Source organism: Microcaecilia unicolor, unplaced genomic scaffold (genome assembly GCF_901765095.1).
Source record: "Microcaecilia unicolor unplaced genomic scaffold, aMicUni1.1, whole genome shotgun sequence".
NCBI lineage: Eukaryota > Metazoa > Chordata > Amphibia > Gymnophiona > Siphonopidae > Microcaecilia > Microcaecilia unicolor.
The window spans coordinates 6,491-78,579 of record NW_021963004.1 but is presented as its reverse complement, the minus strand read 5'-3'; the positions used below and the strand labels follow the sequence as shown (position 1 = coordinate 78,579).

The 72,089-nt window shown below is 44.6% G+C and overlaps 1 protein-coding gene and 1 pseudogene across 2 annotated transcripts; both read right to left on the bottom strand.

Annotated features, from left to right (window-relative positions):
* Positions 1-39,672: 39,672 nt before the first annotated feature.
* LOC115458709 lies at positions 39,673-45,668 on the bottom strand (annotated as a pseudogene).
* Positions 45,669-60,286: 14,618 nt separating this feature from the next.
* Positions 60,287-66,880, bottom strand: LOC115458712 (potassium voltage-gated channel subfamily G member 3-like). 2 transcript variants are annotated; one of them, XM_030188537.1, is made up of 2 exons: positions 66,026-66,880; positions 60,287-61,275 (listed from the first exon to the last, which is right to left on the bottom strand). In XM_030188537.1, exons 1-2 carry the CDS (start codon positions 66,676-66,678, stop codon positions 60,630-60,632), a joined length of 1,299 nt encoding a protein of 432 aa, XP_030044397.1. In that variant the 5' UTR covers positions 66,679-66,880; the 3' UTR covers positions 60,287-60,629. The 2 variants fall into 2 exon arrangements, with proteins under 2 accessions (XP_030044397.1, XP_030044398.1); XM_030188538.1 differs by having other exon boundaries at positions 66,068-66,880.
* Between the last annotated feature and the right edge of the window lie 5,209 nt (positions 66,881-72,089).

Below are 72,089 nucleotides of genomic sequence, written 5' to 3'. Positions count from 1 at the left end.
ACTCATAACCACTTGTAACCACTCGCCTCCACCTACCCTCCTCTCTTCCCTCCCGTTCACATTAATTGATTTGATTTGCTTACTTTATTTATTTTTTGTCTATTAGATTGTAAGCTCTTTGAGCAGGGACTGTCTTTCTTCTATGTTTGTGCAGCGCTGCGTACGCCTTGTAGCGCTATAGAAATGCTAAATAGTAGTAGTAGTAGTAGTACAATGGAAGGATAAGCATTAAAGAGGGGCCTAATGTAGTCTATAGCTAATAAATCCTGCACCGGGCAGGTCACAGGCACATGTATGGAACAGTAAAGTAGCTTTATATTCTCACTGCTGACAACATTATTTGAGGAGTATGAAATATGCTTTGCAGAACTGTTCAATGCACCACCCACCCGTAAGCATGGACCAAGTTTCCATTCAATGCACCGCCCACCCATAAGCATGGGCTGAGTCTCCACTGGACCCTCCCCACAGTGTGGGGCGAGCTCAGTCCAGGTTCTCACAGATCGTCCAAAACCCAAAAATCAATACCACTGATCCCTGTGTAGGTCCAAACAAGTAGCATTTTAAACTCCAGATGAATATATATTTATAGCAACTACTCATTGACTCAAACCAGCCTCCTCCGGTACAGCCTAGCTTGTTGATATAACCATCCATTGGCAAGAAAAATACTATAATTCCTCAAGATGGGTAGCCCTTAGAGAGCAAAAACATGCCACAAAAACAAACCCCCATAAGAAATTTCCATACCTTAGATCCAATGTTGCAGGCTCAGACTCGACTCCAAAGTCTTTCACCATGACCTCATTTCCAGGGAGACTGAGTGCTATTCTCACTTCCCTCTTTTATAGGGCAGTAGAACAGATTCCTTCCTTATGCTCCAGTTGGAAAGCTTTCCTGATCCATGGCTTCTGTTGGTGATGTCAGCGTGTCAGCTTCTAGATGTCAGTTGACCTCCTTGTTCTAGATCTTTCCCTGGAAATGGATTTTGTGGTTCACAGGCCACTTATTTCTGTCTTCACCTAGCAAGATTGTAGCTGGTTCTCTGTTATTGGTCCCACCTCCATCTTTTCTTCACAACTTTGAGTTTTCCTATGAGATGGGACAGAGACCCTATCACAGGAATGTTAAGAAAGAGGTGAGAAAGACTAGAGAGATGGACAGACAGCAGAATTTTCTAATGAGTTGTCTTCTCCTCATGTCCACTGACCCTAGTCACATTTTCTTTTCACTGGTTAGCACATTTCTATGATTGTGAGATGCACTACAGGTTCTTGCTGAGGCTGTCAGGACCATGTTCAAGCTATGGAGCGGACCAAAAGATGTATAGTCTGCTTCTCACCCCAAACATCGACCACAGATGTGCTAGAGTATCAAGACTTCATCTGGTAATGAATGAGGAAGCCAATATCTCTATTGCATGTGTTTGAAAGTTGTGAGGTATTTTTGCTTATCGACTCCTACCCTAGCTGAAATCATTTTCATGCACCTTTTCTGACTTCATGTGCAATTTTTCCTTGTTACTCACTCTTATTTCTATCTAAGATACTCGATCTCATCAGTCTATAAGTTTCCACCTTTACTTACTCTCTATGATGTTTTAATGTGAATTGTGTTAACACTGTAAGTAGCACGTTCAGGGGCATAATTGAAAGAGAAGGGCGCCCATCTTTCGACACAAATCGGGAGATGGGCGTCCTCTCAGGGTCGCCCAAATCGGCATAATCTAAAGCCGATTTTGGGCGTCCTCAACTGCTTCCTGTTGCAGGGACGGCCAAAGTTCACGGGGGCGTGTCAGCAACGTAGCAAAGGTGGGACGGGGGCATGGTTAAGAGATGGGTGGCCTCGGCCAATATTGGAAAAAAGAAGGGCGTCCCTGATGAGCATTTGGTCGACTTTACTTGGTCCCTTTTTTTTTCACGACCAAGCCTTGAAAAGGTGCCCGAACTGACCAGATGACCACTGGAGGGAATCGGAGATGACCCTCCCCTTACTCCCCCAGTGGTCACCAACCCCCTCCCACCCCAAAAAAATAAATAAATAACATTTTTTTGCCAGCCTCAAATGTCATACCCAGCTCCATCCAGCAGTATGCAGGTCCCTGGAGCAGTTTTTAGTGGGTGCAGTACACTTCAGGCAGGCGAACCCAGGCCCATCCCCCCCCCCCCCCCCACCTGTTACACTTGTGGTGGTAAATGTGAGCCCTCTAAAACCCACCCGAAACCCAGTGTACCCACATGTAGGTGCCCCCCTTAATCCCTAAGGGCTATGGTAGTGGTGTACAGTTGTGGGGAGGGGGGGTTGGGGGGGGCTCAGCACACAAGGCAAGGGAGCTATGCATCTGGGAGCAATTTGTGAAGTCCACTGCAGTGCCCCCTAGTGTGCCCGGTTGCTGTCCTGGCATGTGAAGGGGACCAGTGCACTACGAATGCTGGCTCCTCCCACGACCAAGTGCCTTGGATTTGATCATTTTTGAGATGGGCGTCCTCGGTTTCCATTATCGGAGAAAACCAAGGTCGCTCATCTCTAAGTTTGACCATCTCAACATTTAGGTCGACCATCTCTAAGGTCGACCTAAATGTTGAGATTTGGGCGTCCTGGACCGTATTATCGAAACAAAAGATGGACACCCATCTTGTTTCGATAATACGGGATCCTGAGAGATGGTCTACTAGGGTTACGCAGCGCTGTACAATTTAACATAGAAGGACAGTCCCTGCTCAAAGAGCTTACAATCTAAAGGACAAATGTACAAACAGTCAAGTAGGGGTCGTCAGATTGGGGCAGTCTAGATTTCCTGAAAGGTATAAATGTTAGGTGCCGAAACCTGTTGGGCAGACTGGATGGACCGTGCAAATCTTTTTCTGCCGTCATCTACTATGTTACTATGTTACTATCCACCTTATAATTGAAAGAGAAAAACGCCTAGATTTCGACCCAAATCAGGAGATAGACGTTTATCTCACAAAAACGAATAAATCGGTATAATGGAAAGCCGATTTTGGACGTTTTCAACTGCACTCCATCGCGGAAGCATACAAAGTTGATGGAGGCGTGTCAGAGGCGTGGCGAAGGTGGAACTGGGGCGTGGTTATCGGCCGAGGAGAGATGGGCGCCTTTCGCCGATAATGGAAAAAAAGTATACGTTTGTAGCTAGAATTTAGGGCACTTTTCCTGGACCCTGTTTTTTCACGAATAAGGCCCCAAAAAGTGCCCTAAATGACCAGATTACCACCAGAGGGAATCGGGGATGACCTCCCCTGACTCCCCCAGTGGTCACTAACCCCCTCCCACCACAAAACATGATGTTTCACAACTTTTTATTTTCACCCTCAAATGTCATACCCACCTCCCTGGCAGCAGTATGCAGGTCCCTGGAGCAGTTGTTAGGGGGTGCAGTGGACTTCAGGCAGGTGGACCCAGGCCCATCCCCCCCCTACCTGTTACAATTGTGCTGCTTAATGCTTAGTCGTCCAACCCCCCCAAACCCACTGTACCCACATGTCGGTGCCCCCCTTCACCCCTTAGGGCTATAGTAATGGTGTAGACTTGTGGGCAGTGGGTTTTGAGGGGGATTTGGGGGGCTCAACACACAAGGGAAGGGTGCTATGCACCTGGGAACTCTTTTACCTTTTTTTTTGTTTTTGTAAAAGTGCCCCTAGGGTGCCCGGTTGGTGTCCTGGCATGTGAGGGGGACCAGTGCACTACGACTCCTGGCCCCTCCCACGAACAAATACCTTGGATTTATTCGTTTTTGAGCTGGGCGCTTTCATTTTCCATTATCGCTGAAAAACAAAAACGCCCAGCTCACAAATTGTCGAATAAAACATGGACGTCTATTTTTTTTCGAAAATACAGTTCGGTCCGCCCCTTCACGGACCCGTTCTCGGAGATAAACGCCCATGGAGATAGACATTTTCGTTCAATTATGCCCCTCCACGCCTTCCCTGTTCGATTATGCCCCTCCACGTGTCTTAATGTGTACTGTTATTTCAATATGTTTAGTGCTGTAATAGTGTTTTGCCTACATTCAGCTTATGCTTGTCATACAGAGTCTTGAGTAAATTTATTCAAACAGATGGTAAAATAAATCCTAATAATAATGCATTTCTAATGTCCTGGACTGTTCTAAAATACCCTTTGGAGCCTGACGTCTTATATTTTTCCCCTCACAGAAGCTGAATGGGATTAAGGCCTTCGTGTAGCAACTCCCAAACTTTTTCCAGCCATGACCTCATTTAAGTTGCTTCTAAAATCATGTGATCCCAGCTCTCCTCCTGTACTGCAGCACAAGCAAGCTGCTGATAATGCTGTCAAAGGGTGTATTTTGGCATTTTTATTTTTTACAACCATATTCAAGACCCTCAATTGGGGTCTGAACCAGCAGTTTGGAACAGCTGCCTTAGTAAATCATGTCCGTAATATCCTAACTTCATTGATGTAATATTCATTACATTATTATTACATCATTAATATTCATACGCTGGAAATATTCATTACAATTTTAAAAAGAAAAATGTAGTGGAGACTATTAGCTATAGTGATGTGAAAAAGTCCCGCCCCCCCCCTCCCCTCCTATTTTCCCCTATTATTGTATACATGTCTTTATCCAAATGTAGGAGTAAGATCTCTGCATGGCTAATCACCAATAGAGCTGGTAACAACCTCAGCATCAGGCGCCTCAAATCATCATTAATACAGCATGACCTGTCCCCTGATTGTTACCAAGGTCCTGCATCAGCAGAAAGGGATTGCTCAAGAACTTGTTGCTCAATGCAGTCACCTGACAAATGTTCTTTGCACAGTGACCTACACTCTGGGTCAGGCTAACCCAGCCACTTCGGCGCCTTGGCATGAAATGAAGTTCATGGCGCCCACACCACTGGATTATTTGGAGCCGAGTTCCAGGAACGGCAACTCTGCTGGCGCAAATTGGACATTCCAGTATTCTCCCGGGGCAGAATGTCCGGAACAAAGGGTGATGTTTATGTTAACCCCAGTACCATCTGACAGAGCTAGAAATGAAGCACCCCTGCGGTCCAAACATTGAGTCTGGTGACCTCACCGGCTCCAAACTACTATTCTGTCATGTTTCCTAGCTCATAAAGCTCCACCCATCTCCTACTACTACTACTACTACTTGACGAACCTTTTCCGGAGATGGGAAGGCGGTAGAATGAGAGGACATGAAATGAGATTGAAGGGGGGCAGACTCAAGAAAAATGTCAGGAAGTATTTTTTCACGGAGAGAGTAGTGGATGCTTGGAATGCCCTCCCGCGGGAGGTTGTGGAGATGAAAACGGTAACGGAGTTCAAACATGCGTGGGATAAGCATAAAGGAATCCTGTGCCGAAGGAATGGATCCTCAGGAGCTTAGTCAAGATCGGGAGGCAGGGCTGGTGGTTGGGAGGCGGGGATAGGGCTGGGCAGACTTATACGGTCTGTGCCAGAGCCGGTGGTGGGAAGCGGGACTGGTGGTTGGGAGGCAGGGATAATGCTGGACAGACTTGTAAGGTCTGTGCCAGAGCCGGGGTTGGGAGACAGGGCTGGGGAGGTGAGGATAGTGCTGGGCAGACTTATACGGTCTGTGCCTGTGCCAGAGCCGGTGGTTGGGAGGCGGGGATAGTGCTGGGCAGACTTATACGGTCTGTGCCCTGAAGAGCACAGGTACAAATCAAAGTAGGGTATACACAAAAAGCAGCAAATATGAGTTATCTTGTTGGGCAGACTGGATGGACCGTGGAGGTCTTTTTCTGCCATCATCTACTATGTTACATTTCTAAAGCGCTACTAGGGTTACGCAGCACTGTACAATTTAACATAGGACAGTCCCTGCTCAAGGAGCTTACAATCTAAAGGACAAATGTACAGTCAGTCAAATTGGGGCAGTCTAGATTTCCTGAAAGGTATAAAGGTTAGGTGCCGAAAGCAACATTGAAGAGGTGGGCTTTGAGCAAAGATTTGAAGATGGGTAAGGAGGGGGCTTGGCGTAAGGGCTCAGGAAGTTTATTCCAAGCATAGGGTGAGGTGAGGCAAAATGAGCGGAGCCTTGAGTTGGCGGTGGTGGAGAAGGGTACTGAGAGGAGAGATTTGTCCTGTGAGCGGAGGTTACGGGCGGGAACGTAAGGGGAAATGAGGGTAGAGAGGTAATGAGGGGCTGCAGACTGAGTGCATTTGTAGGTAAGAAGGAGAAGCTTGAACTGTATGCGGTATCTGATTGGAAGCCAGTGAAGTGACCTGAGGAGAGGGGTGATATGAGTATATCGGTTCAGGCGGAATATAAGATGTGCAGCAGAGTTCTGAACGGATTGAAGGGGGGATAGATGGCTAAGTGGGAGGCCAGTGAGCAGTAGGTTGCAGTAGTCAAGGCGAGAGGTAATGAGAGTGTGAACGAGAGTACGGGTGGTGTGCTCAGAGAGGAAAGGGCGAATTTTGCTGATGTTAAAGAGAAAGAAGCGACAGGTCTTGGCTATCTGCTGGATATCTCCTCCCCTCCTGCACTGCTGCAACTCTTCTGCACCGATGCACCCTTCGGAGCTCCTGCTGCATCTCTCCAGGAGACTTCATCATCAGTTTGGGTAAAAAGCAGGTGGATCCTAGATTCTGGGCCTAGGGTCTAAGTGTGTGTTTTCTTGAAACCCTTTTTAATAAGGGCAAGTCATTTTTCTATGAAGGAACTAGCATTTGTGCATAACTCTATTATTGTTGCCACCTTTGTTCTAGTAATTTAAGTGCTGCTAAAATAAATCTATTTTTAATTTTGTAATTATTGGCCTGTTTCATTGCTTGTTAGTATAACTGGGGCTGTGGACTTGGGAACATAAGATTGGGTTTTATTTATTTATTGCATTTGTATCCTACATTTTCCCACCTCTTTGCAGGCTCAATGTGGCTTACAATACATCATGAATGGTGGAAATATATAAGAGAATATACATTTAGTATTACATAAGGATGTTGGGTTACATGATAATGATGAAACATGATGGTAGCGTAGCAATCAAATATTATAAGACAATTCTGGATTTATGTGTAGGAGTTCACATTTGTTGATTTTTGTGATATGCCTTGTTGAAGAGATGGGTCTTCAGTAGTTTGCGGAAGTTAGTTAATTCATAGGTCGTTTTCAGGCTGCGCAGCAGCGCATTCCAGAATTGTGTGCTCAAGTAGGAAAAAGGTTGACGCATGCGTTAGTTTGTATTTTAGACCTTTACAGTTGGGGAAGTGAAGATTGAGGAATGTGCGGGATGATTTTTTAGCATTTTTTTTTAGCATTTATAAATTCCAGGGTGCTAATCAAAATTATAATAGAGTACAAGTTCCCAATTGCCCCACCCCCTAAATAGAGATGAGGTGATCTGTTTTGTACCCCTCCCCCAACTCACCTATGTAAAAAAATAACTGACCCTGATTGCATCACTTTTAGCAGCAATAATTACAACTAAATGGTTCCTGTAATTTGATATCACAGTGATGTGGAAGAATCTTAGCCCAATTTTCCCCTGCAGAAATTTTAATTTAGAAATATTTGTAGATTTTTGTGCACGAGCTAATCTTTTCAGGCCCTGCCACAAGCATCTCTATTGGGTTCAAGTCAGGCCAGTCTAAATCTTTAATTTTTGTTTCTGCCTTTTTACAGTCTCTTTGTCGTTCTCGAGTGAAGATGCTAGCGGTCAAAGAAACTTTCAAAAGACTAGTCAGTTTATGGGCAGTTTGTCCAATTCCAGATCTTGGGCAAGGCACAGGCAGGTACTCCATTTGCTTTGCTCCAAAGAAAGAGGGTTCCTTTCATCCCATTCTAGATCTCAAGTGGGTCAGTTGAGCACTTTGCGTATTACCTTTCCACATGGAAACCTTAGTCTGTTGTTGTGGCCGTGCACTCTGGAGAATATCTCACAGCGCTAGACTTGACGGAAGTCTATTTACATATTCCCATAAGGCAGTACACCAGAGTTTCCTTTGTTTTGCTGTTCTCGGCCTACATTTTCAGTTTTGTGCGATGCCCTTCAGTCTAGCAACAGCTCCAAAAACATTTACCAAGATTATGGTAGTGGTAGCAGCCGCCATGCTTTGCCAGCAAGGTATTCTGGTTCATCCTTATCTGGACAATTGGTTAATTTGGGCACCTTTTCACTGCTGCTTTTTAGCTCCTAGCCACTACCCAATTGCCCTCCCCTTGTCCCTTCCTTCCTTCTCACCCATTACTTCCCTCACCTGTAACTGTCTTGTCTGTCTGTATTATTTAGATTGTAAGCTCTTTTGAGCAGGGACTGTCTCTTTGTATCAGGTGTTCAGTGCTGCGTGCGTCTGGTAGCACTATACAAATGCTAATAATAATAATAATAATAATAATGTTTCTCCTCAGCCATTCAGATGCAGATTTGTTTTTCTGTTTTGGATCACTGTCTTGCTGCGTAACCCAGTTCACAGACAGATGACCAAACATTCTCCTTAAGAACTTTCTGGCACAGTGTAGAATTCGTGGTTCCTTAAATAGTGGCAAGTTTTCCAGATCTTGAAGCGGCAAACCATCCCCATACTATCATGGTACTACCGCTATGTTTGACTATTGGTATGATGTTCTTACTGTAGAATGCTGTATTTGCTTTACGCCACACATAATGGGACCTGTATTTGTCCAAAGAGTTCCACGTTTGATGTGTCTGTCTATAGAACATTATTCCACAAAGATTGGGGATCATCTAGGTGTCTTTATACAAACGTGAGTTGCGCATTAATGTTACTCTTGGATAGCAGCAGTTTGTATTTGTTTAATTGTAGTTAATAGTCACAACAAAAGTGGTTTACAAAATATTCAAACAATAGGAAAAGGAATATCATTCAATTTCCATCTTGTTACTATCCCATGAATCCCGTTTTTTTTCCTCTTCTCTTTCTTATTGCGGAGCCATGAACACCAACCTTAGCTGAGGCTACAGCTGCCTGAAGTTCTTCGGATGGTCTTCTGGGATGTTTTGTGACTTCCCAGATGAGTTGTTGCTGTGCCCTTGGAGTAATTTTGACAGGCAAGCCCCCTCCCCGCCCCCCCCCCCCGAGAAGATTCACCATTGTTCCAAGTCTTCTCCATTGGAGGTGACGGATCTGTTATTCAATGTAGTCCCCCAGTTTTAGAAAAGGCTCTGTAATCCTTTCAAGACTATCTTTCAACAACTTTGATTCCCACTGCAGCTCCTTGTGGCCTTGGGCAAGTCACTTAGGGGTCCTTTTACAAAGGCACATTAGGTTCTATACACATGCAGTATGCACCAAAATGAGACTACTGCCAGGCTACCTTGTCCCTCTGGTGGAAATTTCAGATTTGGTGCGAGCCTATAATGCCTGGATAATTTATTTCCTCCAACATTCAGCCTTTCCGGCAATAATCAGCAACTGGCACGCACCTCAGTGTTGGTGAATGGTACTAGGGCAGCTTCATTCCTGATTCAGTGTGGTACCTGTCAGGGTTGCCCTCTCGCCCCTCTTTTATTTTTAATATACCTGGAGCCCTTTCTTTGTATGTTACAGCATGATACAGATTATATCTGGGGTTAAGCTAGGTACCAGTGAAGTTCGTGTATTGACTTTTGCAGATTACCTGTTATTGACTTTAACAGCCTCAAGCATCTTTGATATGCTTTTTGGATTTGGTTGAGGAATTTCACTATTATTCTGGATGTACTTTAAACTTAACTAAATTGGTAGTGTTACTTTTCAAGAGGAGGGAGAGACACTATTGGAGGGGGCCCTTCCCTTTAACCTGGGCTGATTGGCTGATCAAATATTTAGGTGTGTATATCACACAGGATCTCACTACCTTAGATAGATGTAATGTGGATCAGTTATTGCCGAACACCAAGAGCACGTTGTGAATTTGGAGGGCTTTTCCTCTCTCTATAATGGTCGTATTGCATTGTATAATATCCTATTACTGCCCAAGCCTCTGTAGCATCCTGCCTTCTCTGACAGAACTTCCTGTTTCTCGGTGGGAAGCTACAGCGAGGCTTCATGCGGTTGAAAGAAGCATGCCTTCAGTACTGCAGCGCTGAAGACAAGTCAGAGGACCAAGTGGAGCAGGTATAAGGAAAGAGAACGCAGACCTCGGGGGAGGGTTCAGGAGCGAGAGAGTGAATGGGGACTGTGGGGGAGGGGGGTTCAGAAGCACAGGAAGAGTTGGGAGAAAAAGGAAGAATGGGGACTGCAGGGGGAGGGTTCAGAAGCACAGGAAGATTTGCTGAGAGACAGACAGAGAGAGAGAGATGTGTTTGAGAGGGACAAATGGTGGAAATAGGTGATGGAATAAAACAAGGGAGATGGTGATCATGCAGTGGAGGGAAGAGACAGCGCCCATGGAGTAGAGGGGAAGGGAAGGGGAGAGAAGAGAGACAGAAGGCGATGGTGCCCATGGAGGGGAACAGAAGGGAAGGGAAGAGAGATAGGTGGAAACGGTGCCCATGGATGGAAAGGGGAGGGGGAGAAGAGAGATAGGAGGAGATGGTGCCCAGGAATGGGAAGAGAGAATGGAGATGATGCCCATGAATGGAAGGGAAGAGATGGAAACTAGACAGAATTGAAAAGGAGGAAAAAAATGGATGATTGAATGTGAAAGATGGATATAAGGCAGGATGAGAAAGAGGAGAAAAAAAAAAGTAATAGTGAATACTAGACAGGAGGCCCTAGAAGCAGAGTTCAGAGCACAGGGAAGCAGAACCAGAGAAAGGGAACAAAATGATTGGAAAGATAAAAATCACCAGACAACAACAGTAAGATAAGTGATTTTATTTTTACTTTAGTAATTGAAATATATCAGTTTTGAGAATTTACATCTGCTATCTATATACTGCAATGTAAAGGAGGAAATGTGAGGGGGAATCACTTTATGCGATTAATCTCGTGATTAAAAATTTTAAGCACGGTTAATCATGCAATCTGAACTTTTAATCGATGGACAGCCCAAGGACCTTATTAACTACTACATTTCATGAATCCATATTGGAGGCACTCAGCTTAGAAGCTCAGTTGCAAGTGTCATTGAGATGCCACCATAAAACATTGCAAAAGCTCCTGCCGGAGTTTGACTTTGAACAACTAGCCCAAAAATGGACCTCTGATTTAGCTACTTCAGTTGCAGCTGACCAACTGTGACAGAGCTTTCATATATATTGTTCTCTTACCTCTAATTTGCTTCATGGGGAAGTCCAATATTTATTTAATTTATTTGTTACATTTGTATTCCACATTTTCCCACCTATTTGCAGGCTCAATGTGGCTTACAGAGTACCGTATAGGTGTTCACCAAGTCAGGTAGAGAAACAAATATATGGTGATGTTGTGGTCGATTAAGGTTCAGGCACAATGGGGATCAAAGAGAGGAGAGGTTATATAGTGTCCATTACGAGCTTTGGTTTTGCTGTGTTGCAGAGTGTAGGCATTTATGTTGGGTCAGTAGGGTATGCCTTTTTGAACAGGTTGGGTTTTAGTGATTTTATGAAGTTTAGATGGTTGTAGGTTGTTTTCACAGATTGGTGATGTGCCTTTACATTTCTCCACATTGAGTGTATCAGGCCAAATTTGCTGAATCAGACCATTGTCGGAAGTGTGGTCAATCTGTGACTACCTTGGGACATCAATTTTGGAGGACAGTGGGAGTCCACATGTCACAATTGTGGCATTCTCGCTGGACACCACAACCTTTAATCTTATTCTCAGTTTTAGACATGATGCATCCTTTGCCAAAAGGCTATTCAGGATTTGTGAAGCCAACAGTCTTGATGGGCCTTAAGTGCATTCTCCAACTTCCTGATCCTCTTTTACCATCTCATTGGTGGATTTTAATGATCACTCAAGCTGCTTTTGAACGGAGAGAGATACAGGATTTGGACACCCCGGCTGGACGTCGCCTTACCAGTGTTTAGGCACCATTTTAGAACTCATTAACAGCAGCTGCACATAACTGCATACTTAATTAAATTTCTGCCATCTGACAGAAACCAAATGGGATTTGTTTCTGACTTAATGAATGCTCACCCAAATGGACTGCTAGTAATTATCTATACTGGGTTCTTTTGGGGGGAGGGTTCAGGCGAGTGTATGGGACGGTTAACTTCACCTATTCTGGACTATATACCTAATGCTGTATTATATAGTAATAGCAAAACTGGTTCATTCTCATTAGAAATGGTTGAATATGGTCTACTATGTTTATCTTTGATTTGGTCAACTTAATAAAAATTATTCAAATAAAAGTATATCCTAAAAATTTTGCAAAAGCAGAATTTCACTAGCATCAGTAAACTTGACCCAAAGTGGACATATAATTGGATTTGGTGTAGTGTGAAAACTCAAATTATTAAATCTGGAGCTAAAGAGCAACAAAATGTTAGAAACTACACAACTTAAGATGCTCTCCCAATAATGTGATGAGTAGTGGTCTCTCACCAAAACTCAAATTTTTAACAAGTTAAACCTAACGCGTTCAGGGTTCCTACGGAGATGGCCTCCCCTTTAATGGACTCATCATCACTGGTTTCCTAGAAGCCTCCGAAACCAACCACAGAGTTAAAAACTCCCAAAAGGGAGAAAAAGTCTGTGGCAAAAATACAGAGGGATCTATTTGCTATAGAGATAGTCCCCTATCCAAAACATCCCTATTTCTCAAAAAACTGGAGAGATTTCCCAATAATTAAAGAACGGGTGCACCCTCTGTTAATATAGAGAAAACATCACTTAGCTTCACCACTGGATTGAACTTCTTTCTTAATCCAACCACGGAGAGCTTCGGCTTCATCCAAAGGACACCAAGGGTGGCCACCTGTTATGGCCACCCTTGCTGTCCTTTGATTGAAGCCGCACACATACTTGGAATCATTATCTCCATTGACAAATTGCAGCATCAATGACACCCTGTCTCAAGTTGACCCACACCTCAGCCAGATGCTGCTTGAGGTGAGCGGTGTCACAGATTACCTTTCATAAAACACGTTGCTGCATAAGACCCCATGTCCTGTAATCAACAGAGTTCAGGTCTAGACTGTTAGGGGTCCTCAAGTCTGGTAAAATGAAATCAGAGTCATTCTCTGCAGGAGCTGGATGGTTTCACGAACTCAATGAGCAGGTGCACTGTCTTGCTGAAACACATAAATGTTGCTAGTGATATGGCAAATGGCTAGTAGTAGTTGCTGTGATAATACTCATCATTAATCTTTGCACCTGGGTCGACAAAGAAAAGCTCCGTGTATCCCATTTTGCACACTCCAACAGAGAGCACGGCCATTTGCTGAATGTTGAGCCAGTAAGCAGATGACTGGCAACAATATCATAGTCTGTGAATAAAGTCGATCATTTAAGGCATTGATAAGTGGCTCAACCGTGAAAATTTTCTCATCTGTAAACCAAATTAAATCAACAGTACGTGGGGGGAACTTGTGGGAGCTGCTTGGACTGAGTCATTGGAGCAATGTGGCTGTTCTCGGTTAACTGTTGTGCTTGCCTCCGCTTAAGACACTGTAGGTCAAGATCACTGTGGATGATTCGAAGCACCATTGACTGAGAAATGCTGGTTGCTTGACTAATTTGACAAATGGACGTGAGTTTTAGGTGCATTCTTTTGACTTGGCACAAAGTTCTTCAACTGTTGCAATGCTTTTTTCATTGCAAACTGATCAGGCCCTAAAGTTTCCTGACTTGTGATCAGTTGAGTCCATTTCTCGCAATTTTTCAAAACATAGTCCCCTCTTCCCACCTCTTTTCTGGAAACTCTTGCACCAGCCTATGAGAACCATAACCTTTCTCCAGCTACAAATTTTTAATAAGAATCAGATTCTCCCCACGAAAAACAATGGTAACTGTTTATGTTTAAAGCAAAATGGTGTCTGCATGTTATCACGACAAGGATTGCTTGGTGGTGGCGGGCATGAGTGCAGGCTTACTGCAAATATATCCAGGATGATGTACCTTGAATTTTATTGAAATTGGTCAAGTATTGACAGAGTTAGGAAGAAAACAAGCTTTAATATAGTTTGTTTGGTTTATTTTTGAAGCACAGTATATATCACCCACCCCTCTGAAGTTTATGCTCTAAGCTGAATAGCCCTAACCTCTAGACTTTCCTTATATGAGATTTATTCCATCCCCTTAATCATTTTGGTTGAAATTTTTTGTACCTTTTCTAATTCCGGCTATCTCTTTTGAGATGTGGCAGCAAGAACTGTACACGATACTCAAGGTGAGGTCACAAAGGATACAATGGCATTATATTATTATTTGTGTTATTTTCTATTCACTTCCTAATAAGTCCACATTGATGCACACTGAGCAAAAGAACTCAACATGTTCATCGTGACACCTACATCTTTTTCCTGGGTGGTGGCTCCTAATATGGAACCTAGCATCAAGTAACTATGATTTAGATTATACTTCCCAATATGCATAGGGAACAGCATGGATTTACCAATTTAGAACTGTTTATCCGGGTGGGATGAATGATGAAAGAGTGGGTGACTTAGGTTTAACCCATTAGCTCTGTCTATTGGCTCTTTAACATAGTAACATAGTAGATGACGGCAGAAAAAGACCTGCACAGTCCATCCAGTCTGCCCAACAAGATAACTCATATGTGCTACTTTTTGTGTATACCTTACCTTGATTTGTATATCTGTCTTTTTCAGGGCACAGACTGTATAAGTCTGCCCAGCACTATCCTCGCCTCCCAACCACCAGCCCCGCCTCCCAACCACCAGCTCTGCCACCTAATCTCAGCTAAGCTTCTGAGGATCTATTTCCTCGGAACAGGATTCCTTTATGTTTATCCCATGCATGTTTGAATTCCGTTACAGTTTTCCTCTCCACCACCAAGCCCTCCAAGCACTCTCTCCATGAAAAAATACTTTCTGACATTTTTCTTGAGTCTGTTTATAAGGGTAGGGAAAGAATGCAGTGGCCATCTTGAAATAATATCAGTTAGCGCTCAGGCTGTCTTAATCGGCACGGTGTGGTAAGTCTACTGGAGATAAATTTTTTAAAATATAATCTAATCTATATCTATCTATCTTAGAATGACTGAACCAGTGACAAAGTGGGTGTATAAATCTTGGAGCATTAAAGTTGTGGCTTTAAGTTTCGCCACTGAGTTCCTTTAAAACTCTTTGGAGGGAGAGTTTTTATGGAGGCTGCTATTAATCACTTTGCATTTGGCCACATTTAATTTCATCTGCCATTTACATACCCAGACTTCCAGTCTCATAAGGGTCCTCCTGCGATTTCTCACAGTCCGCGTGCAAATTAACAACTATGAATAGTTTTGTGTCATCTGCAAATTTGATCACCTCACTCATTCCCATTTCCAGATTTCTAAATATGATTGAAAAGCACCGGTTCCAGTACAGATCCCTGTGGCACTCCTTCACTTTCCTCCATTTAGAGAACTGACCTTTTAACTTTACTGTCCATTTTCTTTCTTTTAACCAGTTCCTAGTTCACAACAGAAAATTGCCTCCCATCCCATAACTCTAAATTTTCTCAAGATGCTCTTTTAGGGACTCTGTTGAAAGTTTTGTGAAAAATCTAGATACACTACATCAAAGTGGCTTACCTTTATGCAGTGGCATAGGAAGGGGGGGCGGTCCGCCCCGGGTGCACGCCGCTGGGGGGGTGTTATCTCCGTTGGTTCCTTGCTCCCTCTGCCCCGGAACAGGTTACTTCCTGTTCCGGGGCAGAGAGAGCAAGGAACCAATGGAGCCAACGCAGCTCCCAGCGACGTGGGCTCGGGGAAGGATCAGTCCTCCCGCCCGCCCCTCGCTGCCAAAGTAAGTTACAATGCGCTCCGGGGGGGGGGGGGGGAGGGTGCATGCCAGAGGGGGGGGGCCGCTGTGCTGCACCCGGGGGGGGGGAGGCGCGGCGGCGACCCGCCCCGGGTTCCAGCCGCCCCCGCTATGGCACTGCCTTTATGGACATGTTTATTCACACCTTCAAAAACATGTTGCAGATTGGTGAGGCAAGACTTCTCTTGGCCAAATCCATGTTGATTCAGTTCTATTAAACTGGGGTTTTTTTCTAGATCGTCATTTTTTTTCTTTACAATTCTACTAATACATATAGGGGGTTGTTTGCTAAAGCTTAGCTCGAGTTATCTGCAGCAGGGCCCATAGGAATAAAATGGGGCCTGTAGACGATAACGCGAGCTAAGCTTTAGTAAACAGGTGAGATAATTCTCATCACAACATGAATCTCTATTGAAATTCTGATTTGATATCCAAATAGCTCTGCAATACTCAAAATCATATGTGCTGTTTTTTTATTTAAAAAAAAAAAAAAAGTCTCGTGAGCCACATTTTGCTCACAGGCTACACATTTGATGTCCCTGATTTAGGTAGTCTTTTACTAAAGATCTAGGCAGGTTATCTGTAGCAGGGGTCTATAGGAATAAAATGGGCCCTGTAGCAGATAACATGAACTAATCTTTAGTAAAAGATTCCCTGTGACTGTTTCAGGCAAACATGCTCCCATGAACGCAAAATGAATTGTGGTGCTCACAGGCAGTACAAGAAAGCAGACCCAATGCCCTCGGGTCATTTCTCTGATACCCAGTTATCAATAGAGATCAAACAAAATAAAACATGGAATAGAAAATAAGATGATACCTTTTTTATTGGACATAACTTAATACATTTCTTGATTAGCTTTCGGAGGTTGCCCTTCTTCGTCAGATCGGAAATAAGTAAATGTGGTAGCAGATAGTATACAGTGGGGGAAATAAGTATTTGATCCCTTGCTGATTTTGTAAGTTTGCCCACTGACAAAGACATGAGCAGCCCATAATTGAAGGGTAGGTTATTGGTAACAGTGAGAGATAGCACATCACAAATTAAATCCGGAAAATCACATTGTGGAAAGTATATGAATTTATTTGCATTCTGCAGAGGGAAATAAGTATTTAATCCCTCTGGCAAACAAGACCTAATACTTGGTGGCAAAACCCTTGTTGGCAAGCACAGCGGTCAGACGTCTTCTGTAGTTGATGATGAGGTTTGCACACATGTCAGGAGGAATTTTGGTCCACTCCTCTTTGCAGATCATCTCTAAATCATTAAGAGTTCTGGGCTGTCGCTTGGCAACTCGCAGCTTCAGCTCCCTCCATAAGTTTTCAATGGGATTAAGGTCTGGTGACTGGCTAGGCCACTCCATGACCCTAATGTGCTTCTTCCTGAGCCACTCCTTTGTTGCCTTGGCTGTATGTTTTGGGTCATTGTCGTGCTGGAAGACCCAGCCACGACCCATTTTTAAGGCCCTGGCGGAGGGAAGGAGGTTGTCACTCAGAATTGTACGGTACATGGCCCCATCCATTCTTCCATTCATGCGGTGAAGTAGTCCTGTGCCCTTAGCAGAGAAACACCCCCAAAACATAACATTTCCACCTCCATGCTTGACAGTGGGGACGGTGTTCTTTGGGTCATAGGCAGCATTTCTCTTCCTCCAAACACGGCAAGTTGAGTTCATGCCAAAGAGCTCAATTTTTGTCTCATCTGACCACAGCACCTTCTCCCAATCACTCTCGGCATCATCCAGGTGTTCACTGGCAAACTTCAGACGGGCCGTCACATGTGCCTTCCGGAGCAGGGGGACCTTGCGGGCACTGCAGGATTGCAATCCGTTATGTCGTAATGTGTTACCAATGGTTTTCGTGGTGACAGTGGTCCCAGCTGCCTTGAGATCATTGACAAGTTCCCCCCTTGTAGTTGTAGGCTGATTTCTAACCTTCCTCATGATCAAGGATACCCCACAAGGTGAGATTTTGCGTGGAGCCCCAGATCTTTGTCGATTGACAGTCATTTTGTACTTCTTCCATTTTCTTACTATGGCACCAACAGTTGTCTCCTTCTCGCCCAGCGTCTTACTGATGGTTTTGTAGCCCATTCCAGCCTTGTGCAGGTGTATGATCTTGTCCCTGACATCCTTAGACAGCTCCTTGCTCTTGGCCATTTTGTAGAGGTTAGAGTCTGACTGATTCACTGAGTCTGTGGACAGGTGTCTTTCATACAGGTGACCATTGCCGACAGCTGTCTGTCATGCAGGTAACGAGTTGATTTGGAGCATCTACCTGGTCTGTAGGGGCCAGATCTCTTACTGGTTGGTGGGGGATCAAATACTTATTTCCCTCTGCAGAATGCAAATAAATTCATATACTTTCCACAATGTGATTTTCCGGATTTAATTTGTGATGTGCTATCTCTCACTGTTACCAATAACCTACCCTTCAATTATGGGCTGCTCATGTCTTTGTCAGTGGGCAAACTTACAAAATCAGCAAGGGATCAAATACTTATTTCCCCCACTGTATATAAGTGAAACATCCAAGCATTACTTTGACAGTCTAACAGGGTGGGATGGTGGGGGTGGGTAGGAGGTATGCATGGGGACATCAAAGCATTTCATTGATATTCTAACAGGATGGGTGTGGGTAGGTGAGAGGAGGGTAATAAACAGAGAAATACAATTTTATGGTTTATAGTGGGCTAGAAAACCCAGATCCTTGTTAAGTCCTGTCGGATGTCAAAATATTCAATCATTCTGACTTCAAAGGTCTTACGTTCCTGTATTGTTTTAAAGTTACCTTTCAGGATTCTTACTATGAAATCACTGGTGCAGTATTCTGGTCTTGTAAAGTGCTGGCCCACAGGGGTGGGAACCTGACTGGCACCAGCTATCTTCATGTGATGTCTGTACAGATTAAATCCTGTCTTAAACATCTGGCCTGTTTCTCCAATATAGCATCCGTCATTACATTCCCCACAACCAACAGGTTTTTCCTCGAAAATGGAAGTGTTCTAGAATAAAATTCAACTTTTCTACTTTCTTTATTAACAACTCTGGTTCTTCACCTGATAAAGTTCATTTTTACTATGTGTAAGGGGGGAATGCTATTTAATGTGTGAAATCAGCAAATCCCCATCATGCAGCAGATCCTGGCTTTTTCACTCAGAAAGGACTTGCAGCACTGGTCATGATGCTTTAAGTAGGAATTTTGTACGTGGTAATTCGTACTGTGGGCAATTCAGAAACCCTGCAAACACATTTGTCCTGCTGTTTCCCTTTGGCAATTTGGGACTGGCTGCACCGTGAATATGCCAGTAACCAGGAATTTTGCACCTGCTCCGTTGCAGAAACAAAGTCTGTGGCTGAATCCACTCCGTGGGGATTTCAACATAAAATTCTCGCACATGGTCAGCTGGCCCTCTGTCCCAGACCCACCTCTATATGAGTCACCACCTGTACCTTATCCCACAGAGAGGGAAGGGCAATCTTCTGCTTCTCTTTTGCCTGGCTACCTGCTTTGTTATCCTTACATAAGTACATAAGTAGTGCCATACTGGGAAAGACCAAAGGTCCATCTAGCCCAGCATCCTGTCACCGACAGTGGCCAATCCAGGTCAAGGGCACCTGGCACGCTCCCCAAACGTAAAAACATTCCAGACAAGTTATACCTAAAAATGCGGAATTTTTCCAAGTCCATTTAATAGCGGTCTATGGACTTGTCCTTTAGGAATCTATCTAACCCCTTTTTAAACTCCGTCAAGCTAACCGCCCGTACCACGTTCTCCGGCAACGAATTCCAGAGTCTAATTACACGTTGGGTGAAGAAAAATTTTCTCTGATTCGTTTTAAATTTACCACACTGTAGCTTCAACTCATGCCCTCTAGTCCTAGTATTTTTGGATAGCGTGAACAGTCGCTTCACATCCACCCGATCCATTCCACTCATTATTTTATACACTTCTATCATATCTCCCCTCAGCCGTCTCTTCTCCAAGCTGAAAAGCCCTAGCCTTCTCAGCCTCTCTTCGTAGGAAAGTCGTCCCATCCCCACTATCATTTTCGTCGCCCTTCGCTGTACCTTTTCCAATTCTACTATATCTTTTTTGAGATACGGAGACCAGTACTGAACACAATACTCCAGGTGCGGTCGCACCATGGAGCGATACAACGGCATTATAACATCCGCACACCTGGACTCCATACCCTTCCTAATAACACCCAACATGGAATGGATCGGGTGGATGTGAAGCGACTGTTCACGCTATCCAAAAATACTAGGACTAGAGGGCATGAGTTGAAGCTACAGTGTGGTAAATTTAAAACGAATCGGAGAAAAGTTTTCTTCACCCAACGTGTAATTAGACTCTGGAATTCGTTGCCGGAGAACGTGGTACGGGCGGTTAGCTTGACGGAGTTTAAAAAGGGGTTAGATAGATTCCTAAAGGACAAGTCCATAGACCGCTATTAAATGGACTTGGAAAAATTCCGCATTTTTAGGTATAACTTGTCTGGAATGTTTTTACGTTTGGGGAGCGTGCCAGGTGCCCTTGACCTGGATTGGCCACTGTCGGTGACAGGATGCTGGGCTAGATGGACCTTTGGTCTTTCCCAGTATGGCACTACTTATGTACTTATGTATAGGAGGTTGCAGTCAGTTATTACTTTAATAGATTTTGGGCATGCTTCGGCCAGATGTGGAATGCAGTGGTAGGAAAAGGGTTGAAAGGAGACAGACGCTCATGTTCAGTAGTATATATGAAATTATATGTACATCTCCTAAAGTGGATAAACCTCACCTGAGCAGATTGAAAGGGCTATTTTAGTCTGCACCATTTATTATGTTACTAAATAAAAACAAACTGCAGAAGGTAATGGAACATAATAAAGCAAAACAGAAATTTTAAAATACGGAGGAGTAGCCTGCTGGTTAGTGCAGCAGGCTTTGAAGCTGGTGAACTGGATTCAAGTCCCATTGCAGCTCCTTGTGAGTCTGGGCAAAGTCACTTAACCCTCCACTGCCCCAGGTACAAAATAAACAAACCGCTTTGAATGTAACCACAGAAAGGCGGTATGTCAAGTCCCATTCTCTCTCTCTTTCGTAACATGGGAAAAACATTACAACAACCATTTAGCTTATTTAGCTGACGATTGGACAATCAGTAGCAATACAAGAGAATGTAGTCTACAGGGGGTATTGTATGAAGCCTACACCTGAGGCTAAGGGGAACTGAGAAGATGAAGGCTCACGTTATTAAATACAACAATTTTTTTTTTTTTGGGGGGGGGGGGGGGGAGAGAAATAAGATGGCAGCCTGAGAGAAGCCTGCTGAGTATTCTCCACTAGTGACTCATGGCCTCTTTGCACCTTTGGATTATGGTTTTTTTTTTTTTCTGATCAGTGCAACAATTAAGAGGAAATGAAAGGTGAAGATTCATCTCTCAGGGGCCCTTTAACTAGAGGATTGGCGCGCGGCAACCCAGAACTACTGCAGGAGCCCGGCGGTAGTTCCCACCCCCAGCATGTGCCCTTTCCGGTGCTACAAAATTATTTTCCATTTTTGTAGTGCCAGTGCTTACCTAACGGTAACTGGAGAGTGTGCATTACCACTGGGTTAGCATGGGAGTCCTTACCGCCACCCCCCCCCCCCCCCCCGAAAAAAGATAGCCGTTTACCTGTAGCGGTAAAAGGACCCCTCAGTGCCTTCTCTCAAGTAGCAGATACTGGATTACTTTTTTGGCACACAGGCTGGTGACTGGGCAGATGTGCTCATTGCCAATTCTAGAACTGGTGTATTGCTTTGCCCTCCTAATCAGCTGCCTCGGAGGCAAAATGACAGATGGGACAAGAGATCAATGCATGGACTGGCACTATTGGATGGGGATCAAAGTCATGTCAGTCATTTTGGGTTAACACTGACATGACTTTGATCCTCATTCATCTTTATCATTATATTTTATATCTTATTATTTTTATGTTTTTGCAATTCAATTGTTTTATTATATTATGATATGGATGTTAATTATAAATACACATTTCACAAAAGTTATCTCTGTGTTTTTATGTTGGACCCCTGAGGCAGGTGCTTGTGCGCCAAAACACGGCCCGTGTCGGGTCTTTTGCACAATAAAGGATAGCCATTTTCTCTTTCTTGAAGGCCCAGTGTTGCTTTTCCTGGTTTATGTTGTATGCTGGATTACCCTCTCTTTTGTGATTGCCTTTAATTCAAAATACAACATCGTAATAAGACCAATCTACATAATCATGGTAGGCAGGTGGTCTCAGACACAGGAGGTTAATGCACCAGACACAGCTAAGTATCACACTCTCCCAAATAGGAGGTACGTGCCAACATTGAATGCTTGCTGCAAGCCCTAAAATTTTGATAAGGAAATGTTTACCAAGTGCTTCATTAGCCTGGTCCATTGTCGGGTTTACACTGCACCCATCCCCCAAAACCTACAACCATGGAACATATATGCAGAGTGCTGATAAACGGGGCTGGTTTTAGGCAGAGGCGACCAAGGCGGCCGCATAGGGCCCCACGCTTAAGGGGGCCCCACACGGCGTGCCTCAACTCTGCCTCTCTGAGCCCCGCTCGCTCGGACCGCATCATCATGAGCCCGCGCGGCGCTCCGGACCGCATCATCATGATCCCTCCGCTCCCGCTACCGGTGCCCCCCCCCCCCCCCCCGCTGAGCCCGCTGTCTGCTCCCGCCTCCCAGTCCCAGGACAACGACTGTTGCAGCGACAACACGGCCCCGACAGATAGTTGCAGGCACAACAGCTCACCCCAGCTTTTCCCTTCCGCCTTCCTGCTGAACGTCCCGCCTCCTTCTGATGAGGTATTTCCTGTTTCTGCGAGGGCGGGCGGGAGTCATTGAGCAGGAAGGGAAAAGGAGCTGCAGCGTGCTCGGAGGTGAGCCATCTCCTGGTGCCAGTGCGAGTGCGACTTAAAAAATAAACGTATGATTTATGCTTGTGACGGCAACTTCATCACTCAGGTAGAACAAACGATTAACCTTTCTGTAACAGAACAATGCTGCCGTGCTTTTCCCAGTAAGCCATTTTAATTTTCAGGTTAATATAATCAGTTGTAAGGAATCTATTACAAAAGATCAAAGCTTGTGCATGATGGTTTTTTAGCTTAATGTGACAAGTGCTCCATTTCTTGGAGTCTAGAAAGGGTTATATGCAATTTTATCTGTGTTTTGATCAGGGGCGTATCTGCGTGGGGCCACAGGGGCCTGGGCCCCCGCAGATTTCGCCCTGGCCCCCCTCCCGCCGCCAACCCTCCCCCACTAATGTTGTTTACCTTTGCTGGCGGGGGATCCCAACCCCCGCCAGCCGCCGAGGTCTTCAAAGTTCTTGTTCGTCGTCCTCCGTGGCCATGCTGTACCCTGTTGATTCGGAGTCTGTCTGACGTCGCACCATGTTGTACGTGCATACAACGTGGTGTGACATCAGACAGATTCCGAATCAGCAGCGTACAGCATGGCCACGGAGGAGGACGACGAACAAGAACTTTGAAGACCTCGGCGGCTGGCGGAGGTTGGGGTTCCCCCGCCAGCTGAAGAATTATTTTTAAAAGCAGGCGGAGGCGGACCTCGTCTGGCGGGGGTTGGGGTCCCTGCCAGCAAAGGTGAACAACGTCAGCGGGGGAGGGTTGGCGGCGGGAGAGGAGGTGGAGAGAGTCGTTGGTGGCAGGGGGGGCTCTGGCAATGGTGGGGGGGAGTCGTTGGTGGCAGGGGGGGCTCTGGCAATGGCGGGGGGGTCGGTGGTGCCGGGGGCGGGGCTAAATGTGCCCCCTCCCTCTGGCCCTGGCCCCCCCTACTGCCAGAGTCCAGATACGCCCCTGGTTTTGATGCTTCACAGTCTTCTGTTTGATGGCATACAGTTTGCTTTTGTATGTTACTGTAAATTACTTCTTGAAGCACTTAGTAGAGGTAGAGCATTAGAGAGCAAATGGAAGGTTGCAAAGAAATTGACTATTACACAGCAGGTGGTCTCACAAACAACCTAGTTACCCAATATAAATAATTTACTAGGGATTCCCCTGTCACTTCATCAGTCACACTTAAAATTTTCTAAAAATGGAGTAATCTTTTCAATGGGGTGGAGCTAGGGTGGGGGCGGGGCTAGGGCCCCACCAAATTGGTCTGTACAGGGCCCCGCACTTGCTAAGACCGGCCCTGCTGATAAAGACATTTAAATGGTATGGACCTTTCCTCCAGAGTAGAACATGGAGAATAGTTTATTTCACTACAGAGTCAAGTTACACCTTCTATATGGCTGCCACCTGGCAACACTAAGCTGTTTGGCTCGGTCTCTTTTATGCTGGCTAATCACATCAACAGCCAGAGCGTGATTAGCGCCTACATCAGCTCCATGCTTTTCAGTCCTAGCAATAAACAAGAACATGAGACAGGAACGCAGAACTTGCCATCATGCAAACCGATCACAGTTCTTACTAGACATCACATTATTTGAACTTTTTTTTTTGTATTTTTCAAGCCTAACTAGAACAAAATGGTAAAGAGTTGTTAATTGATAATGATGCTCTATAACCACAGGTACAATGTGCAGGTGAGAAAACTGTCCTCTACTACTGCCACGTCTTTCCTGTCGTTTACCGTAGTTCCATTTGTGCTTTCCCCGTACTGTTCGCTTGTCCTTATCTCTCTTTCCCTCTCTTCCCTCTACTATCCCTAGAATTGTAAGCCGCTCAGATATATTGTTTGATGTGCAGGATAACAAGTGTTTAATAAACTTGGGAAACTTGGCAAAGCTCACAATGAAATGAGGATCACCGAGCCACCCTATACCACTGCTTTTTCTCTTATCTGCAGGTATAGCACATATATTTCACAGCAGTGGCGTAGCCACAGGTGGGCCTGGGTGGGCCAGGGCCCACCCACTTAGGGGTTCAGGCCCACCCAACAGTAGCACACATTTAGTGGTAGCTGGTGGGGATCCCTAGCTCCACCAGCTGAAGACCCCCCCCCCTGATGGTAATGAAAACGTTACTGTCCTTGATACTGTCACCTGCACATGCTCAGTCTTCAGCGCGTGCCTGCTGCAGACTGTCAAGGTGGAAAGAAGCTTTTTTTTTTTTTTTTAATCAATTTTAAACTTTACATTTATGCAAAATACATAAATCATAGAATATACAGAAAAATATAATGAGATGAAAAGTAATATTTTTATCCAGGCACTATAAAGTAGATATAAAAAATTAAAGCAAAAACAAAGAAATTTGGATTTCTCAATGCAAACAGAAGATGCATTAGAATTTAGGATTAATGGACTTGTCTGCAGAAGGCAGTCAACTAGAGACAATATATAATAATTGTAAAGATTAATTTAAAGGAACAGTTAGAACTAAACCTTCTTGGCGCAACTGGTCGAAGAACCGAGAAGATGAGGAGCTATTTTAGATCTAGTCCTAAGTAGAATACAATAGTGTACATACGTGATCTATTAAATATATTTAATGGGCTTGATGAAGCAACGCAAAGGCCTCAAATACAAAACCTGCTATGCATCCAACTTCTCTGTTATAGGCAGCCAACTCTGGAACGCCTTACCTAGACATAGCCGAAAAACCAATGAACGCCTACCCTTCCGTAAGCTGCTGAAGACTTACCTCTCCAAACAAGCCTACCCAAACGCCCCAATTTAATCCTCGAACCTAGACCACACCACCAGTACTACCCACACTACAATCCTTTCCCCACATCTTTTACTATTGCCCCACTCTATATAACTATGTTTCTCTGTGATACATTGTACCATACTTTGTATTACCTCTGTGATACATTGTAACATACTTTGCACTGTCTCTGTGATACTTTGTAACATACTTTGTATTGTATCTGTGATACTTTGTACCATACTCTGTAAGCCGCACTGAACCTGCTATCGAGTGGGAAAGAGCGGGGTATAAATGCTACAAATAAATAAATAAATAAATATCAGTTAGTCCACATTAAGAAGATCCAAGAACTAGGAACTTAGAACATTTATAACACAGTTACATTTGTGTAGGAAAACATTTTCTAAGGGATGGAAGAGATTAGAGTTAGCGCAGCCGATTTAGCGTATAAGCCAGGGGTAACGCCAAGTTACTCTTTACTGACAATAAATTCTAACAGCTTTCCCGGATCAAAGAATATATAATTGTTAGATTCCAAAGAAATATAGCATTTACAGGGGAACTAAAGTATAAGGGTCCCTCCCAAATGAAGGACCCTTCCCTTCATCGCTAAGAAGTCTTTTCTTCGTTTTTGAGTATCTCTAGAGAGATCAGGGAAAACTTGTATCTTAGACCCAAGGAAAGGAGTATTGATGTGGCGAAAAAAAAAAGTCTAAATACGTTATTTCGGTCCAGCTCTAGAGCAAATGACACCAGCAATGTTATCCTTTCAGTAATAACTTCCAAAGAGCTCTCGAGTAGGTGGAAAGAAGCTTTTTCTCACCAGCTGAAATATTTTTTTTTGTGGTGGTACGCGGGGCGGGGGGGGGGGGGACACTTGGTGCCGACCCACTTCTTGCCTAGGCCCACCCAAAATCTGTTGTCTGGCTACGCCCCTGTTTCACAGTTTTGAGGTCTTACAAAAAAAAAAAAAGCCCCACTTAAAAATCATAAGCCTATTGGACTCCTGCTCGAGTGGCCAGAATCACTAACATAGTAGATGACGGCAGAAAAAGACCTGCACGGTCCATCCAGTCTGCCCAAGATAAACTCATGTGTATACCTTACCTTGATTTGTACCTGTCTTTCTCATGGCACAGACCGTATAAGTCTGCCCAGCAGTTTTTCCTGCCTCCCAACCACCTGTCCCGCCTTCCATCACCGGCTGTGGCACAGACCGTATAAAAAAGTCTGCCCTCCCCTATCCTCGCCTCCCAACCACCACCCCTCTTCCCCCCACCTGCTCTGCCACCCAATTGTAGCTAAGCTTCTGAGGATCCATTCCTTCTGCACAGGATTCCTTTATGCACATCCCATGCATGTTTGAATTCCGTTACTGTTTTCATCGCCACCACCTCCCGCGGGAGGGCATTCCAAGCATCCACCACCCTCTCCGTGAAAAAATACTAAGTGTCAACTTCAACTGCTGGTCTTGTCAGGAAAGAGATGGTTCACTGGCACATATGGTTTTCTACTGTAAAAACGTCAGAGCTTACTGGCAACTAATTTGGTCAAAAATGTGTCTTATCTTTCACTTGCCTGAGTCCACTGCGCTCTCTTATGAGGTTGTGATCTTACGAGCTTCTTGTCCTGCTATCTCTCTTTTGGAGTCTGATAAGAAATTGTATAACATACTGCTAGCTGTTGCCTTGCATTTAATTGTCTCCAATTGGAAAAATAATGTGTACCTGAATTATAATGAATGGTGGAGTTATGTATGCGTGATCAGAAAATATGAAACAATTTTGGCCCATAGGCGTCGAAACATTAGGTCTGGGCTCGTTTAGACCTTTTTTGTCAGGAGCCACATAGCACTCCTTGACCTTGTGTAACCCTGCAATTTGTCTCTGGGTATTGCCATGGAACTTTGACTTTGATTATGCTATGTTGATTTTTTTTTTTTTGGGGGGGGGGGGTTAATTTTCGGGGGGGGGGGTTTGTTTGATTTTGTGTTTACTTTTGTATTCTCTGTATGACAAAACCTTTAATAAAAATATAATAAAAAAAATAAAAATCATAAGCCCTGCTACTACTGCATGTTAATCAGAATAATTACAGAGACTTCTTATCTATAATGCATACCAAAACTGGCACTCAAAGTTTAAAAAAAAAAAAAAAAAGGAAATTACTGGAAACTCCCACAGCTCTTTTGTGAATGAGAGGTCCTCTTCTTCCGGCGCGGGGCTTCGTTCTGTTTCTGTGGGTCTGGCGTCCTGCATGTTGTACTTGCGGGACGTCAGACTCGCGGGGGCGGGGCAGGGTTGGCGGTGGGGGGGGGGGTCACAAGGGTCATCGGCAGGGGGGGTCCAAGGCCAAATCTAGGGGGGCCCAGGCCCCCGTGGCCCCACATAGCTACGCCACTGGCTCCCGATTTTCAAAAATTGTTCTAAAACAAAGACTTTTAATAGAAATAAATGCGATGATGTAACCGGGGGGTCTGTTGGATATGCCGGATGGTCAGATTAGCAAAGATCGGATAATCAAGACTGTACTGTATATGCTCAAACATTATAAAATTCATGTATACATAGATACTGCACCCCCTGGCAAATGCCTTCACACCATTGTGTATTTGTACATGAGTTATTACACACACACAATTTAGATTGGGTGGCAGAGCGGGGCAAGACTTCTACAGTCTGTGCCCTGAAAATGGCAGATACAAATGAAGGTCAGGTATACACAAAAAGTAGCACATATGAGTTTATCTTCTTGGGCAGACTGGATGGACCATGCAGGTCTTTTTCTGTCATCTTCTACTATGTTACTATGAGAGAACCCCCTTGTATGGGATATGCATAGAGGAATCCTGTGCAGAAGGAATGGATCCTCAGAAGCTTAGCTGAAATTGGGTGGCGGAGCAGGTGGGGGGAAGAGGGGGTGGTGGTTGGGAAGCAAGGATAGGGGAGGGCAGACTTATATGGTCTGTACCAGAGCCGATGATGGGAGGCGGGACTGGTGGTTGGGAGGGGGGAAATACTGCTGGGCAGACTTATATGGTCTGTGCCCTGAAAAGGACAGGTACAAATTCAAGGTAAGGTATACACATATGAGTTTGTCTTGGGCAGACTGGATGGACCATGCAGGTCTTTTTCTGCCGTCATCTACTATGTTACTATGTTACTATGACACATAAAACCCCAAGTTATTAAAATTACGATACAATATTCCAGAAAAACATGAAGCACTGAGCAGAGAAATTCCAGTATGTTTACCAGTTTTAATCACTGCAAGACCTGCCAAAACAATTGGTAACAAGCTGAAAAAAAGTACTCAAGTGCCTCACTGTATCTCTCCTAGCTCCGGTTTCACTTGAAAAGGAACAGCTTATGAAAAAAAAGGCATATTGCAATGCATTCTCCAACATATACCAGAAGAATTAAGGAAAAAAAGAAAAATTCAGCAGCAAGTGCTAGGCAGAAGGGATGCAGCAGTGAATTTACCAACTTATGACATTTAGATTATTTCTAGAAAAGACTTACTTAATCCAGGTCACAGATGCCACTCTCGATGGCTCTTCTGTTCATTGGCAGAGATTTTCTTCCAGATGCTACACCCTTCTTATTGAAAGCTTTAAATACAAATGCAGCTTGGAGAAAAGGCAGCTGAGGGGAGATATGATAGAGGTCTATAAAATAGTGAGTGGAGTTGAACGGGTAGATGTGAAGCGTCTGTTCACGCTTTCCAAAAATACTAGGACTAGGGGGCATGCGATGAAGCTACAATGTAGTAAATTTAAAACGAATCAGATAAAAGTTTTCTTCACTCAATGTGTAATTAAACTCTGGAATTCGTCGCCAGAGAATGTGGTAAAGGCGGTTAGCTTAGCGGAGTTTTAAAAAGGTTTGGACGGCTTCCTAAAGGAAAAGTCCATAGACCGTTATTAAATGGTCTTGGGGAAAATCCACTATTTCTGGGATAAGCAGTATAAAATGTTTTGTACATTTTTGGGATCTTGCCAGGTATTTGTGACCTGGATTGGCCACTGTTGGAAACAGGATGCTGGGCTTGATGGACCTTTGCTTTTTCCCAGTATGGCAATACTTATGTACTTATGCACAGCCAGAGCTAATTGTTTATACACATAAAACATTTACTATCATAATTTTGCTGTGGAACCCACTACACTCAAAAAGTTAGGGAAGCACAGATCGGGGTTTGAGAATTCATAGGATATAAAACATGTTGTACAGGTACGTAAAGCTGGCCAATAAGCATCTCTTCCAAATAATTTCAGGTTTTGCAGCAAAATTTTAATATTGTGGTTGCTTGGCTACAGTATATTATAAGCAGTGCTGAAGGCACATGTATGCTTGTGAATCTCATAGTGGATATATTTTTATTACATTTGTACCCTGCGCTTTCCCACTCATGGCAGGCTCAATGCGGCTTACATGGGGCAATGGAGGGTTAAGTGACTTGCCCAGAGTCACAAGGAGCTGCCTGTGCCTGAAGTGGGAATCACACTCAGTTCCTCAGTTCCCCAGGACCAAAGTCCACCACCCTAACCACTAGGCCACTCCTCCACTGTTACTACTATTTGAGATTCTACATGGAACCAACATTCCATGTAGAAGTCGGCCCTTGCAGATCACCAGTGTGGCCGTGCAGGCTTCTGCTTCTGTGAGTCTGACGTCCTGCGTCAGACTCACAGAAACAGAAGCCTGCGCAGCCTTCTACATGGAATGTTGCTAGTGGAATAGCAACATTCCATGTAGAATCTCCAATAGTAGCAACATTCCATCTAGAATCTCCAATAGTATCTATTTTATTTTTGTTACATTTGTACCCTGCGCTTTCCCACTCATGGCAGGCTCAATGCGGCTTACATGGGGCAATGGAGGGTTAAGTGACTTGCCCAGAGTCACAAGGAGCTGCCTGTGCCTGAAGTGGGAATCACACTCAGTTCCTCAGTTCCCCAGGACCAAAGTCCACCACCCTAACCACTAGGCCACTCCTCCACTGTTGCTACTATTTGAGATTCTACATGGAACCAACATTCCATGTAGAAGTCGGCCCTTGCAGATCACCAGTGTGGCCGCGCAGGCTTCTGCTTCTGTGAGTCTGACGTCCTGCGTCAGACTCACAGAAACAGAAGCCTGCGCAGCCTTCTACATGGAATGTTGCTAGTGGAATAGCAACATTCCATGTAGAATCTCCAATAGTAGCAACATTCCATCTAGAATCTCCAATAGTATCTATTTTATTTTTGTTACATTTGTACCCTGCGCTTTCCCACTCATGGCAGGCTCAATGCGGCTTACATGGGGCAATGGAGGGTTAAGTGACTTGCCCAGAGTCACAAGGAGCTGCCTGTGCCTGAAGTGGGAATCAAACTCAGTTCCTCACTTCCCCAGGACCAAAGTCCACCACCCTAACCACTAGGCCACTCCTCCACTCATAAGTACATAAGTAATGCCATACTGGGAAAAGACCAAGGGTCCATCGAGCCCAGCATCCTATCCACGACAGCGGCCAATCCAGGCCAAGGGCACCTGGCAAGCTTCCCAAATGTACAAACACTCTATACATGTTATTCCTGGAATTTTGGAGTTTTCCAAGTCCGTTTAGTAGCGGTTTATGGACTTGTCCTTTAGGAAACCGTCCAACCCCTTTTTAAACTCTGCTAAGCTAACCGCCTTCACCACTTTCTCCGGCAACGAATTCCAGAGTTTAATTACACGTTGGGTGAAGAAAACTTTTCTCCGGTTTGTTTTAAATTTACTACACTGTAGTTTCATCGCATGCCCCCTAGTCCTAATATTTCTGGAAAGCGTGAACAGACGCTTCACATCCACCTGTTCCACTTCACATCCACCTGTTCCACTCCTACTTAAAAATCTTTAAAAAAAGACCTCAAATGTACCGGCATGGCAGCAAGCAAAGATATTTTAGTGGCAACATTCATCAGACTCCATTCTTCTCATTGGTCTAAAAAACCTCCTTTCAAAATGTATTTCAATTTTATTTATATAGTCTACACTCAAGCTTCTTCAAATAATTCAAATTCTTACTGTGGGTTTTCCAAATATTAAACAGATATATATATATATATATATATATATATATATATATATATATATATATATATATATATATATATATATATATATATATATAAAACTTAGCTCCCAATTCTTGTACCCAACGGGGCTTTCCGTTTCACTTTTATATAAGCTTCTTCAGGGGACTAAGTGCTGAACTCGTTAAAGTAGCCTAAAATGTAAATGCCTCAACCCTGCAACACTTCACTATCAAAGATCGTACTGGACATTAACAAACCCTTTTACCTCAAACCCAACTTGATTGAATCTTATCTTCCCTATCCCACTATAACTTTTTTTGTACTTATCCCCTACCGGACTTGGAGAATACCTTTACGGTATTATGTAAGCCACATTGAGCCTGCAAATATGTGGGAAAATGTGGGATACAAATGTAACTAATAATAATAATACGAAAATGTCAGTGCACACAATATATTGCGACTCTTAATTCAAAAAATTAAGAAACTTACTTCTTTAATGAAGCCACCAAACTTCAAACATGGCACTTAATGATTGTATAATGCCAACATTATCCCTAACTGGAAGCGGAAATCCACTGTTAACTTTATTCATCAATGTCATGAATGAGACCCAATCGAGCCCTGTCACAAAACTTTGTCCATTGTCTATCATTATAATTCCCTGTGGGGAACCTCTTCTCCGCACAACCTCATCCTCTCAAAACAACTCGCTGTCTATTCAATATGTGAGTTTATACCTTTCGGTTCCAGAGATTGTAGAGTCTGTATCTACCATTATTCCCATCTTACTAAAACCTTATCTCAATCTCTTCCCCCCCCCCCTCCCCCCCACACCTGAACATTGGGAGCTGCATAATCTATTGCAAAACATTTACAAGAATCAGAACTATGTTTCTTTTACTATACAATGTGCTACTAAAAAATGCTCCAGATTTCTGCCTTTTGATGCAAGAACGGTGTTCTGTGATTCTTTGATGCAGACTCCTGGTGGTCTTCCCCACAGAAAACTTCTGGCAACTGCACTCTAAAATATACACTAGTGCCGATGAACGTTGGCACTAAGATTTCTTTGCTTGCTGTCACACCAGGAGATTTTGAGGTCCTTTTCCTCCTTTTTATGAATTTTAAGTAGGATATTGAATTTGATGTCTACGTGATTCACAAACATACAAGTGTCTTCAGCTTTAATAATTGCTTATGCATACAGTATTTTGCTGATGTTTTGCCAGGTTATTGTATTGAGCGAGACTGGGAGAATGGGCGTGCAAGTGGCAGATGAAGTTCAATGTTGACAAGTGCAAAGTGATGCATGTGGGTAAGAGGAACCCGAATTATAGCTACGTCTTGCAAGGTTCCGCGTTAGGAGTTACGGATCAAGAAAGGGATCTGGGTATCGTCGTCGATGATACGCTGAAACCTTCTGCTCAGTGTGCTGCTGCGGCTAGGAAAGCGAATAGAATGTTGGGTGTTATTAGGAAGGGTATGGAGTCCAGGTGTGCGGATGTTATAATGCCGTTGTATCGCTCCATGGTGCGACCGCACCTGGAGTATTGTGTTCAGTACTGGTCTCCGTATCTCAAAAAAGATATAGTAGAATTGGAAAAGGTACAGCGAAGGGCGACGAAAATGATAGTGGGGATGGGACGACTTTCCTATGAAGAGAGGCTGAGAAGGCTAGGGCTTTTCAGCTTGGAGAAGAGACGGCTGAGGGGAGATATGATAGAAGTGTATAAAATAATGAGTGGAATGGATCGGGTGGATGTGAAGCGACTGTTCACGCTATCCAAAAATACTAGGACTAGAGGGCATGAGTTGAAGCTACAGTGTGGTAAATTTAAAACGAATCGGAGAAAATTTTTCTTCACCCAACGTGTAATTAGACTCTGGAATTCGTTGCCGGAGAACGTGGTACGGGCGGTTAGCTTGACGGAGTTTAAAAAGGGGTTAGATAGATTCCTAAAGGACAAGTCCATAGACCGCTATTAAATGGACTTGGAAAAATTCCGCATTTTTAGGTATAACTTGTCTGGAATGTTTTTACGTTTGGGGAGCGTGCCAGGTGCCCTTGACCTGGATTGGCCACTGTCGGTGACAGGATGCTGGGCTAGATGGACCTTTGGTCTTTCCCAGTATGGCACTACTTATGTACTTATGTACTTATGAGCACAGTATATTATAGAAATAATCAAAAGTAGTATACTGTAGGGTTCATTTTTGAAAGAGAAAAACATTTAAAAAGTTCATAAACCAGCAGATAGATCTTTTTCTCGCCAAAACGTCCCAATCAGTATTTTCAAAAATCCTTTTTTTCAGATGTTTATCTTTGCATTTCATCTCCAGGGCATCCAAATTTCAAGGGGGGGGGGGGGGAGGTGTCAGAGGTGTGTTAAGGGTGGGATTTGGGTGATCCTAAGACACTGGACATTTTTCAGCCAGAATGGAACAAAATAAAAACGTCCAGGACTAAAATTAAGACTTTTGAACTAGACCTGTTTTTATAATGAATAAGCCACAAAAAAGGTGCCCTAAATGACCACTGAATAAAGAAATGATCCCCCTCATACTCCCCAATAGTCACTGACCCCTCCTACCCCAAAGAATGTGACAGAAACAGTACATACCTGGCTCTATGACAGCCTCAGATGTTATTGCCAGTCGAATTAGAGTAGAAAGCAGGTCCCTGGAGTAGCCTAGTGATCAGGTGCAGTACACTGTGGAGAAGAGGACCCAGGCCAATAGCCCACTCTAGCTGTTACACTTCTGGTGGAAAGTGTGAGCCCTCCAAAACCCACCAAACATCTATTGTATCCACATATAGATGTTACCTGCAGACATAAGGGCTATTTATCTTGCTGCACCATATGCCCAGAATAGACTTCCTGAGCCGGTACGTCAAGCTCCATCTCTGGCCGTCTTCAAATTTAAGCTAAAAGCCCACCTTTTTGATGCTGCTTTTAACTCCTAATCCTTATTCACTTGTTCAGAACCCTTATTTTATCATCCTCGCTTTAATATTCCCTTATCTCTTGTTTGTCCTGTTTGTCTGTCCTAATTAGATTGTAAGCTCTGTCGAGCAGGGACTGTCTCTTCATGTTCAAGTGTACAGCGCTGCGTACGTCTAGTAGTGCTATAGAAATGATAAGTAGTAATAGTAGTAAGTAGTATTGTAATGGTGTACAGTTGGGTGCAGTACATTTTTGGTGGGTTTTGGAGGGTTCACCATATAGGGAGCAACGGTGAGATGTGTACCTGGGAGCTTTTATGTAATCCACTGCAGGGCCCCCTAGGGTGCCCCAGTGCACTGCTAGGATGTTTGTGTGGCCAGTATACTATGAATGCTGTCTCCTACTACATCCCAATGGCTTGATTTCATGCATTGTTCAGTTGGACTTTTTTTTTTTTCAAAAATGGTCAAAAAAAGATAAACATACCGAGTACACCAACATCTAGAAAAGGTCATTTTCAAAACAAAAGATAAATGTTTTGTCAGTTTAAAAATGTTCATATTTGCTATTCAATTTTTGGACTTTTTGAGCCACCATCCAAGTCAGATTTAGACATCATATCGAAAATGTTCCTCTTCGTTTATTACGACTTAATACTTACAAAAAAAAAACCTCTCCAAACCATTAATGACAATTTTAGTTTCATAAGCAATATATTTATGCAAGTAAAAGTAGCTGTTTCCTTTTTTCCATTCAGATCATTTTCTGAAGGATTTTCATTTAGCTCTAATAGCTTTCTTCACCTTAATTTTTAACCATGCCAGCTGCCGTTTGACCTTCTTTCCTCCTTCTTATATACATGGAAGATATCTAGTCTGGGCTTCCAGGATCATATTTTTGAATAACATCCACACCTGATGAAAAGTTTTCATATTTGAAGCTGTTCCCCTAAATGTTTTTGGGTTTTCCCCTATTCTCCTCATTTTATTATAGTCTCCTTTTTGCACGTTAAATGCTAATGTATTGGATTTCCTTTATGTACTTACTCCAGATATTATATCAAATCTGATCATGATATCACTGTTATCAAGTGGCCTAAACACCATTATCACCAAATTATGCGCTCCACTAAGAACTAGGTCTAGAATTGTTCCTCCTCTTGTTGGTTCCTGACCCAGCTGCTCCATGTATCAGCCCTTGATTTCATGCCCTGATGTTATATTTACCCAGTCAATATTGGAGTAATTTAAATCACCCATTATTATTATCCAGCTTATTTTCAAAGGAGAAGGGCGCCCATCTTCCGACACAAATCGGGAGATGGGCGTCCTTCTCCTAAGGTCGCCCAAATCGGCATAATGGAAAGCCGATTTAGGGCGTCCTCAACTGCTTTCCGTCGCAAGAACGACCAAAGTTCAAGGGGGCATGTCAGCAGTGTACCGAAGGCAGGATGGGGGCGTGGTTAAGAGATGGGCGTCCTCGGCTGATAATGGAAAAAAGAAGGGCGTCCCTGATGAGCATTTGGCCGACTTTACTTGGTCCCTTTTTGTTCACAACCCAGCCTTGAAAAGGTGTCCAAACTTACCAGATGACCACCAGCGGGAATCGGGGATCACCTCCCCTTACTCCCCCAGTGGTCACCAACCCCCCTCCCACCCAAAAAAAAACAAATTAAAAAACATGTTTTGCCATCCTCAAATGTCATACCCAGCTCCATCACAGCAGTATGCAGGTCCCTGGAGCAGTTTTTAGTGGGTACTGTAGCGCACTTCAGGCAGGTGGACCCAGGCCCATCCCCCCCCTACCTGTTATACTAGTGGTGGTAAATGTGAGACTTCCGAAACCCACTGTACCCACATCTAGGTGCCCCCCATTACCCTTTAAGGGCTATGGTAGTGTTGTACAGTTGTGGGTTTGGGGAGGGGGGGTTGGGGGGTTGGGGGGCTCAGCACCCAAGGTAAGGGAGCTATGCCCCTGGGAGCAATTTGTGAAGTCCACTGCAGTGCCCCCTAGGGTGCCCAGTTGGTGTCCTGGCATATGAGAGGGGAGCAGTGCAGTACGAATGCTGGCTCCTCCCATGATCAAATGGCTTGTATTTGGTACTTTTTGAGATGGGCGTCCTCGGTTTTCTATTACTGGCGAAAACCGAGGTCGCCCATCTCTAAGACCAGCCTAAATGTCAAGATGGTCAACCTAAATGTTGAGATTTGGGCGGTCCCGAACGTATTATCGAAACAAAAGATGGACACCCATCTTGTTTCGATAATATGGGATGCCCCGCCCATTCGCCGGGGCATCCTTAGAGATGGGCGCCCAGTTCGATTATGCCCCTCTGTGTTACCCAGTTTGTTAACCTCCCTAATTCCTGATATTTCTGCATCTGTATGTTCATCCTGGCCAGGTGGACAGTAGTGCACTCGTATCAGTATCCTTTCCCCCTTTACACATAGAATTTCTATCCATAGGGATTCCAAGATGTGTTTTATGTCCTGTAGAATTTTTAGTCTATTCAGTTCAAGGCCCTCTCTCCCGCTACACACTCGTACCAAAACCTCTCTGAAAACCTTCAAAACTAAAGGCTTTTTGCTAAAGCCTTTTCTGCTAAGTTGTTACAGCATTTTTGCTATTACCCTCTGTCCTCTTCTTCCTTATTTTATTGCATTTGTATCCCACATTTTCCCACCTATTTGCAGGCTCAATGTGGCTTACATAGTTTTAATAGCATTGTCATTTCAGGATATCAGATACAGTTAGGATTGTGTAAAGATTAAGTAGGGAAGAGAGAGGAAAGAAGGGATTGATTAGGGTAGTTATAGAAGGTGGACTTTCATAACTGAGTAGGTTGGTGGGGTGGTTTAGTGAGGTTATCAATTATCGGTTCTCATTGTAGTATTTTATTCCTTCCCTGTCCTACCCCTCTGCATCTCTACCTCTCTGTTCTATCCGCTTTACCATTAAACATTGTAACTCCTTTCCTTTTCTCAAATTTTGTATTGTTTTTATTATAAACCACCGAGAGCCGCCAGTTAGTCACGGCGGTATAGCAAATTCAGATAAATTATAAATCATAATGCTGCCCCCCCTCCACCAATTCAACCCACCCTATCACTGCAATATCATTTGTACCCTGGTATGACCACATCCCGCTAGTTACCTTACTTCCATCAGAGATGCCTATTATATCCATATTTTCATTTAGTGCAATATATTCTAACTCTCCTATCTTATTGCTTAGGCTTTTAGCATCTACATACAGACATTTCAAACAATATTTGTTATTCCTATTTACAACTTGCTCAGCAGTTGACAGTGATAATTTGCAATCTTTAAATCTGTCTGCTCATCTGGATGCGTATTTTCAAAGAACTTATACTTACAAAGTTCCATAGGTTACTATGAAACTTTGTAAGTCTAAATGCTTTGAAAATGGGCCCCCTGGTCTCCTATGGGCTTTATTGCAATCTTTCTAATCGAGAGGTGCCTTATCTTCCCTGTTTTGGTGATATCTTTTAAAGATACCTTGTTCTGAACCATGTACTTCCCCCAGTTTCTAGTTCAAAAGCTGCTCTGTCTCCTTTTTAAATGTTGATGCCAGCAGCCTGCTTCCACCCTGGATAAGGTGGAGCCCATTTTTCCCCAGAACAGGCTCTCCTTTCCCCCAGAATGTTCCCCAGTTCCTAACAAATCTAAAGACGTCCTCCCTGTGCTATCATCTCATTCTGAAGGTATTATTACCTTAGCTAAGAAATGTTGATGAATTCATATAACAAATTGGTATGATTAAGTTCTATGTACGACTCGTAAGTTACAAGTGCTTGTAAATTCAGTCACTCAACTATCAGAGGTAACTGACGTTAGGAAGAATATTTTCCATTTAAGGTGCTTCAATGAAACAAGACTCCAGTGGTTCAAATGTCGACTTCCTAAGGAAAATTAAAGCCCCATGGAATAGGGGCCCTTCTGCAGTGGTGGTTTCCCATGAGGAACCTAACTCTTACCGTTCAGTAAATCCAGACTGCCCCAATTTGACTGCCCCGATCGGACCGACTGTTCACTTGTCCTTTAGATTGTAAGCTCTTTGAGCAGGGACTGTCTCTTTTTGTTAAATTGTACAGCGCTGCGTAACCCTAGTAGCGCTCTAGAAATGTTAAGTAGTAGTAGTAGTAGTAGTCATAAAAAAAAAATGAAATGACAGTACAAAGGGCTTGTGCCAGTTTATTTATTTGGTTCACTTGTATCCAACATTTTCCCAGCAAGTGTGGGTTCAATGTGGCTAACAAAGTTACAATAAAATTACATAATACAACAGGATATAATAGTAAAATAAAAAGTAACAAATACAGAACGTAAGCAGCTAAATAAGAGAATACGGATGGGAAATCGGGAGCAACAAAAGGGAAGCAGACAAAGGCAAAAAAGAGAGCGGGGAAATCTGACAAATGGAAATAGGGGATTAAAGAGCACTGGGGGCTTTGGGATAGGCTTTACTAAACAAATAAGTTTTTAGTAATTTCTTAAATGTTAGGTGATCCGAAGTCTGTCTCAGTTGTCTCGGCAAGGCGTTCCAGGATTGCGGGTTGATGTACGAAAAGGATGAAGCATAGATTGACTTGTACTTTAGATTCCTGCAGGAAGGATAGTGCAGAATAAGATAAGTACGAGGATGACAGACACCGATGAATTTCTGGGAGGTAAATCTATCAGTCTGGTATGGAATGTAGGCATCTGATTTTAGGATAAACATGGTATGCACCGCATAAAGTGGGCTTACTGTAATGAGTTGCCAAGCTCAAATGTTGGAAAAGAAAGGGCTCAATCTCTTATTAAAATTATAAAACAAGAGTCTGCTTCTATAAAAAAAAGCTTTAGAAAAACCAGAAACAGAAGCATCCTTCTTTTAATATATTTAATTTATGAAGATAAATAAGGGGATATTACATCACAGCATAGGCCCTTCCTTTCAAAGCAGCCCTTTCCATAATGCCCTCTCATGCCTTGTAAGAGGAACCATGCAGGATCAGAATCAATATGTGCTGCCTCTTGGAGGAGATCCTCACGCTTAGGGGGCTAGCAGGTTCTGTGAAACCTTTATCTGTTCAAGAGTCCATGCTAGGAATGACTGCACGTCGAAGCAGAAATAGTCAGATCAAAGATCTCAGCTCTATACCAGAGCGCCTAGTGGTACGGTTTAGGCCAGAAATCAAGACACTGCACTGTAGATGTTGCTTACGCAGAAGGGAGACTGGTCAGGGACCACTGTGGTGGACATAAATGTTGCTCGCACAGGCCAACCTTGGTCAGTATCATGAATGCAGGATGGGTTCCCTATGTACCAACAGATCTGTTCCAGTGTCTGTACCAGAAGAGCTTGACTGCACTGAAGGCACAGTTATCACCGAGATGTATAGTTGCAGAAATTGCTGTGTCAAAGCACTTAGTCCCCACTATATCCTTTGAACTACTGAGAACACACAGTGAGGTTCTTCATCCTTCGGCTCAAGTCTCTGTCATGCAACCAAAAGTATTTAAGGCCTGGGAACATGCAAAGAGCTAAACCAGTACAAACGCAGCTCCAACCTTTACCCCTGTGCATTGACTTCCCATAGGCCACTGCACAAAGAGAAATAGGGCCATCCCAAAATTGCAATCTCCGAACCTGTTTCCCCTTCTGGTTGCAGCAATCTCCAGGTGACCTCCTTGAGTCGGTAGAAGACACTCCAGTGGTTCTCTTTCACCTGTATGGACCCCTTCTAGCACTGCTGCCGATAGGCCTCTGGGGTGCAGCCCGCCCTCTCCAAAATGGCAACTTTCACTTCCACATAGGTGGCCATCCCAGCGGGATTAACATCTTGGAATGCCGTCTGGCTACTACCAGTGGAGGAGTGGCCTAGTGGTTAGGGTGGTGGAATAAGGTCCTGGGGAACTGAGGAACTGAGTTCGATTCCCACTTCAGGCACAGGCAGCTCCTTGTGACTCTGGGCAAGTCACTTAACCCCTCCATTGCCCCAGGTACAAATAAGTACCTGTATACAATATGTAAGCCGCATTGAGCCTGCCATGAGTGGGAAAGCGCGGTGTACAAAGGTAACAAAAATAAAACAGATACTATTAGAGATTCTACATGGAATGTTGCTATTCCAATAGCAACATTCCATGTAGAAGGCTGCACAGGCTTCTGTTTCTGTGAGTCTGACGTCCTGCACGTCAGACTCAAAGAAGCAGAAGCCTGCGCGGCCACATTGGTGATCTGCAAGGGCCGACTTCTACATGGAATGTTGCTAGTGGAATCTCAAATAGTAGCAACAGTGGAGGAGTGGCCTAGTGGTTAGCAGGGCCGTGCCTAGGGTCTCTGGCGCCCCCCTGCAGACTATCAGTTGGCGCCCCCCCCCCCCCTGCAGAATATCAGTTGGCGGCGCCCCTCCCCCCCCCCCCCCCCCCCCCCCGTGAAAATGATCGCTCACCACTTGCCACACTGACAGGAATTGTCAGCAATATTCTTAGAAACAGATTGCTATACATTGCAAAATAAGATAGCAGATGTAAATTCTCAAAGTGGACATATTCCAAACACTAAAATGAAAATAAAATGATTTTTTTCTACCTTTGTTGTCTGGTGACTTTCTTTTTCTGATCATGCTGGCCCAGTATCTGATTCTGCTGCTATCTGTCCTCTTAACTCCGTTTCCAGGGCTTCCGTTCCATTTATTTCTTTCCTTTCCTCCTTTCTTCTTCATTTCTGGTCCTCAGCTTCTGCCTACTTTCTTCATCCATGTGCAGTTTTTCTCCTCTCTTCCTTTTCCCTCATTTCATCTCCTTCATCTTTCTTCCCTCCCCTCTATGTCCAGCAATTTCTCCTCTCTCCCTGAGCCCTGCCCTCCCAATCCCATTGTTCAACTGCCCGCCCTCTTCTCTCCCCCCAACATCCCTTTTCTTTTTTTTTCCTTTTTAAATGTACCTCCATAGCGGTTCCGGCAGCGTCAGTGAAGGAGGCGGTGCTCCCGACGTCGCTAGCCTTCCCTTCGCTGTGTTCCGCCTCCTTCACCGATGCTGCGCTGCCAGAACCGCTACGGACATAGGCGGTCGGTGGCCCAACTGTTTGGGGAGGCTAAAGGGGGCGGGGTTAGGGTGGGGCCAGGGGTGGAGCTTAAATCCATAATTGTCTGATAACACAGAAAAAAAATAAAAATAAGTCACAATTAATACCTTTTGTTAAATTTAGATATTAGCTATGTATCATATGTCACAGAATAAAGTGGTTGCTCAAAGCATATACAAACCACAATCCCTCAACTGCAAAACACTATGCACAATTCAAACCTTCATTATACTCACTTCAGAAACAATCTAAGTAATAATTTGTCACGGAAATCAGGACATCTAGAACCCCGAGTTCACAAATTGAAGGCACGTAAAATAAAATATGTGAATCAACCTAAGCATTTTTTCAACAGAGAAAACTTAAACTAAATGGCTAATGTAGTATCCCTTGAGCTACTACTGAAAAAGATGTGAGCAAAAATCCAAATAAATAAACACAGATTCATGCCAGTGCAATATCCCAAGCAGGCTAGATTTCTGCTTAGTGACTATGCTGGGAGCTCCTCACAAGTTAAAAAACCTCCGATTGAGTAATGAACTTTGAATTCAACTAAGCTGTATTTTTGCACAGACTTTTTGATTTAAATAGGGCACTTATCTGGGCTGTAGCTGAGTTGATAGGGTATGCACGACAGAGAGCTCCATGATCGATCCATCCATCCATCCCAGTTGTGTGCTGCCACTTCCACAATCAACACCTGCCACCGCGGACTTGGCACTAAGCACCCATCATAAGCGCCCCTTAAAGAAACTACTAGTTATTTCTATAGCGTTACTAGACGTACGCAGCGCTGTACACTTGAATATGAAGAGACAGTCCCTGCTCAACAGAGCTTACAATCTAATTAGGACAGAGAAACAGGACAGAGAAGAGATAAGGGAATATTAAAGTGAGGTTGATAAAATAAAATAAGAAAAGGATTGATGTAAAGCCCTCTGAATTACCTGAGCCATTAGAAACCTCTTCAGTGCATTCCCTGGTTTTAAATTCATCCCTCTCACCACAGTACACACAATATAGGGCCGCACTTTTATGTCTGGAGTCACTTTAACAGTCAAGGTTGCAGGATTTTCAGAAACCTGCAAAATTCTTAGCAACATTTTACTGACCTCTTCTACTCCGTCCTCTTCTCCATCTCCACTGTCCTTCTTCTGTTTTCTCTCTCTCTTTTTCCTTAATGTGCTCTTTTTCTGAATTTTCCAGTTTACCCTTTCCTTTGCGCTTTGCCACCTCCTCGGCCACCAACCCTCAGGTATTCCAGTACTGATTTGGTCTGGCAGCCATTCACCATTTTTTCTAGACGTTTGTCTTTTAGTTTGTTGCCTTTAAAGTTGATTTCTTTTAATTTGGGGCAGTCAGCCAGTTCTGTAGGAATCTCACTCTGTTATTAGACATATCCAAGCTCTTGAGAGGTGGTAGGAGGCCGACGTCGGGGTGAAGCTCGAACTCCTCGATGGAGCTCGGGCCCGAAAAAGCCGCGGGGGAAAGCTCGTTACTGGAGACAGCAGCAAAGCCTGTAGCCTGTTTCTGCTGAGGTTCAGCATGGCCAGCTCCTTCAGCTCCCCCAGTTCGGCCGGCAACTCCCGCAGCTGGTTGCCGGAGAGATCGAGAAGGCGCAGGGAACATAGGCTGCCGAGCCCCGGGTGAAGCTGCTGCAGGCCATTCCGGCGCAACACTAGATTGTGCAGCTGTTGCAGAAGCAACAACTCGGCCGACAACACACGCAGGCGCGGGCAGCGCGACACCCCGTCAGCCTGTTTCAACCGCTGCTCCACAGGTCCTTCCAGCACCAGTTCCCACCATTTCTCGCGGCTTGCTTGTTCAATCTCGGAGTGGACCACTCGGCCTCCATCTTGCTTATGCCTTTTCCGCCGCCGCCCTCTCAGCTCCCCGACTTTCCTGCAGTGGCCGCCCGGCGTTTAAACCTTTTTAAGTTGCAGCAACGGCGGAAAAGGCGAGGAAAGGTCACAACTTGGTAAGCCTCCCCAAGCCTCTTATACGGGGCGCCTATGGCTACGGAGGTACATTTAAAAAGGAAAAAAAAAGAAAAGGGATGTTGGGGGGAGGGCGAGCGAGGTGAGCATGGTGCGGCGGTGCCCCCCAGACGAAAGTGCCCCCCTGCCATGCTTACCTCGCTTACCGTGTTGGCACGGCCCTGGTGGTTAGGGTGGTGGACTTTGGTCCTGGGGAACTGAGTTCGATTCCCACTTCAGGCACAGGCAGCTCCTTGTGACTCTGGGCAAGTCACTTAACCCTCCATTGCCCCAGGTACAAATAAGTACCTGTATACAATATGTAAGCCACATTGAGCCTGCCATGAGTGGGAAAGCGTGGGGTACAAATGTAACAAAAAAAAATTCTGATCAGTTGTCCACACCACCTCTGGCCAACCAGCAAAGTGGGTAGTTCTCTCAAAATTGGTTAACTAGTAGTCCAGGTTGTCTTCTGGCACCATTTTCTTTAATACTGAAACTGGAGGGGTTGTCTGCAGGCCGGGTGCATGGACACCCCCTCTTGCTTGTTCCCGAGCGCTCTGTTGCAGTTCTACCAGCTTCTGCAACACTTTCCGCTGCATCTGTTGTTTGAGGCTTTGAAAGACATTCAAATCCTTGTGAATGAAGTTAAAAACCTATGCTAAGGAAGTAAAAAATCTTGAAGCGGTTCGGAGAAAAAAAGTGACAAAAATGATATATGGGATTTGTGCTCAAAAATGTATGAGAAGAGGCTTAAGGACCTGAATATGTATACCCTAGAGGAAAGGAGGGATAAGGGTGATGTGACGACAGACATTTAAATTTTTGGAAATTATTAATATGCAAACATCTTTTCTAGATAAGGGAATGTGGTAGAACTAGTGGATATGAATTGAGGTTGAGAGAGACAACTTAAGAATTATGCCAGAAAGTACTTTTTCCACAGAGAGGGTGGCCGATGGCTGGAATGCACGCCCACGGGTGGTGGACATACAAATGGTAATGGAATTCAAGCTGGCACAAGAGAAACAAAGGATTCCTATATGTAGAAAAAGAATAGAATCAAAACAAAGGTGACAAATCCAGTGGTTGGGAATTAAGGCCAGTGCCGGGCAGATGTCCAGTCTGTCCCAATTATGGCTAAACAGATGTAGTTGGGCTGCAGCAGGCTTCAACAGCAACTCCAGTAGTTGTGGCAGACTTCTACAGTCTGTGCCCTGAAAATGGAAAGGACAGATCAAGTATGTATGTCCTTTTATTAGATTGATTGAAAACCAACGGTCTAGGACTGGTTTTCCTCATTTCTATCTCACCAAATGTTGTGTGTGCAAGTGAAGGAGCATTCAGTATAGAAAGAGCTTAATTCAGGGCTTCCACAAGGTTCAGACCTTTTGTCTGTTCTCTGTTTTATTTATATATAATCAGTTTGTAAGGTTCTGTCTAGGAGTACAATAAAGACTGTATGCTGATGATATACAATTCTTGTTTCCTGTTAATGGAAACCCAGCTGATACCCAGCTCGATTTTTCTGCAGGTTTGTTTGCACGTAATTGAATCTTGGCTGATAAGCTTAAGATTGAATATAGAATTTTTTCTTTTACATCGGGATGTGCTAATCCCTCTTTTCCCTCTCATATAATTTTGGAAAACATGTTGCCTATTGTTAAGCAAGTACAATATCTAGGGGTCCTGTTGGATTTGCCACTGTCTTTCCAATATCATTTATAAAATGTTATTCAGCAGATTTTCTATCAATTAGAATTAGCAAGGGAGTTTTTGAGTTTTGCAACTTCAATTATTACACCTTACTTCAACTACAGCAATGCTCTGTATTTCGGTGTCCCCTTTCATGCACCAGGGGGGGGGGGGGGGGGCATTGCAGATAGCTCAAAATGCAGTAGTGCAGGTTTTTGTCAGGTCTATCCCAATCTGTTCAGTTTACAGCAATTGCCTGTTAAATGTAGAATTCAGGTCAAGACCTTGGCCCTTATCTTCAAAGCATTGCATGCTTATCAACCTACATGCAGCGCTGTATCACCACTCCATTTTCAATCTTTCCTGTTGCTAATTCTCTTTTGTGGAATACTTTAATCACAGGACTTACACAGTATGACTTTTGTGCATTTTTAGAAATGCTGGGCAGACTTATACGGTCTGTGCCCTGAAAAAGACAGATACAAATCAAGGTAAGGTATACACAAAAAGAAGCACATATGAGTTTATCTTGTTGGGCAGACTGGATGGACCGTGCAGGTCTTTTTTCTGTCGTCATCTACTATGTTACTATGTTTAAAATTATCTATTCAGTCAACTGTTTGTTACGGTTTTTTTTAAGTGTTTTGAAGTTTATTGTGGCTTATTTCTTACGCTCGTATGACGACTACTACTACTACTATTTAGCATTTCTATAGCGCTACAAGGCATACGCAGCGCTGCACAAACATAGAAGAAAGACAGTCCCTGCTCAAAGAGCTTACAATCTAATAGACAAAAAATAAATAAAGTAAGCAAATCAAATCAATTAATGTGAACGGGAAGGAAGAGAGGAGGGTAGGTGGAGGCGAGTGGTTACAAGTGGTTACGAGTCAAAAGCAATGTTAAAGAGGTGGGCTTTCAGTCTAGATTTAAAGGTGGCCAAGGATGGGGCAAGACGTAGGGGCTCAGGAAGTTTATTCCAGGCGTAGGGTGCAGCGAGACAGAAGGCGCGAAGTCTGGAGTTGGCAGTAGTGGAGAAGGGAACAGATAAGAAGGATTTATCCATGGAGCGGAGTGCACGGGAAGGGGTGTAGGGAAGGACGAGTGTGGAGAGATACTGGGGAGCAGCAGAGTGAATACATTTATAGGTTAGTAGAAGAAGTTTGAACAGGATGCGAAAACGGATAGGGAGCCAGTGAAGGGTCTTGAGGAGAGGGGTAGTATGAGTAAAGCGACCCTGGCAGAAGATGAGACGGGCAGCAGAGTTTTGAACCGACTGGAGAGGGGAGAGGTGACTAAGTGGGAGGCCAGCAAGAAGCAGATTGCAGTAGTCTAAACGAGAGGTGACAAGGGTGTGGATGAGGGTTTTGGTAGAGTGCTCGGAAAGAAAGGGGCGGATTTTACGGATGTTGTAAAGAAAGAAACGACAGGTCTTGGCGGTCTGCTGGATATGAGCAGAGAAGGAGAGAGAAGAGTCAAAGATGACCCCAAGGTTTCGAGCTGAGGAGACAGGGAGAATGAGAGAGCCATCAACAGAAATAGAAAACGGGGGGAGCGGGGAGGTGGGTTTGGGGGGGAAAATGAGAAGCTCGGTTTTGGTCATATTTAATTTCAGGTGGCGTTGAGACATCCAGGCAGCAATGTCAGACAAGCACGCTGAAACTTTGGTTTGGATGCAAGGTGAGATATCAGGGGTAGAAAGGTAGATTTGGGAGTCATCAGCATAGAGATGGTAGGAAAAGCCATGGGATGAGATTAATGAACCAAGGGAAGAAGTGTAGATAGAAAAGAGGAGGGGACCAAGAACAGAACCCTGAGGTACGCCGACAGGCAGAGGGATAGAAATAGAAAAGGATCCACCAGAGTGAACACTAAAGGTGCGGAGGGAGAGGTAGGAAGAGAACCAGGAAAGGACAGAGCCCTGGAATCCAAGTGAGGACAGGGTATCGAGAAGTATGCTGTGATCGACAGTGTCAATAGCAGCGGAAAGATCAAGAAGAATGAGGATGGAATATTGACCTCTGGATTTAGCCAGTAATAGGTCATTGGAGACTTTAGTAAGCGCAGTTTCGGTTGAGTGGAGAGGGCGAAAACCAGATTGTAATGGGTCAAGAATAGCATGTGAGGAGAGAAAATCAAGGCAGCGGCGGTGAACAGCACGCTCAAGTAATTTCATTTTTTGTTTGTTGTCCTCCACCTGACTGTGCATGTTATTTTTTAAGCTGCTTCAATAGAGTAGGTTATAAATGGTTAAAATTAAAAAAAAACAAGGCTGCAGCCATCATAGCGTAAGACTCATCTTTTGGATCTAGGTGCATGCACATTCAAGTTTAGTAACATAACATAGTAGATGACGGCAGAAAAAGACCTACATGGTCCATCCAGTCTGCCCAACAAGACAAACTCGTATGTATAAACCTTACCTTGATTTGTACCTGCCTTATTCAGGGCACAGACCGTACAAGTCTGCCCAGCAGTATTTCCCGCCTCCCAACCACCAGTCCCACCTCCCATCACCGGCTTTGGCACAGACCGTATAAGTCTGCCCTCCGCTATCCTCGCCTCCCAACCACCAACCCCTCTTCCCCCCATCTGCTCCGCCACCCAATTTCGGCTAAGCTCCTGAGGATCCATTCCTTCTGCACAGGATTCCTTTATGCATATCCCACGCATGTTTGAATTCCGTTAACGTTTTCATCTCCACCACCTCCCTCGGGAGGGCATTCCAAGCATCCACCACCCTCTCCGTGAAAAAATACTGTGAACTGAACAATACTTCTTGTTTCTTTGCAGTTTCTTGCTGTTTACTTCTCTGTTCTAAAGAAGTGTGCACTCTGGGAAGAAGAGCAAGAGTGGCAGCAAAAAGAAAAAAAAAAAATCAGCAGGGACCCATCTGGGCAACTATTGTAGACTGAGAAGAGGAAGCAGAGAGGAGGAGGAAGAAGGGTTGTGGGTTATGGAAGAGGATTACAAGAAAAAAAAAACCAGGAGGTGTATTCGTTGCCGGAGAACGTGGTACGGGCGGTTAGCTTGACGGAGTTTAAAAAGGGGTTAGATAGATTCCTAAAGGACAAGTCCATAGACCGCTATTAAATGGACTTGGAAAAATTCCGCATTTTTAGGTATAACTTGTCTGGAATGTTTTTACGTTTGGGGAGCGTGCCAGGTGCCCTTGACCTGGATTGGCCACTGTCGGTGACAGGATGCTGGGCTAGATGGACCTTTGGTCTTTCCCAGTATGGCACTACTTATGTACTTATGTACAAGCCACAAAAACAGAATGATATTTCAATGTGGGGGGGGGGGGGGGGGAGTCTCGGTTTTACCACTTTGAGATGAGAAAGAAGAGTTCATGATAGAGGAGGAGGAGGTTTGGGGGAGAAAAGTATTAAGAATGAAGCAGTAAGGAACAGATATGAAGGGAGTGTAACGAAACGTCAGAAAGTGAAGATAGAAAGCAAGGAATGTTAGGGCAAAAAGAGAGCAAAATTATATAAAGCTAATGTTTAGCTACAAAGCAGAACAAGCTCATTAGAAGCAATCTAGTAGCCAAAAACTGAATTGCCAACTGACTGTCTAACCTTCCTACATCTGAACTTGAAACCCTGAAACAATTCAAACGTTTTTCTGTTTTGACTTGTAAGATGTATTGTAAAATACATTATGCTTAATTGCAGTCCACTGCACTATACAGTATTTAAATATTTGGATCTGTAAGCCACATTGAACCTAAACATTGTTTGGGAAAATACAGGATATAAATGTCAAATAAATAAATAAAAGCTCCATACTCCACTCTCTCTGACACCTGAAAGCCAATGTTTCATAATCTACTGCAAGAAACATCTTCTTCCTCCAGCTAGAAGCTGGTTTCTCAAACCTGTCCTGGATTTTCAGGACATCCACGATAAATACAGGAGAAATCTGCATACTTTGGAACTCAGGATACACAATTCACGCATAATCATTATGGCTATCCTACAAACCTGATTAGCTGGTGTGGGAAGCCCTGATCTAGAAACTGTACCCTCAACTCTATGCTGTGTCTGTAGTGCAGGGCTTCTCAACCTTTTCGTGCAAGTACAACTAATCAGTTAGCTTTTCAGGATAACTGCAATGAATAGACATAAAATACATCTACATATAAAGGAGTCCATTGTGTTTTTTCACGGAGGGAGAGAGAGGTAGATACTTGGAATGACCTCCCACGGGAGGTGGTGGAGATGAAAACGGAATTCAAACATGCGTGGGATAAACATAAAGGAATCCTGTTCAGAAGGAATGGATCCTCATAAGCTTAGCCGAGATTGGGTGGCGGAACCTGTGGTGGGAGGCGGGGCTAGTGCTGGGCAGACTTCTACGGTCTGTGCCCTGAAAATGACAGACACAAATCAAGGTCAGGTATACACAAAAAGTAGCAGATATGAGTTATCTTGTTGGGCAGACTGGATGGACCGTGCAGGTCTTTCTCTGCCGTCATCTACTATGTGCGCACATCAGGCATACTCATCACAGTAAGCCTCAAAACTTAAACCAGCTAGGTATGCCTCCAAGATAAGGTTAAGAAACACTGCTCCAGTAGACAGAAAATAGGAGAGGCTAATTACCCATAATTACTTCAGCTCTGGGTCTCAGTTGGTTGCTTTAACCATTAGGGCTATTCCCCCTCACACAGTATTAAGAGCGAGTAAGGCACATAAAGAGGAAATTCTGTATATGGTGCCTAAAAAAATAAAAATAAAATTGGCACTGAAATCAGTGACCAGATTTAGGCACCGATTATAGAATACGCTTAGTTGAAGTAACAGCACCTAAAAATTACACGCATCCGTTCACACCAACAAAAAAAATGTGGTGTAAATCCTGGCATGCAGATTTACGCACATTGGGCCCATACTCTATAACTATCTGCTTAAGTTTCAGAGTGCCCATGAAACACCCAATTCCACACCTATAACCACACCCCTTTTTGCCTGCACACGTTACAAGTCCAGCGCACTTCGTTACAGTATAGGCTACGAGAGCTGTGTGTGTACATTCTAATCAGTGCCAATTAGTGCTCATTATTTCTTGTTAAGTGCATTCTTATAGAATCAGATTGGATTTTGGCGCAGATCTCTAGGCGCGCTATATAGAATCTTGGGAATACTGCCAATAGATGTATGCAGAGAATACACATAGCTGTTTGTTAACTCGTCCGCATCTTGACCTTGCAGTAAAATTATTAGATTTGCAATCCAAAAGCGTTGCTATACGTTAGAACACTACAATAATTCAGTTCCATCTGCTCAAATTTTTTTTATAATAGCCAGACCCAGCCTGCTTTACATTGACGTAGCACAAAACACTGCAAAATTTTGTGCTGTTTAAAAATAAAGGCCCCCTTTTACTAAACTGCAGCTAAAGGGGCTCTTTGGTGGGGTTGGTGTGTGGACTTGCTGCGTGCCGAGGCCTCCTTTTACTGCAGCGGGTAACAGGCTTTAAAAAAAAATAGAAAATGGCTGTGTGGCAAGTTAACCACAAGCCCATTTCCTGGGGGCGCCCTTATTGGCGGTCCAATAAAAAATAAGGACCCTGTTTACTAAGCCACACTGTAAGCACACAAAAGTTTTATTTATTTATTACATTTGTGTCCCACATTTTCCCACCTATTTGTAGGCTCAATGTGGCTTACATAGTACCGAGAGGCCTTTGCAGACTCCAGTGTGAACAAATACAAAGTGATGTTGTGATAAGATAAAGTTCATGTGGCACAGCCACATTAGGGCATCGTATAACGGAAGAGTTGTGTTATGTCCATTACGTACTTTAGTTTTGTTGTGTTGCAGATATCAGGCATTTATGTTGGATCAGCAGGGTATGCTATTTTAAACAGGTTAGTTTTTAGTGTTTTCCGGAAGTTTAGGTGATCGTTCATAGTTTTCAAGGCTTTTGGTAATGCATTCCACAGTTGTGTGCTAATGTAGGAAAAACTGGATGCGTAGGTTGATTTGTATTCGAGTCCTTTGCAGCTTTAGTGTAGATTTAGGTACGTTCATGTTGATTCGAATGTGTTTCTAATTGGTAGGTCGATCAAGTCTGTCATGTATCCCGGGGCTTCACCGTATATATTTTTAGCTTTAGCATGCACTAATGTTAGAGACACCCATTGTCCTCAAAGACTTGTTACTGTAAAGTCTTGATATCTTGGAGTATAACCTTGGCACACCAGAACACACCTGAAGTCTCTATTATTTTTCTGAAATTTCTTTATTGAATAAAATCACAGATAATTTACTCACAGTCAGATGTTCAGAAGTATTGCTCCAGGGCACAGAGACTCCGTAATCCTGAGAGCTGTTGCAGTGGTTGGAGGTGGAGATCTGAAGAGATGTAGCTTTATTGCAGAAGTGAGAACTAGTTAAGCAGATAGAAAGTGGTTCAAAGCTGGGTGACTGGAGAGTGCGATATCTCATTAGATGGTGAATGCCTCATGGCGAAAGGGGCAAGGAGGTCAAGAAGCCTCACACAGGCCCAGGGAGGAGGAGGTAAGGAACAATAGGGACAGAGCCTGCCACCAGGTGGCAAGGGAGGTGCTAGAGGACGGCGCTCGATTGCAGGGGAAGGTCATACCTGGCTGACCTCTCAGGACAGAGATAGTAAGAATGTCCGGGAAATGATAGCAGGTAGACAAAGGGGCCAAGCTTGGCTGAGACAGAAAGAAGGTCTAGGCAGCCTCACAACCAGTGGTAACCATTCTTATACAGACAGACAAGTGTGGCTGCATTGCCTGTGAACAGAACTACATTACACACAAAGCCTTGCTCACGTATCTTTGCAGTGAGAACTGCAGCAATGAGAGTCCTTAGAAATGAGAACAACAGTAAAGGCATTAAACACATTTTAGGATCACATTATAAACTGGTGCGAGCCTGTCAGAGGACAGAACACCCATAGGAATATAATGGGGGTGTATCGTTAGCGCGCACTAAAAAAAAAAAGTGTGCTTACAGCGCAGCTGGTTAAAAGGGGCCCTAAGTTTGAGGCACCAGAAATGGTGCACTGTGAGGGCAGGTACTACTGCCGAGCTCCTGCGGTACCATCGAATTGGCACACAGCAAGCACACGGCAGGCATGCTGTGCCTTTGTAAAAGGGAGAGCAGGTACTTTTGCCAGGGTCCTGCGGTAGCACCAAACTGGCACACAGCAAGCACACGGCAGGCATGCTGTGCCTTTGTAAAAAGGGCCCCGAAATGCATCTGAAAATAATCTTCCCCTTTTTGCTCACACTCAAAATGAATTCCATCCCTAAACAGCAAGAATTACTAACCATGCCATTCCAGAAGTATGTCAAAGAATTAAACTGTAGATAAGAGTTAAACATATGTTCTCATCTACCTACAAAAATTACAACTTACATAAAAGGTTAAATACCTATGGGGGCCTTTTTACTAAGGCACGCTGAAAAAATGTCTTGCGGCAGAACCGATATACTCATATCACCCCTCTCCTCAGGTCACTTCACTGGCTTCCAATCAGATACCGCATTCAATTCAAGCTTCTCCTTCTTACCTACAAATGCATTCAGTCTGCTGCCCCTCACTACCCTCATCTCCCCTTATGTTCCCGCCCGTAACCTCCGTTCACAGGACAAATCCCTCCTCTCTGTACCCTTCTCCAACACCGCCAACTCCAGGCTCCGCTCATTCTGCCTCGCCTCACCCTATGCTTGGAACAACCTTCCTGAGCCCTTACGCCAAGCCCCCCTCCCTGCCCATCTTCAAGTCTTTGCTTAAAACCCACCTCTTCAATGCTGCATTCGGCACTTAACTCTTACCGTTCACTAAATCCAGACTGCCCCAATTTGACCGCCCCTATCGGACTGTCCGTTCACTTGTCTCTTAGATTGTAAGCTCCTTGAGCAGGGACCGTCCCTCTATGTTAAATTGTACAGCGCTGCGTAACCCTAGTAGCACTTTAGAAATGTTTAGTAGTAGTAGTGTTTTGGACACGCGCAGGTCCATTTCCCAGTGCGCCTGCAAAAAGTGTCCGAAAATGGATGCGAGGCAAAATTAAAACCAAATGCATGTCCGTTTTCGGCATGAGACCTTACCGTCACCCATTGACTTAGCGGTAAGGTCTCATGCGTTAACTGGGCAGTAATCGTCAACATGAGCGTTTCTACCACGCTTTGGATGTGCATCAAAAAAATGGAATTACTGCCTAGGGCACACAGTAGCCGGGGCAGTAGTTCCAATCAGACGCACGTTGTACGTGCCTTTGTAAAAGGTCCCCCTATGTGTTTAAGATAGGAAAGAAATTTGTGGCAAACAAATGCTCCACTTTAAAATCATTTTCTAGGGAACAGTGCTTCAACTGAAGAAGCTTGGCTCTCTCTTCAATAAAATCTATATAAAAAAAATAAAATAAATCCTAAGAAACCAATATTCCAATTTCTGCATTGATTATGCACTTGTACTTGCAGATCCCTCTGCCCAGGAAGAAGTCACTGTTTTGTTTTTAAACCAACACACATCTCTGGTATAGACTTCCTGAACCAATACGTCAGGCCCCATCCCTACCCATCTTCAAATCCTTGCTCAAAGCCCATCTTTTCAACTCTGCTGCTGGCACTTAACCTAACCATTACTCCTCTATTCAATACCACTACCAATCCGTCTGTATTTTGTTGTTGTTACATTTGTACCCCGCACTTTTTCCCACTCATGGCAGGCTCAATGCAGCAGGCAATGGAGGGTTAAGTGACTTGCCCAGAGTCACAAGGAGCTGCCTGTGCCGGGAATCGAACTCAGTTCCTCAGTTCCCCAGGACCAAAGTCCACCACCCTAACCACTATTCCACTCCTCCACTGTTGCTACTATTTGAGATTCTACATGGAATGTTGCTATTCCACTAGCAACATTCCATGTAGAAGTCGGCCCTTGCAGATCACCAATGTGGCCGCGCAGGCTTCTGCTTCTGTGAGTACGTGCAGGACGTCAGACTCGCAGAAACAGAAGCCTGCGCAGCCTTCTACATGGAATGTTGCTAGTGGAATAGCAACATTCCATGTAGAATGTCCAATAGTAGCAACATTCCATGTACAATCTCCAATAGTATCTATTTTATTTTTGTTACATTTGCACCCTGCGCTTTCCCACTCATGGCAGGCTCAATTCGGCTTACATGGGGCAATGGAGGGTTAAGTGACTTGCCCAGAGTCACAAGGAGCTGCCTGTGCCGGGAATCGAACTCAGTTCCTCAGGACCAAAGTCCACCACCCTAACCACTAGGCCACTCCTCCACTCCATTTGCATACCTTAATTGCCTTTAGCTATTTACATCTATTATTCTGTCCCTATGAACTATTGTGTAATCAGATGTACTATGCTGTCCTAATTTGATTGTCTCTGTTGTTATGTCCTTTAGATTGTAAGCTCTCTTGAGCAGGGACTGTCTCTTGACTGTACAGCGCTGCGTAAGTCTGCTAGCGCTTTAGAAATGTTGAATAGTAGTAGTAGTAGGTATAGCCAGCCACACCTCAGATGGGAAGCGGGTAAGCATGCAACTCTCAGTGTACTGCAGCAGAAGTGCTGCTGATTAATAATTGCCCTATCTTGCTGCAGACTAGACGCTTCAAATGGTACAATTACCCTTTTGCGAGTAATGAGCAATAATGGGTACTACCTGTCTCCTGAATCTAGCATGAAGTCAGAGCATATAGCATGTGCCTCTTCCGAATAAAAGTGTTTTCTTAAAAGTATTTTTTTTTTAGAAAAATATTTGCTCATGTAGTAGATAAAAATATGTAAACCGCTCATCCTTTTGGTCATTCTGGTAGAGCTTGGGGAGGTGGCACATAACGTGTTTTTCAAATAAAATATCTGCCCTAATGAATGTTCCAATCTCTAAGGGGAGGTAGTCACAAGAAACACTGTACATTTCTCTGTATCACAGTCGTCATTCCTCACAGCAGCCTCCTCTGGGATTAAAAGGATGCCTACAACTATCACAGTATTATCCAAGTTCCAATTTTATTAGGCACTTATTATCCCACATATCATTAAAAAAATATCTGACCGGCTAACAAACCTAAAACAGGTAGAGGAAGGATGGACAAAGAAAGAGAGAGAGAGAAGAAAAGGATGGCGAGAGGGCTTGCAGTGAAGGCGAAGGGAGGAAAAGGAGCTACAATATAAAACAGGGAGGGGTAGCAAAGGGCAAAGATGATAATTATAGGGGTGGTAGAACAGGCACAACCCAACATGCTACAAACCATAACTTATATGCGATGAAACTACAGTGTAGTAAATTTAAAACAAATCGGAAAAAATTTTTCTTCACCCAACGTATAATTAAACTCTGGAATTTGTTGCCGGAGAAAGTGGTGAAGGCGGTTAGCTTAGCAGAGTTTAAAAAGGGGTTGGACGGTTTCCTAAAGGACAAGTCCATAAACCGCTACTAAATGGACTTGGGAAAAAGCCACAATTCCAGGAATAACATGTATAGAATGCTTGTACGTTTGAGAAGCTCGCCAGGTGCCCTTGGCCTGGATTGGCCGCTGTCGTGGACAGGATGCTGGGCTCGATGGACCCTTGGTCTTTTCCCAGTATGGCATTACTTATATACTTATGTATAAACCTGACGACATTTTTTCAGTATGTACTTTTACACACATAAATTCAGACCTTAACCATGTGTTCATTTTGTGGGAGAAGGGATTTTCCAGTACAAATTTTATCATCCTTTCTCTCCAGCGACACTGGTTATTTGTATCTATATGCTGAAGAAGTGCATATGAATAAGCGTTAGATGTCGTTTAAATGCATGCATTATAGATTACATGCTGTAGGGTCTAATACGTAGCGTGTATGTATCAAAACTGAATAATCTTTCCAAAAGCAGAGATGCCTTGCATTTCATTCCTGGTTTTTTTTTTTTTTTTTTGCTTAATCAGATTACCAAGGGATAAGGATAGCATCAGAGCCAATGTTAATATCAGCTACTACTGTATAATAATTAGCTTACAATGGGAGGCGGGGATAGTGCTGGGCAGACTTATACGGTCTGTGCCCTGAAGAGCACAGGTACAAATCAAAATAGGGTATACACAAAAAGTACCACATATGAGTTATCTTGTTGGGCAGACTGGATGGACCGTGCAGGTCTTTTTCTGCCGTCATCTACTATGTTACTATGTAATATCAGCCTAGATTAAAACACAAATGAGTTGTGCTAATTTCCGAGTACTTATAAACTAGCATACCGCGTAAACGTAACTACATCTCCCTATGATGGGAGTTAACATGGGGCATTTTTCAATGCAATAATAGTTAATAAGAGAGATTTTGCATAGTTTTGTTTATCTCATGATGTCAGAGTTTTTGCACTGAAAACTCCTGAAAGCTAAATTACAGTACAGTCTCGATTAAACAACCTAAACAGGACCGACCCGTCGACAGATAAGTAAAATGTTGGATAATACAGAAAAGAATGGTAACACCTCAAACAATGAAAAAAAAAAAACAGAGGTATAGAGCTCCTGATTTACGAAAAATTTTGTTAAGCAAAGATCTTTAACAGAAATAAATGCAATGACATCACTGGGAGTCTGTCAGATATACCGGATGGTTGTATTACCGAAGGTCAGATTAATCGAGACTGTACATGAAAGCATTTTCCACCATTATATACCTCCCCCAAATGTGTTTCCCTGTCCTGTACTAACAGAAAGATGCATCTTCATTTTCAATGGACTTTGATATAAGGTCTCAGAGAAGACCAACTCTTACACAGAAAAGCATAAAAGCGTTACAAATCAAAAGTAGAAAAGCTCAAAACTGAGGAGAAACAGACCCAGTGATTTTTCTGGGTTTGGGTTCAAAAATGTATTACTCACCTTTTCCAAATCTGAGCTCAAGGCGAGTTACATGAATTATTTCCCTACCCAAATGGGCTTACAATCTAAGTTGCACCTCAGGCAAGAGGGTGAAGAAACGTGCTCAAGGTCATGAAGAGTCAGTGGGATAAGTGTAATTTAAACCCAATTTCTCCGGTTCAACACCTGCTTCTCCGAATCACTAAGCTGCTCCTCCTCTATGAGGAAGCTACAGCAACTAGCACTGAAGACAAGGAAACAAAACATTGACTAAGCCTCTGAAAACATACTGCAAAAAGGTCAGACCTGCCAAGCTTTTCTCAACAGTACAAATCTGCTGCTGCAGTTAGCAGGGAAAAAAATGTCACTTCTTACCAAAAAGTAGAAACAATATTAATTAGCATTTTGATTACTGCATATTCAGATGTTACATACTGGAATTGGCCTTTTAACAACAAAACTTGTTTAGAGGAGAGCCTCCCAGTCAGGACCCCAAATAAGAGTCATAAAAAACCTGCATTTGGGGTCAAGACTCGAGTGGGCTCTCCATAGGTACATCATTATTCTACATTTTGGGGGGTGGGGGGAAGAGGGTTTCACATGATTATATATGGCCGTAATCATGCGTTCACAAACACAAAAAGGTTAGTAAGCAAGGATTCTCAACCCCAGTCCTCAGGGCACACCCAGCCAGGCAGGTATTCAGGAATTCCCCAATCAATATGCATGAGCTAGATTTGCATACAATAAAGACAGTACATGCAAATCTAGCTCATGCATATTCATTGGGGATATCCTGAAAACTTGCGTGGCTAGGTGTGTCCCGAGGACTGTTTTGAAAACCCCTGGTCTAGTGGGCGTGACCTAGTTTAATTTATCTTCCAAAATGAAGCTTAACTTTGTAAGGGAATCATATTATGGAGATGTTTGGGAGCAAAACAAACAGTTTTGTCTTTTTTTTTTTTGGGGGGGGGGGGGGGAAGGGGGTCACACACACCACAGAACAATAATCTGCAAATGTTATAGCTCATGCATATTCATTGGGGATATCCTGAAAACCTGCCTGGCTAGGTGTGTCCCGAGGACTGTTTTGAAAACCCCTGGTCTAGTGGGCGTGACCTAGTTTAATTTATCTTCCAAAATGAAGCTTAACTTTGTAAGGGAATCATATTATGGAGATGTTTGGGAGCAAAACAAACAGTTTTGTCTAGTTGGGGGGGGGGGAGGGGGGGGGTCACCCACACCACAGAACAATAAGACATTCTGCAAATGTTACTGGGCCATGCAAATGGCCAAAGTTAGCTTGAAATATTCAGGCTACAGTAATTTTTCTCATGCTAGGAAGAAAAAGGGTATTTGGATCAGTTAGTGGATGACACAGGAAAAAAAACAAAACATTTTTCTGTCCTGCAAAGATTCCCTGTTCTGCATAAATATTTCCAAACGTCTGAATTCTGCAGAATTGAGGCACTCAAACGTTTTGCTGTGCAATTTTAATTTTGTTCACTATTGCAGATTTATGGCATTCTTGCTTTTGCATCATTATACATAGGGGCAATGGTAGATCTACAACATAAATACTAACACCCCATGAAAGTTACAAACAGGAGAAATATTAATAATGCCATTTTTAAATATGATCTCATCCAACCCCCCCCCCCCCCCCCACTCACTATCTATGAGGCAGTAGTAAATGTAATATATACACATCAGCATCATCTATAAACCAAACTAGATTGGTGGCATGAAAATCTGCTCTCAAGATCAATTTAAATTGCTCTAAAAGGAACTAGAACATGAAGGCTGAGGGCACAAAAACGAACTATTGGAGAAGAGAGAGGATTAATCAATACATATTCAATGATATTTGCAAATACGTGATGTGGAAGATTTGTAGACTGTACTTACTAAAAAAAAAAACCAGACGTTTTATAAATAAGTGCTGTATTGACAACCCGGGTGAAGCATCAAACATATAAACGGCGAGTGACCGTACTCACTCGCAAATGCGCAGTAGAGACCTTCTCTGCCCCGCCCCCACGTCAATACGTGATGACGGGGGGCGGAACACAGAGGGTCTGTACTGCGCATTGCTGAGGGAGGGACACCGCCATCTAACGCTCCCCCCACCCGAGTCGCCGCCACCCACCTTCTACCCGGTCGGGCCCTCGCTCCACTATTGAAACAGCGAGGGTCCGGGAATGCAGCACTGAGCTCTGCTGAGCTGCCGACATCGCCCTTCCTTCTTCTTCTCTGCCTCTGTCCCGCCCTCGACAACGTTACGTCACACGAGGGCGGGACAGGCAGAGAAGAAGAACGAAGGCCGACGTCGGCAGCTCAGCAGAGCTCAGTGCTGCGTTCCCGGACCCTCGCTGTTTCAATAGCGGAGCGAGGGCCCGGCCGGGTGGAAGGTGGGTGGTGACGGCTCGGGGGGGGGGGGGGCAGCAGCGAACTCGGCGGTGGGGGCGGGCCTTTCAACCCCCCCTTCCTATAATAGCCCGTTTTTACGGGCTCAAAGTCTAGTTAGTTCAGAAAGCACGTTTGTACTCACCACATTTTGTCAATGAAAATCAAGAAAATAGGAGACAACACTGCAAACAATGATAAAGCTACAAGGCTATCAATGGTTTATTTTTAGCTTGGTCTTTTTTTCATACCACTCTTTTTTTTTTTTTTTTCAAATACTTTTTAATAGCTTCCACCTTTTAAATCCATATGTATTATTTATCAGCAACACGTCTTTGTTTTAACTTTATAGTTTACTGATGTATAAGACTAAAAATAACGAACTACATGTTCTGTTGACATTATATAATCAATAATAGGAATTCCAATGCATCATTACTTACTTGATAGTCTGACTGTTTCTGATTTACTGAATTGTTTATATCCATTATGCTACACTTGTTTTTTGTATGCAACCAATTGTTTATCTACTCTTGAATGGCGCTGCAAATAGGTGGGAAAATGTGGGATACAAATGCAACAAATAAATATTGATTTTGTCGATTTATTGTTTTATAGTTTGTTGACACTATTTCTTCGCAATATTGATGCTTATAAATCTCAATGTTACTAACTTACCATAATTTTAAGCATTTTTTCCACACATGTAATTGATTTATGTAATATTTTTTTTTATTATACCCCTGATGCAGACAGGTTGCCAAAACATAGACAGTGTCGGGTCTTTTAATAAAGCCACATCTCGAAGCTAACCTGTTCTTGGAGGCCCCTTGTGCTTTTTTTTAACCTGTTGGTTTATTTTTAGATTGGACATGGTTTGTGGGGTATTTGTTCATTCTTTGGACAGCCCAAAAACATGGGATGAGTACAATGCAGTTTTATACACCAAAATCTACGCTCAGAACACTTCACTCTTTTTTCCCAGCTTTGAATTCATCCCAGAAAATAAGTCAAAGGTTTTATTCTGGCCACTTCTGGTGAGGTTTGTGGTTTACCCCAACTTCCGAACACCACTCTTCAAAGTAAATAAATTTTCTTTAAATACTTTTGAAGAACTGAAGCATTTATTAATTTAAGAATTCAGTGGAAAGACTCCTACCATACCGAGCAGATCTAAACTTGAGCTCATTGTAACACTGCACAAAGCTATGGTAAATGAAAGTAATAGGCAATGCGAGTAGAACAATGCCACTAACCACGCAGACCCCGCCAAGAATTCGTCCAGGTACAGTGATGGGGTACATATCGCCATAACCAACTGTGGTCATAGAAATTATCACCCACCAACAGGCTGCGGGGATGCTGGTGTAGTCCTCGTTCTTCATCTCAAGGTCCAACCCGTGTTCAAGAAGCTGGGAGAGTGCACTGAAGATTGCCATGGCAACGCAAATAAAAACAAGCAACATAACCATCTCTCTATAGCAGCGTTTCAGGGTCAGACCAAGTGTCTGCAGACCAATGAAGTGGCGAGCCAGCTTAATCACCCAAAAAATCCTCATCATTCTAAGAACTCTCAGGGTAACTCCAGCCCTCTGCAGCTGAGGGTTTTCTCCCGTAAAAACTGTCATGAACACTGAAATATAGTACGGAGAAATTGCCAGCAGATCAATGATGTTTAGGGGTCTCTTAACAAACTCACACTTATCCTTGGAGACAATGAACCTCACAATACACTCTGCAGTGAACCAGCCTATGCAGACGGCTTCAATTATCCTGTCAAGACAAAACATGAGAAACATTTCATTTTCATAACACTGAACAATTCTTCAGTTTCTGCATGGTAAACAGCTATCACGTACTCAGTAAATATGGATAAACACAGTTATTATAATGGAAGAAAAGGAGATTTTTTTTAAAATGGGATTTTATCACCACCCTAGTTTGGCCAGATTTCCCTATAGTGGGATTGGGTGTCAGGCTGTGAATTCCCTCCCCCTATTTTATAAGCAGACTTGTCCAAGTTCAGTCCTTGAGGGATTGCAAGCAGACCAGATTTTCAGGATATCCCTAATGAATATGCATGAGAAAGATCTGCATATAATGGATCTCGCGTTTGTATTTGTCAAGGATATCCTGAAAACCTGGTCTGCTCACAACCCTCAAGGACTGAACTTGGACAAGCCTGTTGTAAGCTTTTCATTTCAAGCAAATGGTCAAGAAGGCATCATCCTCAGTTTAAACCTTCCATTTTATCTTAGCGAAAAAAAAAAAAAAAAAAGAGAGAGACAGACAGTGATTTTAATACCTTAGCCTTATAACATGCTTTGAAATTTTACCAGAAGTATAATACTGAATCATGTTAGGCTCTCTCCAAAAATAATTTGTGTGGGATATGTTTCAATCAATTTATGGGCACTTACACAATCATTTAACCCAGCAGATGTGTATTACAAATAGCTGAGGAAACAAGAGAGATCTTGTCAACATTATAATCAGATTTTATGCAAACACCAACAAAAAAAGTGGCATAACATTCTGTGGGTAGAAACAACAAAAGCCTCAACTTTAAATCAGAAAGTTGGTAATAAGGTATCTAACCTGGCAGAATCAAAGGTATGTTAAATTCAAACTTCGACCATCATCTTCAGTTTAAAAAAAAAAAAAAAGGCCGGAAACAAAACCATAGGTTACCTTCACCTAGTACTTGCTATTAAAATGTCACACTAAGTAGTAATACAGTTCCAGCTCAAAGTTGTGCTATTTGAAGTGTGTCATTTGTGTATGTGTGTGTGTTGGGGGGGGGGGGGGGGGGGGGTAAAGCAGTTAGGCCCTCAGGTTCTGAAAATAGAACCACCAGTGCTTTTTTTGAGGGGGTACTTGGGGGGTACTGAGTACCGGCACCTTTTCCATAGTCTGCTAAAATTGACTCATGGTCTCCAAGTTTTAATGAAACAGCTCAGGCTCTATACACCAATTCAGTCCTGTCATAGATTCTGTGGCTGGTTGCAGGGGACCTGGCTACTTTGAGGTGGGTCCCTCAGTGATCACCCCACCCCTGAAAGGTGGCCTGGTATTTGAGTACCGTCACCTTTTTTACTAGAAAAAAATGCACTGAGAACAACAGGCCATTTTTCTTTCCAAACCACACTGACCATTTCCTCCAGCACCCTGCTGGGAAAAGAGAAACCCTTCCCCATCTTCTCCTTTTCCTAGCCCAGCCAAAGTGGCGCCTTTGCTCATCTTATGTTTTCTAAAACTTGCCCCATATTAAGTTCTCATCACAATCATCACCCATCAAAAGGAGACAAAAAAAGCAACCTATTCCCAAGGTATTTTTATTAAAAATAAATGAATTGATAAAACCTAGCCTTCAACCCTGGACATAGCTATTTAAAGTTTTGTATTAAAAAAATACATCCGAGGATTATATAGCTCAGAGTTTACTTTTTCAAAGTGTAGCTTAATTCTGTAGCTCAACATATATTTCAGTTTTAGAAATCCTTTGTAAAGTTCCTCAAAAATTATATGCATCTATGAAGACTGTAGAGTCCATCACGATTTACATTATTAAGAATTTCTATTACGGTTTCCCTATGTTAGTAACGTACTCTTTGCTTGACAAGAAAACAAAAACACCCTTTTATCTTGCTGCACCATATGCCTGGAATAGACTTCCTGAGCTCTAAGTCTAGCTCTACCTCTGGCCGTCTTCAAATCTGGGCTAAAAGCCCACCTTTCTGATGCTGCTTTTAACTCCTAACCCTTACTCGCTTGTTCTGCACTCATGTATTATCATTCCCACCTTAGTAATTCCCTTATCTCTTTTTTGTCCTGTTTGCCTGTCCTAATTAGATTGTAAGCGAGCAGGGGCTCTTCGCTTCATGTTCAAGTGTACAGTGCCGCGTACATCTAGTAGCGCTAAAGACATAAGTAGTAGCCCTAATCATGACTCTCTTACTCAGTACCCTCACTTATCACCCCCACCACTAGCTGTCTATTCGTCTGTCCAATTTAGATTGTAAGCTCTGCAGAGCAGGGACTCTCTCTTCATGTTCAAGTGTACGGCGCTGCGTACATCTAGCAGCGCTAAAGACATAAGTAGTAGCCCTAATCATGACTCTCTTACTCAGTACCCTCACTTATCACCCCCACCACTAGCTGTCTATTCGTCTGTCCAATTTAGATTGTAAGCTCTGCAGAGCAGGGACTCTCTCTTCATGTTCAAGTGTACGGCGCTGCGTACATCTAGTAGCGCTAAAGACATAAGTAGTAGCCCTAATCATGACTCTCTTACTCAGTACCCTCACTTATCACCCCCACCACTAGCTGTGTATTCGTCTGTCCAATTTAGATTGTAAGCTCTGCAGAGCAGGGACTCTCTCTTCATGTTCAAGTGTACGGCGCTGCGTACATCTAGTAGCGCTAAAGACATAAGTAGTAGCCCTAATCATGACTCTCTTACTCAGTACCCTCACTTATCACCCCCCACCACTGCGATTTCCCCACCCCTAGCTGTCTATTCGTCTGTCCAATTTAGATTGTAAGCTCTGCAGAGCAGGGACTCTCTCTTCATGTTCAAGTGTACGGCGCTGCGTACATCTAGTAGCGCTATAGACATAAGTAGTAGCCCTAATCATGACTCTCTTACTCAGTACCCTCACATCACCCCCACCACTAGCTGTGTATTCGTCTGTCCAATTTAGATTGTAAGCTCTGCAGAGCAGGGACTCTCTCTTCATGTTCAAGTGTACGGCGCTGCGTACATCTAGTAGCGCTAAAGACATAAGTAGTAGCCCTAATCATGACTCTCTTACTCAGTACCCTCACTTATCACCCCCACCACTAGCTGTCTATTCGTCTGTCCAATTTAGATTGTAAGCTCTGCAGAGCAGGGACTCTCTCTTCATGTTCAAGTGTACGGCGCTGCGTACATCTAGTAGCGCTAAAGACATAAGTAGTAGCCCTAATCATGACTCTCTTACTCAGTACCCTCACTTATCACCCCCACCACTAGCTGTCTATTCGTCTGTCCAATTTAGATTGTAAGCTCTGCAGAGCAGGGACTCTCTCTTCATGTTCAAGTGTACGGCGCTGCGTACATCTAGTAGCGCTAAAGACATAAGTAGTAGCCCTAATCATGACTCTCTTACTCAGTACCCTCACTTATCACCCCCCACCACTGCGATTTCCCCACCCCTAGCTGTCTATTCGTCTGTCCAATTTAGATTGTAAGCTCTGCAGAGCAGGGACTCTCTCTTCATGTTCAAGTGTACGGCGCTGCGTACATCTAGTAGCGCTATAGACATAAGTAGTAGCCCTAATCATGACTCTCTTACTCAGTACCCTCACATCACCCCCACCACTAGCTGTGTATTCGTCTGTCCAATTTAGATTGTAAGCTCTGCAGAGCAGGGACTCTCTCTTCATGTTCAAGTGTACGGCGCTGCGTACATCTAGTAGCGCTAAAGACATAAGTAGTAGCCCTAATCATGACTCTCTTACTCAGTACCCTCACTTATCACCCCCACCACTAGCTGTCTATTCGTCTGTCCAATTTAGATTGTAAGCTCTGCAGAGCAGGGACTCTCTCTTCATGTTCAAGTGTACGGCGCTGCGTACATCTAGTAGCGCTAAAGACATAAGTAGTAGCCCTAATCATGACTCTCTTACTCAGTACCCTCACTTATCACCCCCACCACTAGCTGTCTATTCGTCTGTCCAATTTAGATTGTAAGCTCTGCAGAGCAGGGACTCTCTCTTCATGTTCAAGTGTACGGCGCTGCGTACATCTAGTAGCGCTAAAGACATAAGTAGTAGCCCTAATCATGACTCTCTTACTCAGTACCCTCACTTATCACCCCCACCACTAGCTGTCTATTCGTCTGTCCAATTTAGATTGTAAGCTCTGCAGAGCAGGGACTCTCTCTTCATGTTCAAGTGTACGGCGCTGCGTACATCTAGTAGCGCTAAAGACATAAGTAGTAGCCCTAATCATGACTCTCTTACTCAGTACCCTCACTTATCACCCCCACCACTAGCTGTCTATTCGTCTGTCCAATTTAGATTGTAAGCTCTGCAGAGCAGGGACTCTCTCTTCATGTTCAAGTGTACGGCGCTGCGTACATCTAGTAGCGCTAAAGACATAAGTAGTAGCCCTAATCATGACTCTCTTACTCAGTACCCTCACTTATCACCCCCACCACTGCGATTTCCCCACCGGTAGCTGTCTATTCGTCTGTCCAATTTAGATTGTATGCAGAGCAGGAACTCTCTCGTCATGTTCAAGTGTACAGCGCTGCATACATCTAGTAGCGCTATAGAAATGTTTAGTAGTAGTTTAACAGCGCATTTTGGAAAGAACGCACAAAACCTGATTCTATAAAGTTGCCCGAACGCCTGAGAGGCAGGAAGACTCGGGTTCGGCCCCCTCCCCTCCCCGGGTGGGGCGTGGTTTCCTCAGGCCCTTTAAGGCGACACTCAGGACTAGACAGGACAGACAAGAGAGAAGAATGGCGGCTCTCACCCCGAGGGCTCCCTCAGCCCGGCTGAGGCGCTGCTGCTATACCTGTGCTCCTCCAGGCTGCGGTTCTCCGCCGTCTTCCAGTCGGGCAAGGTGCTGGCGCACAGCACCACCATGGACACGATGACGAACAGGATGGAGACGACGGCCAGGATCTGCGCGGCCAGCGACGAGGTGGGCTCCTCGAAGGTGCGCCTCATGCGCTCCAGCCACTTCCTGCCGCCGCGCGCCGCCTCCTCCTCCCCGTCGCCCCCCGCCGCCGCCTCGTCGGGCTTGCTCTCGTCCGACAGGTAGGTGTAGGTGTCGGACATGCGGTCGTCCAGCCGCCGCTGGCAGCAGTACTCCAGGTGCGAGCACTCCAGCCCCCAGTAGATCATCTCGTTGTAGAAGGAGAGCTCGCACATCTGGGGCACGAAGCGCAGCTTGCCGTGCTGCACGTAGAGCATGAGGAAGCCGAACGCCTCGGAGTGGCGGTCGAAGAAGTACTCGTTGCGCTCGCGGTCGTAGTCGTCGCACACCTGCAGCACGTCCTGCTCCGAGGCGCAGCTGTGCAGGCGGCTCACGCGCCGCAGCGGGAAGTCCTTCAGCAGGTCCCGCGAGAAGGAGTAGCGCGCGCCCCCCACGTTCAGGACGCAGGGGCCCCGCGCAAAGTTCATAATGGCAGCGGACCCTTCTTCAGTCAGCGCTGTCCCGCGCTGCCGCCTGGCTGCCGTAGCCTCTCGGAGTCCGGCCGGCGCCTCGCATGCTTCCTGCGCGCCTGGAAGTTGAGAGAGAGAAAGAGAGTGGGGAAATAACTCTCGCAGCCTGGACGGCTCCTACCGCTGACACTAGTACTTCCTTCGTCTCCAAACGTGAGTTTCTTTCTCCCACTCTCCCTAGGAGAAGGGGCGGGGCCAGGTCACACCTCCCTGGGAGAAGGGGCGGGGCCAGGACACACCTCCCTCGGAGCCGCCCAGCTGCCAGACCTGCCCTATAGCCGCTCGCTTGCCTGCAACCCACTTTTCTCTCTCTCTGTCCTTAGCGTAGTTGCTTCCTTGATTGATCGCATTTTTCTCCCGGCCGGTGTCTCTCTCCTACTTGCTCGTACGTGGATCCCGCAGATCTGGCTTTTACACCGTCCCCTTTTCTCGTTTCTCATCCTGCTCCACCCGGTTTCTTTCTGCTATTCGCACATCTGCCAAACGTCCTGCCTGCCACTTTTAATCTATGTCTTATCCCAGTTTCTCTTTCCTGTCACATCGTTTTCTGGGTGTTTTTTTTTCCCTCTCTTTTCACAGATCTCAGACCATAATTTCACAAATGATTGTCTCATCCCTCTCTCCTGTTTCCCATGTTCTCAGCTCTATCTCTGCCTTTCTCTAACCCACAATTTCCTAACCGTTCGCCCAGACCCCTACTTCCCAGTTGACCATTTTTACTCTGATACTACTACTACTACTACTACTTAACATTTCTAGAGCGCTACTAGGGTTACGCAGCGCTGTACAATTTAACAAAGAGAGACAGTCCCTGCTCAAAGAGCTTACAATCTAATAGATATTAGCCTATGTCTAAATCCAGCTTCCCCTAAAACTCTCTTGTTGGGCTTGTTGGCTGCTTCTTCCAGGTTCTCATTCTGATCTCTTCTTCGGCTCTTTTTCTTTGCAGATCTCTCTCGAACTTCCTCTCCAGCTTTGCCTAAGACTTTTCTTCTCTTCAGAACCCTCTAATTTATGCTCTCTCTCCCCCCCCCCCCCCCCCCCCCGCCCCTCCTTGTAATAATCCTCCCCCGGTCCCTCAGGTAGCTTCTTACCCGACGGAATAGAGGCGCCCCAGGCCAGTCCAGGAAGCGAGGAACACTTAGGGCATAATACAATGTACAATTCTGTTCCCCGGCTGCCTTTTTATCCTTTACCCGTGGAAAAAAAAAAAAGCATTTTAACAGCAAAGCTGTAACCGGGGAGCACCACAGCTTTTTCAATCTTTACTAAATAAATAAATAAAAACAACCTTTTGCAAGCGTGAATGTTGATTTAATATCGGAAACAGAAAGCAGCTTCTGGATAACAGGTCTCCTGTGTGTTCTGTTATTTCTGCGGGTAGCTAACCTTTGCTGCTGGGTAAGAGATTTCATTTGTATTTGTCTTTACGAATTTGCTGCGCTTTGCCTGTGACTGCTGGAAATTCTTGTTTCTTCCCCAACCTTTTGAAAGCTGCTTAATAACATTAAAAGAAAAGGCATCTGGAACTTTTGGTTGGGAACAGTGGAATGCCTTTTTGTTGGGGGGGGGGGGGGGGGAGAAGCTCCACCATGCATCCCTTTGGACCTCTATCTTAGCCTTTCTTTGCATATCCCCTTGGTTTCCCACTCCCTACCCAGGGGCAGGGCTGGTGTTAGATAGGCAAGGGTCCAGGGCAAAAACTCCTTCAGGCAATGCTTCCTTCTGCTTGAAATAGGCATGGAGTCCTTTTGTGGCCAGGGGATCCAGGGCAATTGCCCTAGTTGCTGACCCTGCACCCCACCCTCAGCATTTGTCCTCCCACCACAGTTCCTGCATTAGATCCCTTCTCCAATCCTATCGGCAGTCTCTGTGTTAGCTCTGAGCCCCCTTCCCTCTACCCAACATAAGTCCCTTCTCCTAGCCCCCTTCTGCAACCCGCTACCAGCATCAGAATTCTGCCAGCATAAGCCTGCTTTTGCTATCCTCAGCCCCCACCCCTCTTTTCCCATTCCCAGCATCAGCAGCTTTTAATAGCGCTGGTGCAAGGCTTTCTTGCGCCCTCCCCCCCCCCCCTGCAAAACCTACAAATTGGCACTCAGAAGATCATAGAGAATGACACGGACAAAGTTGGTCCCCGTCTCCAGCCTGCCCCTGCAAGCTCTGTCCCGACCCATCTTCACAAGAACTCTAGAGATATAGAAAGAAATGCATTTATTCCTGTATTGTGAAAAAATATAAAGATGGCACATGCCAGGGACATTGGAGCCGACTCTCTGGGTGCTGGAGCACCCCCAATGTTGAGAAAATTCCTTGTATGTGACCAGGGAGGGGTCATTTCCATTGGGCTTAGCACCCCCAATAATTTTGAAAAGTTGGCTCCTATGGCCAGGGATGGTGTTAGGGGAGTGCAACTAGGGCAACTACCCTTGGCTCCTGACCAGGGAAAGCCCCAAGCCTGCTGGAAGATGAAGAAAGTGCAGCCTGGTAGTGGGCTTTGGGTTCCTCTCCCAAATTTTTGCCCTGGGTCCCAGCCATGTCTAACACTAACTCTGGCAAGATGTACATTTCAAATCTGACATACGCTAATCATAAAATAGAAAGAAAATATATTTTTTCTACCTTTCGTTGTCTGGCCATTTTATTTTTTAAATCATGTTGGTCTCAAGCTCTGGTTTCTTCTTCCTTCTGTCTTCTCTTAACTCACTCACCAGGTTCTCCTGTCCATTTGACATCTCTTCTCTCTTCCTGTCCACCATCCATCTTCCATTTCTGTGTCCCTATTATCCCCCAGGTTCAGCATCTCCCTTCTGTGTCCCTATACGCTCCTGTCCAGTATCTCCCCTGTGTTCATATCCCTGAATCCATCATCACCTATCTCCCTACCCTCTGACCCTGTGTCGAATAAAATCTGCAGTCTGCATTGCCCCTCTGTGTCTATATACTATCCCCATGCACATTCTCCCCTTTGTGTCCCTGCTCCTGTTGCCCACCCCCCAAGCACATCATTTCTCCTCTGTTTCTCTTACCTCCATGTGTCCAGCTTCTTTTCCTCTCTTCCCTCACCCCTTCCAGCATCGGGCTCACCTTCCTGCCCTCTTTTCCTTTCTCCTTCCTGCTGTGGGTTCAGTATTTCACCTCCTCTTTCATCCTCTTGGTCCTGCATTTCTTTCCCTTCCCTCTAGGCCCCCCCTGTCTCCCATGAGTCCAGCCAGCATCTCTCTCCTTTCCGTCCAGCCGCCCCCTTTCCTCCTCCCCCACATGGGTCCAGCCAGCACCTTTCTCTCCAGTCCCCCTCTTCCCCTGGGTCCAGCCCGTTACTCTCTCATTTCCCTCCAGCCGCCCCTCCTGCTCCTCCTCCTCCTCCCACCTCATTTCCCTCTTCCTCTCCACGTCCCATGGGTCTAGCCAGCACCTCTCCCCGTCCCATGGGTCCAGCCAGCAACTCTCTTCCTCTCTGTCCTCCTCCCAGGGGTCCAGCCAGCACCTCTCTCATTTTCCTCCAACTCCTCTCATGGGTCCAACTAGCACCTCTCTCCTTTCCCTCCTTCTCCTCCCATTGGTCCAGCCAGCACTTCTCTCCTTTCCCTCCAGCCCCCCCCCCCCAAGTCTCCTTTTCCTTCCATGGGTCCAGCCAACAGTTTTCTCCCCTCCCTTCCTCCTCCCCGTGGGTCTCACATACACAGGCCCGTGCCAAGGGTCTATGCCGCCCCCCCGCAGACGAACTGTTAGCGCCCCCCCGCAGAAGAACAGTTGGCGCGTGCGCGCCCCTGTCTCCCCCCCCCCCCCCCGTGAAGATGATCGCTGCGCGCCCTGGGGGCCTTTAAATCTTTTACTTGCAGTCGCAGCAGCGTCTGTGAAAGCGGAGCGCTGCCGACGTCTCCCTTCCCTTCGCGCTCTTGGTTCCCTCAGTGTCCGCCTTCTTCTGACGTCAGAAGAAGGCGGGACACTGAGGGAACCAACGAGTGCAAGGGCAGGGAGACGTCGGCAGCGCTCCGCTTTCACAGACGCTGCTGCGACTGCAAGTAAAAGATTTAAAGGCCTTGGCGGCGCGGGGCAAGGGTAAGCACTGCGGCGGCGCCCTCCAGAGGTGGGCGCCCTCCTGCGGTGCTTACCCCGCTTACCGCATCGGCACGGCCCTGCACATACAGGTTCCTTCAGCCAGCAGTGATTCACTGTCAAAGGCCGTCTCCATGCCGTGGCCTTCCTTCTGCCAGTTTCCGCCCTCTCTGCTACATGTTCTGATGCTAAACAGGAAGTTGCAGTGGAGAGGGCAGGACGCTGCAGGAGGAAGGCCGCAGAGACAGCCTCTTACTGTGAATCACTGCCGGCTGCAAGATCCTGTACCAGAGACCTGCGGGGAGGAAGAAGGGAAGGAAGGAAAAGATTTTTTTTTTTTTTTACTGTGGAAACAAAAACTTTTTACTGTTCCCACGGGGTGGTAAAAAGTTTTGTTTCCGCGGTGACCGTGATTGTCAGCGCAATGGTGCCCTCTGAAGGCTGGCGCCGCCGCACTTACCTCGCATACCGGGTTACACTGGCCCTGACCTTTAAATCTCCTACAGCGATACAGGAGCTTATACTTCAGCTGCCCCTTCTCTGCTATCCTTGCCCAGCTGCAGCATCACATGCTTGTGAAAATCAGAGAACAACTACTTCTTGTTCGGTAGTTGCTTTCTGATTTTAATGGAAATGGGACTTGATATACCGCCTTTCTGTGGTATTTTGCAACTACATTCAAAGCGGTTTACATATATTCAGGTGCTTATTTTGTACCTGGGACAATGGAGGGTTAAGTGACTTTCCCAGAGTCACAAGGAGCTGCAGTGGGAATTGAACTCAGTTCCCCAGGATCAAAGTCCACTGAACTAACCACTAGGCTACTCCTCCACTGGCAACATTCCATGTAGAAGCCTGCCCCTTGCAGATCAGCAATGCAGCCTTGCAGGCTTCTGTTTCTGTGAGTCTGACGTCCTGCACGTATGTGCAGGACGTCAGACTCACAGGAATAGAAGCCTGTGCGGCCCCGTTGCTAATCTGCAAGGGGCAGGCTTCTACATGGAATGTTGCTAGTGGAATAGCAACATTAACATTCCAACAGAATCTCCAATAGTAGCAACATTCCATGTAGAATCTCAAATAGGGAAAGGGAAATGGGACTTGATATACCGCCTTTCTGTGGTATTTTGCAACTACATTCAAAGCGGTTTACATATATTCAGGTGCTTATTTTGTACCTGGGACAATGGAGGGTTAAGTGACTTGCCCAGAGTCACAAGGAGCTGCAGTGGGAATTGAACCCAGTTCCTCAGGATCAAAGTCCACTGCACTAACCACTAAGCTACTCCTCCACTCCTATCCCAAGCCTG

Excerpts from the sequence above, each read along its gene's own strand:
- LOC115458712 (XM_030188537.1), bottom strand. The coding sequence starts at position 66,678 with ATGAACTTTGCGCGGGGCCCCTGCGTCCTGAACGTGGGGGGCGCGCGC. Across the intron at positions 61,276-66,025 it reads GGGCTGAGGGAGCCCTCGGG|GATAATTGAAGCCGTCTGCA; the intron begins GTGAGAGCCGCC and ends TTGTCTTGACAG.